The sequence below is a fragment of the Mucor mucedo genome (assembly GCF_025094135.1).
Source record: "Mucor mucedo strain NRRL 3635 chromosome Unknown EV154scaffold_149, whole genome shotgun sequence".
NCBI classification, from domain to species: Eukaryota; Fungi; Mucoromycota; class Mucoromycetes; order Mucorales; family Mucoraceae; genus Mucor; species Mucor mucedo.
Window position 1 is genome coordinate 31,903 of NW_026252433.1, and position 70,371 is coordinate 102,273.

At 39.7% G+C, this 70,371-nt stretch overlaps 9 protein-coding genes across 9 annotated transcripts; 1 reads left to right on the forward strand and 8 right to left on the reverse strand.

Moving 5' to 3' along the window:
- Nucleotides 1–14,260: 14,260 nt before the first annotated feature.
- Nucleotides 14,261–15,860, reverse strand: EV154DRAFT_577359 (uncharacterized protein; the record flags this gene model as incomplete). The annotated part of the gene is made up of 2 exons (XM_051606523.1): nt 14,261–14,357; nt 14,578–15,860. The coding sequence occupies 2 exons, from the start codon at nt 15,858–15,860 to the stop codon at nt 14,261–14,263; spliced, it is 1,380 nt and encodes a 459-aa protein (XP_051452318.1).
- A 373-nt stretch (nt 15,861–16,233) lies between these two features.
- EV154DRAFT_555790 (uncharacterized protein) lies at nt 16,234–17,498 on the reverse strand (the record flags this gene model as incomplete). Its single annotated transcript, XM_051605301.1, has 2 exons — nt 16,234–17,246; nt 17,270–17,498. The coding sequence occupies 2 exons, from the start codon at nt 17,496–17,498 to the stop codon at nt 16,234–16,236; spliced, it is 1,242 nt and encodes a 413-aa protein (XP_051452319.1).
- A 1,527-nt stretch (nt 17,499–19,025) lies between these two features.
- On the reverse strand, nt 19,026–19,751 carry EV154DRAFT_429900 (uncharacterized protein; the record flags this gene model as incomplete). Its single annotated transcript, XM_051596501.1, has 1 exon — nt 19,026–19,751. A coding segment is annotated over one exon (726 nt), but the record flags the coding sequence as incomplete, so codon positions are not given.
- A 9,233-nt stretch (nt 19,752–28,984) lies between these two features.
- On the reverse strand, nt 28,985–29,710 carry EV154DRAFT_429894 (uncharacterized protein; the record flags this gene model as incomplete). The annotated part of the gene is made up of 1 exon (XM_051596498.1): nt 28,985–29,710. A coding segment is annotated over one exon (726 nt), but the record flags the coding sequence as incomplete, so codon positions are not given.
- A 7,699-nt stretch (nt 29,711–37,409) lies between these two features.
- EV154DRAFT_429899 (uncharacterized protein) lies at nt 37,410–38,156 on the reverse strand (the record flags this gene model as incomplete). The annotated part of the gene is made up of 1 exon (XM_051596500.1): nt 37,410–38,156. One exon carries the CDS (start codon nt 38,154–38,156, stop codon nt 37,410–37,412), a length of 747 nt encoding a protein of 248 aa, XP_051452322.1.
- A 117-nt stretch (nt 38,157–38,273) lies between these two features.
- Nucleotides 38,274–38,675, reverse strand: EV154DRAFT_429901 (uncharacterized protein; the record flags this gene model as incomplete). The annotated part of the gene is made up of 1 exon (XM_051596502.1): nt 38,274–38,675. A coding segment is annotated over one exon (402 nt), but the record flags the coding sequence as incomplete, so codon positions are not given.
- A 6,353-nt stretch (nt 38,676–45,028) lies between these two features.
- On the forward strand, nt 45,029–46,716 carry EV154DRAFT_569337 (uncharacterized protein; the record flags this gene model as incomplete). Its single annotated transcript, XM_051606128.1, has 2 exons — nt 45,029–45,820; nt 45,865–46,716. The coding sequence occupies 2 exons, from the start codon at nt 45,029–45,031 to the stop codon at nt 46,714–46,716; spliced, it is 1,644 nt and encodes a 547-aa protein (XP_051452324.1).
- A 2,335-nt stretch (nt 46,717–49,051) lies between these two features.
- Nucleotides 49,052–49,675, reverse strand: EV154DRAFT_389549 (uncharacterized protein; the record flags this gene model as incomplete). The annotated part of the gene is made up of 1 exon (XM_051595095.1): nt 49,052–49,675. A coding segment is annotated over one exon (624 nt), but the record flags the coding sequence as incomplete, so codon positions are not given.
- A 15,911-nt stretch (nt 49,676–65,586) lies between these two features.
- Nucleotides 65,587–66,135, reverse strand: EV154DRAFT_429896 (uncharacterized protein; the record flags this gene model as incomplete). The annotated part of the gene is made up of 1 exon (XM_051596499.1): nt 65,587–66,135. A coding segment is annotated over one exon (549 nt), but the record flags the coding sequence as incomplete, so codon positions are not given.
- Nucleotides 66,136–70,371: the final 4,236 nt, after the last annotated feature.

Here is a 70,371-nt window from a genome sequence, read left to right on the forward strand (position 1 = left end):
TCAAAACGCGTTTCGTTTCTAATCCGCTCAATAATTCGTGCATCTCATCGGCTTGTTTATCGTCTTCAATGATGACACTGTGCTTATGCAAAGTTTTCATTTCTTTCAAGGTTTGTTGTCTGGTTGATACTTTGGACATTGTAAAGGTAGTTTATAGAGAGATTTATAAGTAAATGAGTAGTAAAATACGAGTAAAAGAGGAACTAATATAGAGAAGTGCTAGAGTGTACTTTGACTAAGTGACAAGATTTTTAGACAGTCACCCACACAAAAAAAGCTCCCGGAATTTTTAAAAAAAGCGCCCGATAATTTTACAAAAAGTTTAATGTTTGGGACCGCCTAATGGAATGAGCAGAGTTTTCAAGTTGGCGCATCATAATATATTCTTCGTGGTGGGTTTCAGCAAGTTGAAAAAAGACGTTGGATTTCATGTTGCTGGTTTGTACGGAGCTATCAGCGAAGCGAAAGGTGGTAGGATTTTTACACGAGACGGCAGGAAGACCGGTTTTACGCACAAGAGATGCATCAATTAAACATGAGGAGGCGCCTGAATTGACTAATGCCGTAGTGGTAAACATGGTCTCGTCAAGTTTAATGGTGACAGGACTCACGAGCAAGTTATCATCCAAACTTTGAGTAACATATAAAATATCCTCGGCGCTGCACTGATCGATACTTGCCCTTTTTTCTTGTATGTTACTTTTAATAAATTCAATAATTGGTCATCGGATTTGCGTTTCTTGGACTGGGTGATAAGATTGATGGGGGTGGTGTGGACGATAGGCGTAATAGAGCTTGTAGATACGGGGTGGCTGTTTTCGGCAATCAAAATGGTAGAGATGGTTGGGTGACTGTTACGAGAAGTTTTGGCTGGGCATGAATTTGTGAAATGACCATCCTGGCCGCAATACATGCATAGTTGATTACGTCTACGTCTCTCTTTTTCGGCTTCAGTAGGTGTCTGGTACTTACGAGAGGGAGAAACATTGATATTGGTAATGTTCATAGGAATAGGTGAGGTACTGGGTGGAGCATCGTTGGTAATTCGTGAGTGGTGATTGGATGGGCGATTGGTACTGGCATTCTTTGCTTTTGACGATGGAATAATCTGTTGTCGATATCGATATCGATGGATGCATTAAGTAGTACAGTCAGATTTTGGATTGGATTACGTTGGGCTAATCCATCCTTGATGTTTTCCTTCAAGTTCAACATGTATTGTGATACTAAATCATCATTGTTCCAGGTAAGTTGCATGAATATACATCGGAATTCGGTGGCATAGATTGCGGCAGGACCCGTTTGTCTCAAAAGACGGATCTGGGCTTCTGCGTTTACTACTGGATTAGTGTCACCAAACGTGGTTTTAATTACTTTCTTAAAATGGACGTAGCTAGTGAAGATTTCCTGGGGTTGATCCTTGTCATCCATGTTTTTGATATAAGGTTGCATAAAGTTAAATGCTCTTCCAGAAAGACAGTTGATAGCATGGATATTTTTGGTACGGTCACTATTGAAGCGAAGTTCGTCGGCAGCAAAAAGAAGAGACAATTGGACAAAGAAGGAATCACAGTAACTTGGGTTACCGCTAAAAAGAGTTGGTGGTTTTAAACGTAAGGAAGAAGATTGATAATGTTGGCACTTCAGGACAATGTTGTTGGCAATGTAATCGTGAATTTCGGTACCTAGGTCAATAATTTGTTGACGGTGTTGTTGTTCCATGGCTTGCATACGTTGTTCCAACGAGCGGTTGATGTCGAGAACTTCGTTTTGTCGTTGGATCATGCTGTCCAGGGCTTGGACTTGTTCCTCGGTAAGGTTGGTCATGGTTTGGGATACGATAGTTGTATAGATTTGGAATCAGGAGAAAATTCGGACGCAGAGGGCAGAAAAGGAAGTATTCCAAATAGTTATTTTGATCAGATATAATGTCAGGAGCGGACAGGCGGACAGGACAGACAGAAGAATACTTGCTTACAAGAACAAAGAAATTAAAGATAATTATTATATTTATTATAAGAGAGACAGAGAGAGAAAGAAGAAAAGAGGAGAGAGGGTTGTTAGATAATATATCTGATGAATGGGAAGAAAGAAGAGGGAAAGTCAGGCTATATTTATAGTAAAGGATTGTATAGATATTTAGCATAAAAAAAAGCAATGACAAAGTTTAGTAAGTCATTACTTATTTATGACAGCTATTCGATGATTGATGGCGGACACGTAGATGACAAGGTGCTGACAAAGAATTAACAAAATTAATACATCTACTTGATATGATCATGACAGCAGCTGGCACACGGATACTTAGTAGGAGACCACCGGTGTAGTTAAGCCCTATAGCCTATACAATCTTGAAGTAGCCTCCACCATGGAGTATAAGCCTTACTCGTCATATTCAAGAACCAAAAGAGCCGCCATAAGGAAGGCCGAAGTAAGAACCGGGTTGGAACCACCTGAGGTATGACGGCGCGAATCTCAAAGTTCGCACGATCTGGATGCCAATACCAACGAAGATCACCTGGACGTATACCAGAAACAGTAACCATGTTACCACGGCCTTGGCGGATAGTCCAATGATAAAGCGCTGAAAGCCATGCCGGGAGCAGAACATCGCGGTTTGAGTGATTATGCAAAGCTCTTGGAAGAAAACCAGTTGCAGCAAACCAGCCATCGGATTGATACAAGGCTCGTCGAACCTCTTTCACTTTGCTAGCATTGACGACACGTGTATTTCGCAAGTGGTCGGTAGATTGATCCCAAGAAAAGATATCAGAGACAAAATACCGATGGGGCACAGAAGAAGGTACCAGTGTCGGAGACCAAGTATTAACTGCATCACTAACAGTTACAACACATTGAAGAGGCAGATCTAGAAACCATCGAGCAGAGCATGTGTTGGACAAGGACAGTGGAGGAAGCTTCTGTAAAATTTTGCCTAGTAGAGACAAAGGAACTATCCGTTTCAGTGAATTTTGAAATTTAGTCGGATATAAGAACCAGGGTAAAATTGAGGCATGACCGGTATATAACTGAATATCACGAACCAACCAAGGAGAAACAAAATCAGTTGTCTTCGGGCCGGAGATCAACCGTTGAATGTAGATGTGTTGCATGGCTAGCTGTTGCAGATGCACATCGACCAAGCTAACGCCGCCGAATTTTCGCGGGACATACATAGTAGACATTGAAGGCCGGGGCCAAAATGGAAGTAATTATCCACGAACCAGAGCTTGGACAGAATCGAGCCACTTAGTTGGAACAGACACCACACGCAAAATGTGCCAGAGCCGACTTAAAAGCAGAGAATTGGCAACAAGACCTGATCCACGCAGAGAAAGATTGCGCTGACGTCAGATATTCGAGTGTCTCAGTATTTTAAGCCGAACTTCATCCAGAAACGCATCGCGCTGCGTGGAGGTATGGTATAGAGGGTAACCAGGATATTGGACCGCACCAAAAGAACTAGAATCATGCCATTCGAGACCTTCGGATTGAGCAATGTCGACCCATTCAGCATGACCAACACCGGAGAGGGACACCAACACCGTTTTACTTAGATTTACTTTGGCATTAGAAGCAAGACCGTAGCAATCCAATAAACATTTCAAGACCGGCCATTCACCTGGACCAGTTAAAAACACCTCCAAGTCATCAGCATAGCTTAGTAATTTGACAGGACGAGGATGGTTCACCACCGACTGACTGATAAAATCGCGATCGAATGAGCTAGGAGTATCAATCCACACCGGTAGAACCAGAGGACACACCCCCGAAGACACCGCACCACCAACAAGAGAAACACCGGAGAGACCAGAGCACGCTAGAATGGACCGAAGAAGAGGTTCAAAGGCCAAATTAAAGAGCAGAGGAGAGAGAGGATCACCTTGATGTAGACCTCGAGACTGAGGTATAGGCATTCCTAACCAACCATTGATAGAGATGGATATTTCAGTACCAAAGAACAGAGTACCTAGACAATCCACCATCGTCAAGGGAAAACCAAATGGGTGAAGCACCTTACGGAGATAATCCGGGTTGACCCTATCAAACGCCTTTTCTTGATCCAGCAGAACTGCCACCTGAGGAGTATCAGGAGCCACATTACGAGCATTAGCCATAAACATTTGATTTAACCAACAATTGTCCGAGATCAATCTATGAGGAATAAAACCATTTTGGTAGGGATTGATCAGCTAAGGAAGAACAGTATTAAGCCTATTAGCCAGAAGTTTTGTGAACAACTTTGCATCGCTATTGATAAGAGAGAGCGGGCGCCAATTCTTCAGTAACATTGGATCACTTTTCTTGAAAAGTAAGACCATCATAGTCTGTTTCCAAGAAGGAGGAAACACACCGATAAGAGCATCATTTAAAATACCTAGCAGCATCGTACGAAAATCAGCCGAAGACTTGAATAGGTATTTGTACACCTCAAAAGGAAGACCATCCAAACCAGGGCTTTTACCAAGGGGAGTATGACCAACCAAGTCTTGCAGAGTATCCATCAGAATAGGATCTGTCAGCGAATCTGAATCTTCTAGAGACAACACCACATCATCAGGAATACTTGCCAAGAGAGAGTCAACAGCTGCATCATCAATTAAATCGGGTGCGTATAGTTCCTGGTAAAAACCTCTTGCTTCCCGAATAATATCATCTGAATTCACCAAGACAGAACCAGTAGCGGAGCACTTTAAGGATTGTATAGTCTGTTTAGACTGACGCTCTTTGATAACTCGGTAGAAATACTTGTTGTTACGTTCACCCAGTTCATGCCAGCGAGTAGCAGAGCGAAGCATACATTCACGCGTTTCTTTCTGAATCTGATTGTCAATCAGTTGATCTAGCTCTTTCAGTTTCGAGGAATCAACCAAGATACTTCCAGAACCAGACTGAGTTAACACAGCATCACTAGTGATAATGCCCGACGCAGTTGATAGCAGAATTGTACGTTCCTGTTGTAACGAAGCAACTTTGTTCTTGAACCGAGCCTTAGCACCTCTAGTGTACTTCCGTGCGCAGCACTTCAGTAACACTTTGAAAGATTCCCATATGTCTTGAACAGGCACAGGTTCACCCCCACCACCGTCACCAGGATTATCAACACAAACAATGGAATCAAAGAAGAGCGCCACTGTCTTATCCAGCATAACCAGGAACTCAGCATCATCCAATAGAGTAGGGTTGAAACGCCAACAACCAGGACCAATATCAACACGGGCAGGAACAAGATCGATTGATAGTAAACAATGATCTGTATACGCCGAAGGGACTTTTCGAATCATACCATTAACCAGTCGAGTAGCCAGAGAGCGATGACCAAAGACATAATCAATAGTAGTTCTTGAGTTACCCTGCGTGTGAGTAGGAAGACCAGAAGGAAAGCAATTGTCGAAATGACTACGCACCCAATCAAACCAGAAAGACACAGTGGAATGACCAGTAACCTTGACATTATGAAGATTCATGTTGAGATCACCCATAAGTAGCCAAGGCGCAGTAGACATGTCAGAGAAAAAAGGAAGAGAAAGAAAATTGTTCAAAAACAGAGGACGGTCCGAAGACTGTGCCGGTACGTAAACAGAGGCAACGCGACACAAGACATTATGCTGAAGATCCATAACTGAACCAACAACACAACGCTCGTCCAATGAAACAGCAGTGTCATCCAGATAGAGACCAGAATTGAGACATACAATAGCACAATATTTGGAGACAACCACCGAACAACGAGGAAAAAGAAAGGAGCAGAATTGAAGCATTTGATCATCAGTAAGATGGGCTTGATGAAAAGAAGAAACTTCTTGAATGCAAAGAACATCCAGAGACAAAGAACGATTGCGCAGAAAAGAAATAAATTCCTTTTGAATTTGAGGGCTCGTCGACTTGAAAATGCTGCGCGCATTAAGTGAACCCAAGCGAAGAGGTTTACCTAACATTGCGCCTTATCGGCAGTCTGTTGGAGTTTCTTTTTCATATGAGGATCTCTGGCACTATTTGGACGGACCAAATAGTGAGACGTTGGTAGTTTTTAAAACAAAGGGGTCTTAATGCACCACATAACTAGTAAAAACCAATTCAGTTTCATAGCGCAGTGGTCTATGCGTTGCCTCGTCTTAGGCGAGGTCCGCGGTTCAGTCCCCAGACCTCACATTTTTTTAGTTTTTGTAATTTTGTCCGACGTGTCGAGGAACTATTGTTATGTAACGACCGAATATATCAAAGATTATTTAGGAGATCAAAAGATGATTTTATTATATTTTAGTGAACACTATTTTAAATATTAAACTACTTGTGTGACCGAAGCCACGACAATACCCCCTTTCCAAAAAGAGCTCAAGGTAGGAAAAAAAATTATTATTTTTCTTTTGCTCTTGCTATACGCGGAATATACCATGCCTTGTCGATTGGGGAGCCGTCATATTTTACAGGATGGAGTCTGTCAGTGTGTACCCAGGACGAATAAACCTTTCCATCTACTTCTTTAATCTGGTACGTGTTAAAGTCTAGGTTGTGCTTGAGAACCTGATACGGACCCATCCAATTGAATTCCAGACCCTTTTTACTTTCGTGTCGAAGCATCACATAGTCATCAATTTTGAAAGTTTGAGTTTCTTGTCCTTTAATGAGTGCATCCCATTTTTCCTTATCCTTTTCAGCTTGAACTTTAAGACGGTCTTCGGCTTGAAAACGTTGTTCACGTAAATAGCGTAGGTGGGTTAATGCATCTTCCGCTATTAATTCAGGATCTTCTTCGGTTAACGGATCCATGAAAGGTCGTAATAAATCGCCTGGTAGTACAGGATTGACACCATACGTCATGAAGAAAGGGCTCAGACCTGTGGTTGCATGCTTGCGAATGCGACAAGAAAACAATGCAGATTCCAAATATTCGTCCCAGCTGTGTACCTCTCCTTTAACATATTTGGTAAGCATATGTTTAAACGTTTGGTTTAATCTTTCGCATTTCGAGTTGGTACGGGGGTGGAAGGCACTGGTAAAAATATGATGTGATTTGATTTTGGCCATGTACTGCTTCAATATCTTCGACATAAAATTGGCTCCACGGTCTGTCACAATTTCAACAGGGCAAGAAAAACGCATCACTATTTCCTCATAAATAAATTTGACAATAGCCGACGCACTAGCAACAGGAAGGGCTTTAGCTATTGGCCAATTCGTGTTGTAATCCACTGCCATAATTATCCACTTATTTCCGTTCTTGGTTAAAGGTAGCTCACCGATAAAATCCAGATGCCAGCGAGAAAAAGGAGGAGGGACTTCCAAAGGTTTCATTGGCGCATGATGAACATTCTTTTCTTTGCGTGAATGTAATTGACATTCTGGGCATTGAGACAGCCAGTTTGTGATATCATTTAACATTTTAGGCCACCAGAACCGTGTTTTCATGAGTTGATTTATTGTTATTTTTCCTTGATGTCCAAATCCACGATGAAAATCTTCAACAAGGTCTGCTCGTCGTTTAAAAGGAATAAATTTTACCCATGTTTCCTTGACCGGCATATCAGCAGTAGTTTTTGATTTATCCACAAATTGACGCCACACATGATTATCCTTCACCATAAAGCGATCTTGCTGTTGTTTTAATTGAGTTTTGAAATGTTCTGGCCATTCATCTTCATTTTTGAAATAATGTAGGGGCCAGTCTTGGAGAGGGTCAGTTATCAAAGGATCATCGGACCGATCATTATTGAGCGAATTCACTGCAGCGCAAGTGTCAGGTGAATCATACAAATATCTTGGTTCAAAGGATATATCATTCGGAGTACAATTGGATCCATCACGACGACTTAAAAAATCTGGAACAATATTATCCACACCCTGTTTGTATATGATTTTCGGGGAAAACATACTCAATTCGGACATCCAGCGAACTAAACGAGGTGAGATTTTTGAGGTATCCTGATAATATTTTAGCGGTAAATGATCCGTATACACTTCGTAGTCATTACCGTCGATAAAACATCGCCATGTTCTTAATGCATGAAGTATTCCCAAATATTCTCGTTCTTGAGCGGGATAGGCACGTTCTTGAGTACTAAATTTGTGCGATTCGTATGCTAACGGCTTCCATTGATTGTTATCATCTGGGTCCTGTTGTAACAATACTGCACCACAACCAAAATCGGAAGAATCAGTTTCTATGCGGAATGGGCGAGTCATACAAGGCGTTAATAATACTGGGGCCGATGTTATCATTTGTTTGATTTTATCAAATGCAATTTGACATTCGGTTGACCAATCAATTTCTCTACGCTTAAATCCACCACCCTTCGTTAAATCCGTAATAGGAGCCGCGATTGATGCAAAGGAAGGCAAAAATGACTTATAGTACTGGCATAGGCCAATGAATTTGCGCACGTCTTGAACATTTTTCGGAATCGGCCAGGAAATAATAGCACTTACTTTCTTTTTGGAAGGAAGGACACCAACATTTGCAATGATATCGTATCCTAAAAATGTCAATTGTTTGCGATTAAATTTACATTTATCACGATTAACAATCAATCCAGCTTCGTCTAATTTCTTCATAATGAGATGGACATGTTGCTTATGGACATCAATATCCTTATCTTTGGTGAAAATCAGAATATCGTCTATGTATACAATACATATTTTGTCAATATATTCTTTTAAAACAGATGTCATCATTTTCATAAATTGAGCACCCGAGTTACGTAGTCCAAAAGCAATTACTTTCCATCGAAATTGCCCATATCGAGTATTAATCGTGGTTTTTTCCGCGTCAGCGTCTGTTAATCGTTGCTGGTGAAATCCACTTTGCAAATCCAACGAGGTAAAGAAATGCGCGCCATGAAGCTGTTCCAAGCATTCATCGATTCGGGGAACAGGAATACGTTGAGATATTGTTGCCTTGTTTACCGATCTGAAATCACATACCATGCGTAATTTGGCTGGTTGATTCCCTTCCGCCGCACGTTTTACGAATAAAACCGGACTGCCGTATTTCGACGATGTTGGTTCAATTAAGCCTTGATCTAATAATAAATCTAATTGTCGTCGTAACTCACGCAGTTCAATAGGACTCATTTTGTAAGGAGCTCGCGATTCTAGTTTGGCACCAGGTTCCAATACAATCATGTCCTCAACTGATTCACGCATTGGAGGCAAACTGTCAATGCAACCTTTAAAAACCTTTGGGTAGGCGGCCGCGAATTCTTGACACCATGCCTCATTCATGTTCTTTGTTGCAGCTTCTTCATCCGTAAGCGTCTTTGTTGATTCTGTCTCCATCATAACATGAAGCTCCTCTGGACTATAGATTGCCGAAATGTCGATCCAAAAGCATTCTTCTACTTTCTTTTTCTTAAGCAATGTGTCGAGCTGTTTAGCCGTCAACAAAAAATCGAGATCGTTGTTAGTACTATTTGCTATATCAGTAATTTTTGGCTTATCCCGTTTTGATTCCTGTTGATCTGCTAACTTGATACTTAATTCATTTATTGCTTGACGCACTTGGATTTTCATAGGACGAATAGTTGTTATCTGGTATGGGTTGTTGCGTATTCGGATTTGCCATTCACCAGTAGGCCAATGAGGAACAGGTTGAACCTGTGATAACCAAGATCGACCGAGGATAACATCGAATTTTGTATCAAATACATAGGCTTCAATTCGATCAGTGTAATCTCCTAGTGCTATTGAAAACGATGCGATTTTTGAAATTGCTGTTAATTGACCATTCGCCGTTTCAACCGATTGACCCTGTATCGTCGGTGCTGTTTTGGATACGTATGGAATAAGTCGAGGATGAATGTAATTTGCACTAGCCCCAGAATCAATTAATACGCTACATGGATGACCGTTAATAAGTATGCGATATAGTGGTAATTTGTTAGGAGTAGAATTTGCATTTAACATGAATTCAACATCTTTTTGTATCATATCCTTATTTAGTTTTAACGGTTGCACAAAGGAAGCCGATGATGGCAATACAGCATAAAGAATAAAAGGCTCTTGAGAATACTGTTGAGAAGATTTATCTTTATTGGTAGATTTATCCATTATTGGTTGAGGGGTAGGGGTAGGATTGGGGTGGGAAGAGGGATGTGATTGCGGATAATAGTCATGTTGTTGTTCATTATCGTAATCATAATTGTCGCTGTAATAAAAACCATCATTCATATAATGAGCTTCTTGGCGGTTTTGCGGACAATTGTACTGTAAATGTCCAACTTGCTGGCATTGATAACATGACCGAGTTTCTTGTTCATAATACTGCTGATGTCCTTGATAGCCACCTCTAAATTGTCCCCGAGAGAAACCACGCCCACGCAAACCCCCTCGAAATCCACCTCTAGATTCCCCACGAGAAAATCCACGACCACGAAAACCACCCCGAAAATCACCACGAAAATTACCTCTATATCCACCACGATAATTACCACGTTGAATACCGCGGCTATTGGAACTGATATAATTGACCATATCACGAAGTGCGGAGAGATCCATCGGATCATCGATTGGTTGAGGTACAGACATGGAGTTGGTGTTCGGCAAAAATGAATATGTTCCATGCTCATTACGGGCAGATTCAAATACATAAGCAGCTTGGATTGCTTCATCCATGGTAGGACATTTGTCACCTCTATACAAATTTCGAATATGTACACGCGCATCCTTATTTTTCAGATGTCTGATAAATTTAGATACCGCTTCATCGTCCGTCATTGTTGGCACACCAAGTTTTAGAGTCAAAAAGTCTTGAATGTATTGGGATATGGTGGTTGTTTGTCGCAATTCTTCTAAACGTTCTCGAAACACTAAAGCTGAATTCGTTGGCTTGAAACCTGAAATAATTTTCGCACGCAGGCTAGTCCAAGTAGTTGGTGCATCATTGTCATTTAATTCCAAGTTACGCAGCCATATGGATGCAATGTCGCACATCAAAGTACGAGCAAACTTAAACGTCTGCTCGTCATCCCATTCTTTATATGCTTTGTAATCATTTATTCCCTTGATGAAATTATCGATAACGAAAGGATCCCTAGATCCATTGTATTTCATCGGTTTGATAATAAGATCTATTTCCATATTGTTATTTTGTTGTTGGTTTGTATTGGAAGCATTGATTGCCCCAATTGCTTGAGCTATTCCTTCTTTCACCGCAAGTGCAATAGTGTTTGCTATGGATAATTCGTTTGTATATTGATCAGCCATATTTGATGCTCCTTGGTTGTGATGTTCTAAGTGTTGCTTCGAAAATTCTTGGTTGTTATGTTCTAAGTGTTGTTTCGATAATTCCAATATGTATTTTCCAACTAATGGTTTGATTATTGAATTCCAATGTGCCTCTCTTTTCTCTGTTGATTTAATTCGTACAATAATGTCTTCTGCCTTTATAATTCTTAATTTATGGTAAGCAGCTTTTAATGCAGTTGGTAAGGCAGCTTCAATTCTTTCCTCAATTTCAAATTTGTTTAAATTTTCTTGAGATTGTTCCAACATGAAATTCTTGTTATCGTTGTTGTTACTACTTCTATTATTTTTACAAAAACAATTCTTTTTAATAAACTGGTGCTACCAATTGTCGAGGAACTATTGTTATGTAACGACCGAATATATCAAAGATTATTTAGGAGATCAAAAGATGATTTTATTATATTTTAGTGAACACTATTTTAAATATTAAACTACTTGTGTGACCGAAGCCACGACAGACGTTTAGTGTTGGTGAAAGTCAGAAATATTTCTGTGGCAATTTTTTAAGTTAACGCACAGTATATTGTGCACTTCCCTGCACGAATACATTTTTTCACTTCTATTTAGAGTACCCCACTTCGAAATAGTTTAATTTTTTTTGAATAGACCTATATATTACGTACTTCTAAAATAAATAGGAAAAGACAGCAATTATTAAAACAGTATGCTATGTAATGTTAAGTTATATCATTTTAAACTTAGCTTGTTCGTGACTCTGTTGATGTATTACAACGTTTTTGTGGATACTGCCTTTATTTATTTAGTTCTGTGTATATTTGTTACGATTTAATTACGTATTTATGCTTAATTTGTTAAGTTGAATACTTGTTTATTTCGTACTTTGTTTACTTTTTGCCTTGCTCGTTTGTTTATGACTATGTTTTTAATTCTTTTATTAATCTATTAATCTATTAATTTATTTATGTATTAACGTAATTATATATTTATTTATTTATTATCATGTTTATTCTTTTTTGTACTATGTTTAATTATTTACTTAATATTGTCTTCATTTAATTATTACGTATTTCAATTGTTCAATCAATCTTTTATGTTTAATTACTTATTGTCATGTTTATTTATTTATATTCATGTGTATTCGTTATCTTCATGTTTGTTTATATATGTGTATGTTTATTTATTTCTATATTATTTACTTTTATTTGTATTCATTATTAAGTTTTTTTACTCGTTATAATCTGAATCATTATCTAAACTATTGTCTGATGATTCTACTTCGGTTTCTTCTTCGGTTTCGGATGGTGGGGCTTCTGGCTCAAGAGTGTCACCTGGCTGAAGAAGATCTTCTGTTAAATCAGGACTATCAGACGCTCCTCCAACGCTTACATCTTTCAAACATTTCAAGAGGCCACCCCAAAGATCACCGTAATGCTTGCGACGCCAGATGAATTCGACCAAATTCCAAGGCATATCCTTTTTGTTTCTCTTTCTCGCGGGTAGCTTCTGCTTGATACCATTCCAAGAGCCTAAGTTATTTAAAAGAATAATTTTAATTTAAATTGTATATTTGCCTGTTGTATAATATTTACCTTCAATTGTATTCGTATGAATACCATTAATATTGAAGCCCTCGGAATGGTTAACCGTTTGATGAACGATCTGGATATCGAGTAGAGAGAGCCCATTGTATGCAGCCCAACAATCCGTTCGTACAATGGACCCAGGCTTAACGAACCGGGAGATAACTCGTTCAAGAACTGGTTTGTTTCTCTTTTCAACAGTTGTCAGAAACATTTTTCTTTCAGCCGTTTTTTCTACTCCACCCACTACCCAGACGCCATCAACACGGTGCCCGCGATTATACTTCCTCTTACCGAACTTACTCTCGTCAATCTCCACAACAATTGGATTACCTTCGGCATCCAAGCCGCCTATAAACGAGAGATATTTAGTGCTCAAGTTGTTTAAAAAAATATTTGAGCTTACCAATACAACAATCGGACTGTTCGTCAAGATCTTGCTGCAACATTCGCTGAATAGACTTGACAACAGCTCGAACTGTTTTAGCCGAACAGCCAGAAAGTATCTCCATTTGACCCATTTTGGTTCCCACCAACCAAAAGTAAAGAATGGCAAAGATATCGTGAATTTGCGTATTTTTGTAAGCAAAAATACTGTCTTTGACCAAAGGTATACGGGAACCATTACAGACTCGGACACCGTTTAATTGCCGTCCATTACATCTCCAGCGGTATCCTCTTGACTCCTCAAAACCAAAAGTCATAACACGTCCACAATCGCATTCCATACGCTGACTGGGAGAGTAAAAGGCACCAATATTCACAAGGAAACTATTACAGAAAAATTAATTATAAATAAAAATCATATTTTACAAAAAAACGTACTTGATAGCCTGTTGCTCAGTACCAGCAATTGTTGTGAAAAACTCTCTGGCACTTGGAATTGGAACGATATTTTCTCTTTGGTAGTATAACGTCTCTTGGTTGTTTTCACTTTGATGTACAGTTTCTTCTGGAATTACTGGGTTGGTTTGGGATGATTCGGAATCAAAAATTTCGGTTTCATTGGTTTCAGGTTGTTCAAAATGGTGAATGGTGCGATTGTTATGATTGTTACTGAAAGTTTCATACTGAGGGACAGGGGTGCTGACAGTACGACGACGAGAAGAAACATTATCACCAGCTGCAAATGTGCGAGACATCTACCATAACTTATAAATATAACGTGCTTACAGAATAATTGAAAATGACTTACCTTGAAATATTATTTTTAATTTGAAAAAAATTACAAAGTAAAGAAAAACCTAACAAAATGGGACCTATTTATATTAATCTAAAAAAAATTTATCAACATGAACTGTCAATTAGAATTTTTTTTTTGGACTGTTTAATCTGTATTCACTGATCCCTGCTTTATTTACGAGTCATGAAAAAAAAAATTTAAGCCGTACACAAGCAAAAAAAAAATGCATCTGCCCTGGTCGAGAGTTGAACCCAAGTCAGCGCCGTGAGAGGTGCATAGATCTACCACTGCACTATGAGACTGATTTGGTTTTGTTAGGTACACCGCGTAATTGCGGAGTACTAATAAATACGATGAACGTCTCATGAATCGGTCCGTCCAAATAGTGCCTATCAACCTCCTTTCTTTGAGCCAAGAATTCGACCACCACCACCAGCAGAGTTCCTTCCAGTTAGACTAGCACCAGCAATAGAACCAACACCAGCACTAGCACCAGCACCAGACATAGCACCACCAGCACCAGACATATCACCACCAGCACCAGACATATCACCACTAGCACCAGACATATCACCACCAACACCAGACATATCACCACCAGCACCACACATATCACCACCAGTTCCATAGGAAACAGAACCAAGACTAATATCACCGACCTGAGACACCTCACCAACATCAGAGTTCACACCGGAACCACCACCAGACCCAGAGGCACCAACCGACACATCACTAGACGTACCAACTGCCATGTTTTCATCTTCACTCATGTCATCACACATGCTAGACCCGATTGTCTCAGCTGACTCGCTAACCTCAAGCTGCACATGAGGGACAGACTCCATGTCCACATCAAAAATTGTAGAACCCGAAGCCCATTTCGAAGATTTGGTGCCTTTATCCAGTGTGGCAGCTTTTTCACCAGCTATGGAACCATGAGGATCAGCCGTAGATATATTAATACCATCATCTTTTGCGCGATTGCAGGCGCGCAGATACTCGTGCAAATCAACGGCGTCGCTGTTCATCTTTTTGGCCTTACAAAATTTTGCGGTATGACCGTGACCATTACAACTAAAACACACCCGTTTGGCCAGTTCAGGACAGTCCTTTCGAAGATGACCAGCTATTTTACACCAATGGCACACAGGAAGAGCACCTTTGAAAGAAGCAGCAGCAAAACAATCCCATTGTTCCAGGTACAAGCTATTCGACAGAGGTTGGGCTTTTAATGTTTCACCAAGATCATTCTGGTAACCTTCAGAAACATCCAACAAAACAGACACCTCACCCTCAAAAAAACCGTGATAAGTGAACTTCTTGATCTGATACACCTTACCATAATACTTTAGAGACCGTTTCAAATCGGCAGCAAAATTCTCTTCATCAGGTATTCTTAGCATGCTCAACTTGATATGCACCAAATTACTATTTGACATACCATCATGTGAAGGGGAAGCTTTGAAACAAAGTTCACCAACCATTACACCTGTTGAGACAGCCTTAGTTGTACTTTCGGGACGCGAAAACTTCACTTCCACCAGAAGATCACCAGTTGACTTACCACCATACATACTAAGTGGCCGAACACCCGTGATCTTACCACAACTGGCCTCAATGGCAGTATAAGCTTCTGCCCGAACTTTAAAAAGACGAGCCGGAAAAGAAAAAAGGACCGAACCAGGAGTCAAAGCCTGACGCACAATAGCAGCAGCTTTACGAGCCAAGATTTGAATTTCCAGGTCAGCATGTTGGTAAATTACCGTACCAGAAAGCTTAGATTCCAAGTCTTGCACCTTAGAACGATACATTGGACGAACTATTTTATTGGACGCCCCACGAGCAACAACAGTTGTCCAGGACAACCGATCATTTGATTCCATGTCATTCATTTTCAAAATTGGAATCAAGAATTGAAAATTGAGAATTGAAAAAAGTTTTTTGTTCGAAGATTTCTATAAATGTCGAGATTGTAGTCGAGATCGAAGAGATGAACGAAAGCGTAATAATTGAAAAAGATAGAGCTTGCAAAGACGCGTCGAATGCAAAAAGAAAATTGAATGGATGGATAGAATTCACCGAGATATCGTCGAAACAAGTTTTGGGATGCAAATACCTTTTGTAAAAATTCTTTTGAAACTAATATTCGAATAAGCGAAAGAAAGCCTAGGATGCAAATACCTTTTTTTTTTTTTTTTTTTTTTTGTATTAACAGTGAGTTTATTTAGCAAGTTAGATATAGAAGTAAAAAAAGGGAAAACTAAACTATTTCGGTTTAGCAACCTTTGTCTTCGTAAACATTTTGTGACCTTTAAGAGCATGTTGCGTCTGGACAACTAGCTTAGGAGCAGGACCTTTGGATTTTTGCTTGATAGCCTTCTGTTTACCCAAAATGGAACGCTTTTGTCCTAGCATTTTTCTTCCACCATCAAACATTTTACCAGCCAAATGGGAAGTCGGAACTGTCACTGGTAATGTACCCTCGTCTTCTTCAATTTCCATGGACACCGTTTCTACTGTTGTGGCGTACTTAGACGTTGAAGAACCACTTTCAGCAATCTTCGAAGGCTGGCACGCATCTGACAGGTCTGTATCAGAATCGGAGATAACCTGTTCAACAATCGTAGGCAGCTCGATATTAGATTCCTCCTTAGGAGTATGGACTTGCACTGGCTGAAACGTTTTCTTTTTACAAAATTTCGCGGTATGACCATAACCTTGACAAGCGAAGCACTTGGTTTTTGCCAATTCCGGACATTTGGAGCGTATGTGACCGGCGTGGTGACACCAATGACAAACGATAGGGGCACCTTTGAAGGATGCCGAAGCAAAACAATCCCATTCGAACAAATATAAATTATTCGTCAGCGGCTCATTGGCATACTCTCCATTATCATCATCAGAATAACCGGTAGTCGTATCGAGTATCAGTGATAATTCGCCTTCGAAATATCCACCACAAGTGTACTCCTTGACTTGCAAGACTTCTCCGTAAACAAGGAGAGACCTCATTAACTTTTCAAGAAAATCCTCCTTATCAGGAATATATAAAAGAGATATCTTCACGTGGGCAAGCTTCTTCACTTCGCTATCATTTGAATGGGTTCCTTTGATAACGGTGTTCTTGATTGTAACACCAGAAGAAATTGCCTTGTCAAAACTTGAGTCATCAACAAATTTGGCTTCAATCAAATGATCACCATCTAAGCTGGAACCATAATTACTGATTGGGCGGAAACCATGGACCGGACCACATTGCGTTTCAATAAGCTTATATGCTTCGGTACGATGTTGGATTAACGAAGCAGGAATGGAGAAAGAACGGAGTCAGGTGTCAGGGCCTGTTTCACTATTTCGGTAGCCTTCTGCATTCTGATGAGGCCTTCAAGGTCTTCACTTTGGTAGATGACCTTACTTTGTAACTTGAATTGAGAGTCCACATTTTTAGGGACAGATAAAGGACGAACAACTTTCTTGGAATTACCACGGGACACGATTGTTGCCCAGGAATTGTGAAGATTTTCTGCCATTGTTTAATAATCCAGAAAGAAAATTAAAATTGGAGATTGAGAATCGAGAATGTTGAAATCTTTGCCGGATTGGTTAAATGTCGCGATAAACGCTGAGATCGAAGAGATGGAGGGGAGCGTAATAAATAAAAAGATAGAACCGATAGAGAGGAATCGAATGCAATAAAAATTTCTGATGGATGTATAGAATTCACCGAGATATCGTTGAAACAAGAGTATGGATGCAAATACCTTTTGTAAAAATTCTTTAAGCGAAAAAAAGCCCGTTTTGATGCAAATACCTTTTGTAAAAAAAATTCGGTGGTTTTGGCATCAGGATCGTTCCAAGTTTGATTATCCTCCTAAGGTCCCGGAGATTGTACCAACACGATGTTTGCTGAGACCTGTTTTGTGGCGTCGTTTCTGGACTCTTAATTTGACCAGTAAGGCTTTTACACCTTGGTGGCGGTTACTACAAGACTGTATTGGATATCGCGCTAAGCTACATAGATGGTCTCCTTTGAAGTTTCCTAGTGCTACCTGCCCTATATGCCTAGTGTCTTCCTCAGAAGATCTTTTTCACTTTGTGGTCGGCTGTTTGATAAATGGCAATTTTGGTGCAACGTCATTTCGCTTCTTGAAATAGGTGACGACTTTCAAAACGAATACGACGTCTGGTCTGGCATGGTCTCTCTTTGTTCTATTAAATCCAAACGTCTAAAGCCTGATATTCTGGTTCTATTAGGCTCAACTTTTAGTACCCTTTGGAAATACCATTGGCAGTGTGTTATGGAAGATGGCCTATGGAGCTCTCACGCGGCTTTTAACATGTTCCAACAAGACCATTCTGTTCTTATTGCTTCGACCTTGGCAAAGTCAACAGTTCCAAAGATTAGTTTAGTCACGCCTTCGGGCTAATTTTTTTTTTTTTTTTGTATTAACAGTGAGTTTATTTAGCATTGAAAAAATTATAGAAATCGAAAGGGAAAATTAAAAAAATTATTTTTTAACAACCTTTGTCTTCGTGAACAAATTATGACCTTTTAAATTGGATGGTGTACGAACCACCAATTTGGGAAGCGGACCTTTAACGCCTGATTTCGGGACAGAATGCTTACCTAAAACCGAGCGCTTGGCACCAGCAACTTTTATAGCGCCACTAGTAACTTCGACCATCGGACCAGCCGTCGAAGAAGCAGGAGTGGTAGTATTCACGTGATTGTCAACCTCCATGGATACACTCGCAACAGTGGTTGCAAACTTAGAAGCTGCAGAGCCACTTGGTTCAAACTTGGGGGACGTAGACACGTCAGAAATATCTGTGTCCGAGTCAGACAGGACTTGAGCGTGGAGGCTCTCAACGGTGGGGGAGGGAAGATCAGTTGAGATCTCATCCATAACAGGCAGTTCTGTAACACCAAGATTTTTCTTCTTACAAAACTTGGCGGTATGTCCACTACCATGACACGAGAAACATTTGGTTTTAGCCAAATCCGGGCATTTGGACCGTGCGTGTCCAGCCAAACGACACCAGTGACAAACCGTGGGTGCACCTTTAAATGTTGCCGAAGCAAAACAGTCCCATTCCTCCAAGTACAAATTATTTGTAAGTGGCTCATTCTTGACCTTGTCACCAGAAGCATCAATATAGCCAGCCGAGATATCAAGGATAACCGACAGCTCACCTTCAAAGTACCCACCGCAAGTGTACTCTTTCACCTGGTACACTTCACCATAATAACGCAGAGATCTTTTGAGGTCCGCCAGAAACGTATCCTTGTCCGGAATTCGCAAAAGAGTCATCTTGACATGCACAAGTGTATTGTTGCCACTAGGAACAGAAGGAGAGCCTTTAAACAACAAGTTCTTGTAACTAACACCGTGAGTGATTGCCTTTGTAGTGCTTGTTGGCATTACAAACTTAACTTCAACCATGAATTCACCAGCAGAGCGAGTACCATAATTGCTAATAGGACGAAATCCCTGGACAGCACCACATTGATCTTCAATGAGTTCATAAGCTTCTGTCCGATGCTTAAAAAGTGAAGCGGGGAACGAAAACAAAACAGAACCAGGCGTCAGTGCTTGCTTGACAATAGAAGCAGCTTGGCGGACCATAATCTGGTAATCAAGTTCAGGATGATGGAAAAGGGTGTTACTTTTCAACTTGAATTGAGAATCAGTCTCGCCAGAGACAGGAAGTGGACGCAGGACTTTCTTGGAGGCACCGCGAGAAGCCACAGTTGACCAGGAAACATGATCTTGAGTTGACATTGTTAAATAATCCAGAGGAAAAATTAAGAATGTCGATTTTAAATGTGCAAATACGAGAGAATGTTTTCACAAATGTCTTAAATGTCGAAATTGAAGGCGAGATCGAAGAGATTGGTGAAAGCGTAGTAATTGAAAAAGATAGAGCTGATTGAGACGCGTCGAATACAACAAAAATTTGAACGGATTGAACGATTTTTGATGACGGATGGATGGGATAAAGATTTGGATGCAAATACCTTTTGTAAAAATTCTTTAAGCGAAAGAAAGCCTTTCTTTAAGCCCCTTCGGGCTAATTTATAATTTGTACATAATTTAATAACCTTACAGTTCATTTTTTTTTTTTTTTTTTTTTTTTTTTTTGTATTAACTGTAAGTTTATTAGATATATAAAGAAATTATAAAATTAGCCCGAAGGCGTCACTAGACTATCACTACGAACTAAAGGGGATTGAGCTTCTAAAGTATCAGCAATAAGTACTGAGTGATCTTGTTGAAACATATTAAGAGCAGCCTGTGAGTTCCACAGATCACCATCGATCACACAGCGCCAATGGTATTTCCAAAGTGTTGCTAATCCAGAGCCAAGAATAACAAGCATATCCGACGTTAGAGGCTTTTGGTTTTGACCGCAGAGAGATACAAAGCCGGACCAAATATCAAATTCAGTCTCGAAAGTGTCACCAATGTTAAGAAGAGAGATTACGTTACACCAGTATTGCCACTTATCGAAACATCCTACCACAAAATGGAACAAGTCTTCGGAAGAAGAGACTAAACATATAGGGCAGCTAGCACACGGATACTTAGTAGGAGACCACCGGTGTAGTTTAGCCCTGTAGCCTATACAATCCTGAAGTAGCCGCCACCAGGGAGTGAAAGCCTTACTTGTCATATCCAAGGACCAAAAGAGCCGCCATAAGGAAGGCCGAAGTAGAAACCGGGTTGGAACCACTTTGGGTATGACGGCGCGAATCTCAAAATTCGTACGATCTGGATGCCAATACCAACGAAGATCACCTGGACGTATACCAGAAACAGTAACCATGTTACCACGGCCTTGGGGGATAGTCCAATGATAAAGCGCTGGCAGCCATGCTGGGAGCAGAACATCGCGGTTTGATTGATTATGCAAAGCTGTTGGAAGAAAACCAGTTGCAGCAAACCAGCCATCGGATGGATACAAAGCTCGTCGAACCTCTTTCACCTTGCTAGCATTGACGATACGTGTATTTTGCAAGTTATCGGTAGACTGATTCCAAGAAAAAATATCGGAGACCAAATACCGAAGGGGCACAGAAGAGGGTACCAGTGTCGGAGACCAAGTATTAACTGCATCACCAACAGTTACAACACATTGCAGAGGCAGATCTAGAAACCATCGAGCAGACCATGTGTTGGACAAGGACAGTGGAGGAAGCTTCTGTAGAATTTTGCCTAGTTGAGCCAGAGGGACTATCCGTTTTAGTGAATTTTGAAATTTCGTCGGATATAAGAACCAGGGTAAAATTGAGGCGTGACCGGTATATAACTGGATACCACGAACCAACCAAGGAGAAACAAAATCAGTGGCCTTCGGGCCGGAGATCAACCGTTGAATGTAGATGTGTTGCAAAGCTAGTTGTTGCAGATGCACATCAACCAAGCTAACACCACCAAATTTTCGCGGGACATACATAGTAGACATCGAGGGCCGGGGCCAAAAAGGAAGTAAATATCCACGAACCAGAGCTTGGACAGAATCGAGCCACTTAGGTGGTACAGACACTACACGCAAAATGTGCCAGAGCCGACTTAAAAGCAGAGAATTGGCAACAAGACCTGATCCACGCAGAGAGAGATTGCGCTGACGTAAGATATTGGAGTGTCGCAGTATTTTAAGCCGAACTTCATCCAGAAACACATCGAGCTGCGTTGAGGTATGGTATAGAGGGTAACCAAGATATCGAACCGAACCAACAGAACTAGAATCATGCCATTCGAGACCTTCGGATTGAGCAATGTCGACCCATTCAGCATGACCAACCCCGGAGAGGGACACCAACACCGTTTTACTTAGATTTACCTTGGCATTAGAAGCTAGACCGTAGCAATCCAATAAAGATTTCAAGACCGGCCATTCACCTGGACCAGTTAAAAACACCTCCAAGTCATCAGCATAACTTAGTAATTTGACTGGACGAGGAGGGTTCACCACCGACTGACTGATAAAATCGCGATCAGATGAGTTAGGAGTATCAATCCACACCGGTAGAACCAGAGGACACACCGCCGAAGACACCACAACACCACCGAGAGAAACACCAGAGAGACCAGAGCACGCTAGAATGGACCGAAGAAGAGGTTCAAAGGCCAAATTAAAGAGCACAGGAGAGAGAGGATCACCTTGCCGTAGACCTCGAGACTGAGGTATAGGCATTCCTAACCAACCATTGATAGAGATGGATATCTCAGTACCAAAGAACAGAGTACTTAGACAATCCACCAGCGTCAAGGGAAAACCAAATCGAAGAAGCACCTTACGGAGATAATCCGGATGGACCCTATCATACGCCTTTTCTTGATCCAGCAGAACCGCCACCTGAGGAATATCAGGAGCCACATCACGAGCATTAGCCATAAACATTTGATTTAACAAACCATTGTCCGAGATCAATCTATGAGGCATAAAACCAGTTTGGTAAGGATTAATCAGCTGAGGAAGAACAGAATTAAGCGTATTAGCCAGAAGTTTTGTGAACAACTTTGCATCGCTATTGATGAGAGAGAGCGGGCGCCAATTCTTGAGTAACATTGGATCACCTTTCTTGAAAAGTAAGACCATCCTAGTTTGTTGCCAAGAAGAAGGAAACACACCGATAAGAGCATCATTTAGAATACCTAGCAGCATCGTACGAAAGTCAGCCGAAGACTTGAATAGGTATTTGTACACCTCAAAAGGAAGACCATCCAAACCAGGGCTTTTACCAAGGGGAGTATGACCAACCAAATCTTGCAGAGTATCCATCAGAATAGGATCTGTCAGCGAGTTTGAATCTTCTAGAGACAACACCACATCATCAGGAATACTTGCCAAGAGAGAGTCAACAGCTGCATCATCAATTAAATCGGGTGTGTATAGCTCCTGGTAAAAACCTCTTGCTTCCCGAATAATATCATCTGAATTCAGGAAGACAGAACCAGTAGCGGAGCACTTTAAGGATTGTATAGTCTGTTTAGACTGACGCTCCTTGATAACTCGGTAGAAATACTTGTTGTTACGTTCACCCAGTTCATGCCAGCGAGTAGCAGAGCGAAGCATACATTCACGCGTTTCTTTCTGAATCTGATTGTCAATCAGTTGATCTAGCTCTTTCAGTTTCGAGGAATCAACCAAGATACTTCCAGAACCAGACTGAGTTAACACAGCATCACTAGTGATAATGCCCGACGCAGTTGATAGCAGAATTGTACGTTCCTGTTGTAACGAAGCAACTTTGTTCTTGAACCGAGCTTTAGCACCTCTAGTGTACTTCCGTGCGCAGCACTTCAGTAACACTTTGAAAGATTCCCATATGTCTTGAACAGGCACAGGTTCACCCCCACCACCGTCACCAGGATTATCAACACAAACAATGGAATCAAAGAAGAGTGCCACGGTCTTATCAAGCAGAACCAGGAACTCAGCATCATCCAATAAAGTAGGGTTGAAACGCCAACAACCAGGACCAATATCAACACGGGCAGGAACAAGATCGATTGATAGTAAACAATGATCTGTATACGCCGAAGGGACTTTTCGAATCATACCATTAACCAGTCGAGTAGCCAGAGAGCGATGACCAAAGACATAATCAATAGTAGTTCTTGAGTTACCCTGCGTGTGAGTAGGAAGACCAGAAGGAAAGCAATTGTCGAAATGACTACGCACCCAATCAAACCAGAAAGACACAGTGGAATGACCAGTAACCTTGACATTATGAAGATTCATGTTGAGATCACCCATAAGTAGCCAAGACGCAGTAGACATGTCAGAGAAAAAAGGAAGAGAAAGAAAATTGTTCAAAAACAGAGGACGGTCCGAAGACTGTGCCGGTACGTAAACAGAGGCAACGCGACACAAGACATTATGCTGAAGATCCATAACTGAACCAACAACACAACGCTCGTCCAATGAAACAGCAGTGTCATCCAGATAGAGACCAGAATTGAGACATACAATAGCACAATATTTGGAGACAACTACCGAACAACGAGGAAAAAGAAAGGAGCAGAATTGAAGCATTTGATCATCAGTAAGATGGGCTTGATGAAAGAAGAAACTTCTTGAATGCAAAGAACATCCAGAGACAAAGAACGATTGCGCAGAAAAGAAATAAATTCCTTTTGAATTTGAGGGCTCGTCGACTTGAAAATGCTGCGCGCATTAAGTGAGCCAAAGCGAAGAGGTTTACCTAACATTGCGCCTTATCGGCAATCTGTTGGAGTTTCTTTTCATATGAATACTTGTATATGGCGGAGGCACACCCATTTTCTTCGAAGAACTAGATACTTTATTCAAACTACCGCCAGCAGGCTGAACAGTCTTTCCTTTCTTTGGAGCCGAGAAGTTCGACCTATGCCGACCACCACAGTAGTTTCCTTCCAGTTTGCAGCACCAGCCACAGAACCACCAACACAGCAGCTAAGAGCACCAGCACCAGACATATCACCACGACAACAGACATATCACCTACCATACACCGGACATATCAACCACCAGCACAGATATATCACCACCCAGTTTCCCGAAGAAACAGCACCAAGACTAATATCCACACGACCTGAGACACCTCACCAACATCAGGTTCACACCCGGAAACCACCACCAGACCCAGAAACGCACCAACCGACAAACACCACTACACGCACCTACTACGGCCAGTGCTTCATCTTCCACTCATGTCATCGCACATGCTAGATCCGAGTGCTCAACTGTCTCAACTGTACTCGCTACCTCAAGCTGCACCTGAGTGGGATACAGACTCCATGTCCACATCAAAATTGTAGAACCCGAAGCCCATTTCGAAGATTTGGTGCCTTTATCAAGTGTGGCAGCGTTTTCAACCAGCTAAGAACCATGAGGATCACCGTAGATATATTAATACCATCATCTTTTGCGCGATTGCAGGCGCGCAGATACTCGTGCAAATCAACGGCGTCGCTGTTCATCTTTTTGGCCTTACAAAATTTGCGGTATGACCATGACCATTACAACTAAAACACACCCGTTTGGCCAGTTCAGGACAGTCCTTTCGAAGATGACCAGCCATTTTACACCAATGGCACACAGGAAGAGCACCTTTGAAAGAAGCAGCAGCAAAACAATCCCATTGTTCCAGGTACAAGCTATTCGACAGAGGTGGGCTTTTAATGTTTCACCAAGATCATTCTGATAACCTTCAGACACATCCAACAAAACAGACACCTCACCCTCAAAAAAACCGTGATAAGTGAACTTCTTGATCTGATACACCTTACCATAATACTTTAGAGACCGTTTCAAATCGGCAGCAAAATTCTCTTCATCAGGTATTCTAGCATGCTCAACTTGATATGCACCAAATTACTATTTGACATACCATCATGTGAAGGGGAAGCTTTGAAACAAAGTTCACCAACCATTACACCTGTTGAGGACAGCCTTAGTTGTACTTTCGGGACCGCGAAAAACTTCACTTTTCCACCAGAAGATCACCAGTTGACTTACCACCATACATCTAAGTGGCCGAACACCCCGTGATTCTTACCACCACTGGCCTCAATGGCAGTCCTAAGCTTCTGCCCGAACTTTTCTAAAGAGACGAGGCCGGACATAGGAAAAAGGACCGACCAGGAGTCAAAGCACTGACGCTACAATAGCAGCAGCTTTAACGAGCAAGATTTGAATTTCCAGTCAGCATGTTGGAAATTACCGTACCAGCAAAGCTTAGATTCCAAGTCTTGCCCTCTGAGAACGGATAATATTGGCACGACCTATTTTCTTGGAGCGCCCCACGAGCAACACACAGTTGTCCAGGACACCCGATATATGTTGATTGCCTGTTCATTCATTTTCAAAATTGGAATCAAGAATTGAAAATTGAGAACTTGAAAAATAGTTTTTTGTTCGAAGATTTCTATAAATGTCGAGATTGTAGTCGAGATCGAAGAGATGAACGAAAGCGTAATAATTGAAAAGATAGAGCTTGCAAAGACGCGTCGAATGCAAAAAGAAAATTGAATGGATGGATAGAATTCACCGAGATATCGTCGAAACAAGTTTTGGGATGCAAATACCTTTTGTAAAAATTCTTTTGAAACTAATATTCGAATAAGCGAAAGAAAGCCTAGGATGCAAAATACCTTTTTTTTTTTTTTTTTTTTTTTGTATTAACAGTGAGTTTATTTAGCAAGTTAGATATAGAAGTAAAAAAAGGGAAAACTAAACTATTTCGGTTTAGCAACCTTTGTCTTCGTAAACATTTTGTGACCTTTAGAGCATGTTGCGTCTGGACAACTAGCTTAGGAGCAGGACCTTTGGATTTTGCTTGATAGCCTTCTGTTTACCCAAAATGGAACGCTTTTGTCCTAGCATTTTTCTTCCACCATCAAACATTTTACCAGCCAAATGGGAAGTCGGAACTGTCACTGGTAATGTACCCTCGTCTTCTTCAATTTCCATGGACACCGTTTCTACTGTTGTGGCGTACTTAGACGTTGAAGAACCACTTTCAGCAATCTTCGAAGGCTGGTACGCATCTGACAGGTCTGTATCAGAATCGGAGATAACCTGTTCAACAATCGTAGGCAGCTCGATATTAGAATCCTCCTTAGGAGTATGGACTTGCACTGGCTGAAACGTTTTCTTTTTACAAAATTTCGCGGTATGACCATAACCTTGACAAGCGAAGCACTTGGTTTTTGCCAATTCCGGACATTTGGAGCGTATGTGACCGGCGTGGTGACACCAATGACAAACGATAGGGGCACCTTTGAAGGATGCCGAAGCAAAACAATCCCATTCGAACAAATATAAATTATTCGACAGCGGCTCATTGGCATACTCTCCATTATCATCATCAGAATAACCGGTAGTCGTATCGAGTATCAGTGATAATTCGCCTTCGAAATATCCACCACAAGTGTACTCCTTGACTTGCAAGACTTCTCCGTAAACAAGGAGAGACCTCATTAACTTTTCAAGAAAATTCCTCCTTATCAGGAATATATAAAAGAGATATCTTCACGTGGGCAAGCTTCTTCACTTCGCTATCATTGAATGGGTTCCTTTGATAACGGTGTTCTTGATTGTAACACCAGAAGAAATTGCCTTGTCAAAACTTGAGTCATCAACAAATTTGGCTTCAATCAAATGATCACCATCTAAGCTGGAACCATAATTACTGATTGGGCGGAAACCATGGACCGGACCACATTGCGTTTCAATAAGCTTATATGCTTCGGTACGATGTTGGATTAACGAAGCAGGAATGGAGAAAAGAACGGAGTCAGGTGTCAGGGCCTGTTTCACTATTTCGGTAGCCTTCTGCATTCTGATGAGGCCTTCAAGGTCATCACTTTGGTAGATGACCTTACTTTGTAACTTGAATTGAGAGTCCACATTTTTAGGGACAGATAAAGGACGAACAACTTTCTTGGAATTACCACGGGACACTATTGTTGCCCAGGAATTGTGAAGATTTTCTGCATTGTTTAATAATCCAGAAAGAAAATTAAAATTGGAGATTGAGAATCGAGAATGTTGAAATCTTTGCCGGATTGGTTAAATGTCGCGATAAACGCTGAGATCGAAGAGATGGAGGGGAGCGTAATAAATAAAAAAGATAGAACCGATAGAGAGGAATCGAATGCAATAAAAATTTCTGATGGATGTATAGAATTCACCGAGATATCGTTGAAACAAGAGTATGGATGCAAATACCTTTTGTAAAAATTCTTTAAGCGAAAAAAAGCCCGTTTTGATGCAAATACCTTTTGTAAAAAAAATTCGGTGGTTTTGGCATCAGGATCGTTCCAAGTTTGATTATCCTCCTAAGGTCCCGGAGATTGTACCAACACGATGTTTGCTGAGACCTGTTTGTGGCGTCGTTTCTGGACTCTTAATTTGACCAGTAAGGCTTTTACACCTTGGTGGCGGTTACTACAAGACTGTATTGGATATCGCGCTAAGCTACATAGATGGTCTCCTTTGAAGTTTCCTAGTGCTACCTGCCCTATATGCCTAGTGTCTTCCTCAGAAGATCTTTTTCACTTTGTGGTCGGCTGTTTGATAAATGGCAATTTTGGTGCAACGTCATTTCGCTTCTTGAAATAGGTGACGACTTTCAAAACGAATACGACGTCTGGTCTGGCATGGTCTCTCTTTGTTCTATTAAATCCAAACGTCTAAAGCCTGATATTCTGGTTCTATTAGGCTCAACTTTTAGTACCCTTTGGAAATACCATTGGCAGTGTGTTATGGAAGATGGCCTATGGAGCTCTCACGCGGCTTTTAACATGTTCCAACAAGACCATTCTGTTCTTATTGCTTCGACCTTGGCAAAGTCAACAGTTCCAAAGATTAGTTTAGTCACGCCTTCGGGCTAATTTTTTTTTTTTTTTGTATTAACAGTGAGTTTATTTAGCATTGAAAAAATTATAGAAATCGAAAGGGAAAATTAAAAAAATTATTTTTTAACAACCTTTGTCTTCGTGAACAAATTATGACCTTTTAAATTGGATGGTGTACGAACCACCAATTTGGGAAGCGGACCTTTAACGCCTGATTTCGGGACAGAATGCTTACCTAAAACCGAGCGCTTGGCACCAGCAACTTTTATAGCGCCACTAGTAACTTCGACCATCGGACCAGCCGTCGAAGAAGCAGGAGTGGTAGTATTCACGTGATTGTCAACCTCCATGGATACACTCGCAACAGTGGTTGCAAACTTAGAAGCTGCAGAGCCACTTGGTTCAAACTTGGGGGACGTAGACACGTCAGAAATATCTGTGTCCGAGTCAGACAGGACTTGAGCGTGGAGGCTCTCAACGGTGGGGGAGGGAAGATCAGTTGAGATCTCATCCATAACAGGCAGTTCTGTAACACCAAGATTTTTCTTCTTACAAAACTTGGCGGTATGTCCACTACCATGACACGAGAAACATTTGGTTTTAGCCAAATCCGGGCATTTGGACCGTGCGTGTCCAGCCAAACGACACCAGTGACAAACCGTGGGTGCACCTTTAAATGTTGCCGAAGCAAAACAGTCCCATTCCTCCAAGTACAAATTATTTGTAAGTGGCTCATTCTTGACCTTGTCACCAGAAGCATCAATATAGCCAGCCGAGATATCAAGGATAACCGACAGCTCACCTTCAAAGTACCCACCGCAAGTGTACTCTTTCACCTGGTACACTTCACCATAATAACGCAGAGATCTTTTGAGGTCCGCCAGAAACGTATCCTTGTCCGGAATTCGCAAAAGAGTCATCTTGACATGCACAAGTGTATTGTTGCCACTAGGAACAGAAGGAGAGCCTTTAAACAACAAGTTCTTGTAACTAACACCGTGAGTGATTGCCTTTGTAGTGCTTGTTGGCATTACAAACTTAACTTCAACCATGAATTCACCAGCAGAGCGAGTACCATAATTGCTAATAGGACGAAATCCCTGGACAGCACCACATTGATCTTCAATGAGTTCATAAGCTTCTGTCCGATGCTTAAAAAGTGAAGCGGGGAACGAAAACAAAACAGAACCAGGCGTCAGTGCTTGCTTGACAATAGAAGCAGCTTGGCGGACCATAATCTGGTAATCAAGTTCAGGATGATGGAAAAGGGTGTTACTTTTCAACTTGAATTGAGAATCAGTCTCGCCAGAGACAGGAAGTGGACGCAGGACTTTCTTGGAGGCACCGCGAGAAGCCACAGTTGACCAGGAAACATGATCTTGAGTTGACATTGTTAAATAATCCAGAGGAAAAATTAAGAATGTCGATTTTAAATGTGCAAATACGAGAGAATGTTTTCACAAATGTCTTAAATGTCGAAATTGAAGGCGAGATCGAAGAGATTGGTGAAAGCGTAGTAATTGAAAAAGATAGAGCTGATTGAGACGCGTCGAATACAACAAAATTTGAACGGATTGAACGATTTTTGATGACGGATGGATGGGATAAAGATTTGGATGCAAATACCTTTTGTAAAAATTCTTTAAGCGAAAGAAAGCCTTTCTTTAAGCCCCTTCGGGCTAATTTATAATTTGTACATAATTTAATAACCTTACAGTTCATTTTTTTTTTTTTTTTTTTTTTTTTTTTGTATTAACTGTAAGTTTATTAGATATATAAAGAAATTATAAAATTAGCCCGAAGGCGTCACTAGACTATCACTACGAACTAAAGGGGATTGAGCTTCTAAAGTATCAGCAATAAGTACTGAGTGATCTTGTTGAAACATATTAAGAGCAGCCTGTGAGTTCCACAGATCACCATCGATCACACAGCGCCAATGGTATTTCCAAAGTGTTGCTAATCCAGAGCCAAGAATAACAAGCATATCCGACGTTAGAGGCTTTTGGTTTTGACCGCAGAGAGATACAAAGCCGGACCAAATATCAAATTCAGTCTCGAAAGTGTCACCAATGTTAAGAAGAGAGATTACGTTACACCAGTATTGCCACTTATCGAAACATCCTACCACAAAATGGAACAAGTCTTCGGAAGAAGAGACTAAACATATAGGGCAGCTAGCACACGGATACTTAGTAGGAGACCACCGGTGTAGTTTAGCCCTGTAGCCTATACAATCCTGAAGTAGCCGCCACCAGGGAGTGAAAGCCTTACTTGTCATATCCAAGGACCAAAAGAGCCGCCATAAGGAAGGCCGAAGTAGAAACCGGGTTGGAACCACTTTGGGTATGACGGCGCGAATCTCAAAATTCGTACGATCTGGATGCCAATACCAACGAAGATCACCTGGACGTATACCAGAAACAGTAACCATGTTACCACGGCCTTGGGGGATAGTCCAATGATAAAGCGCTGGCAGCCATGCTGGGAGCAGAACATCGCGGTTTGATTGATTATGCAAAGCTGTTGGAAGAAAACCAGTTGCAGCAAACCAGCCATCGGATGGATACAAAGCTCGTCGAACCTCTTTCACCTTGCTAGCATTGACGATACGTGTATTTTGCAAGTTATCGGTAGACTGATTCCAAGAAAAAATATCGGAGACCAAATACCGAAGGGGCACAGAAGAGGGTACCAGTGTCGGAGACCAAGTATTAACTGCATCACCAACAGTTACAACACATTGCAGAGGCAGATCTAGAAACCATCGAGCAGACCATGTGTTGGACAAGGACAGTGGAGGAAGCTTCTGTAGAATTTTGCCTAGTTGAGCCAGAGGGACTATCCGTTTTAGTGAATTTTGAAATTTCGTCGGATATAAGAACCAGGGTAAAATTGAGGCGTGACCGGTATATAACTGGATACCACGAACCAACCAAGGAGAAACAAAATCAGTGGCCTTCGGGCCGGAGATCAACCGTTGAATGTAGATGTGTTGCAAAGCTAGTTGTTGCAGATGCACATCAACCAAGCTAACACCACCAATTTTCGCGGGACATACATAGTAGACATCGAGGGCCGGGGCCAAAAAGGAAGTAAATATCCACGAACCAGAGCTTGGACAGAATCGAGCCACTTAGGTGGTACAGACACTACACGCAAAATGTGCCAGAGCCGACTTAAAAGCAGAGAATTGGCAACAAGACCTGATCCACGCAGAGAGAGATTGCGCTGACGTAAGATATTGGAGTGTCGCAGTATTTTAAGCCGAACTTCATCCAGAAACACATCGAGCTGCGTTGAGGTATGGTATAGAGGGTAACCAAGATATCGAACCGAACCAACAGAACTAGAATCATGCCATTCGAGACCTTCGGATTGAGCAATGTCGACCCATTCAGCATGACCAACCCCGGAGAGGGACACCAACACCGTTTTACTTAGATTTACCTTGGCATTAGAAGCTAGACCGTAGCAATCCAATAAAGATTTCAAGACCGGCCATTCACCTGGACCAGTTAAAAACACCTCCAAGTCATCAGCATAACTTAGTAATTTGACTGGACGAGGAGGGTTCACCACCGACTGACTGATAAAATCGCGATCAGATGAGTTAGGAGTATCAATCCACACCGGTAGAACCAGAGGACACACCGCCGAAGACACCACAACACCACCGAGAGAAACACCAGAGAGACCAGAGCACGCTAGAATGGACCGAAGAAGAGGTTCAAAGGCCAAATTAAAGAGCACAGGAGAGAGAGGATCACCTTGCCGTAGACCTCGAGACTGAGGTATAGGCATTCCTAACCAACCATTGATAGAGATGGATATCTCAGTACCAAAGAACAGAGTACTTAGACAATCCACCAGCGTCAAGGGAAAACCAAATCGAAGAAGCACCTTACGGAGATAATCCGGATGGACCCTATCATACGCCTTTTCTTGATCCAGCAGAACCGCCACCTGAGGAATATCAGGAGCCACATCACGAGCATTAGCCATAAACATTTGATTTAACAAACCATTGTCCGAGATCAATCTATGAGGCATAAAACCAGTTTGGTAAGGATTAATCAGCTGAGGAAGAACAGAATTAAGCGTATTAGCCAGAAGTTTTGTGAACAACTTTGCATCGCTATTGATGAGAGAGAGCGGGCGCCAATTCTTGAGTAACATTGGATCACCTTTCTTGAAAAGTAAGACCATCCTAGTTTGTTGCCAAGAAGAAGGAAACACACCGATAAGAGCATCATTTAGAATACCTAGCAGCATCGTACGAAAGTCAGCCGAAGACTTGAATAGGTATTTGTACACCTCAAAAGGAAGACCATCCAAACCAGGGCTTTTACCAAGGGGAGTATGACCAACCAAATCTTGCAGAGTATCCATCAGAATAGGATCTGTCAGCGAGTTTGAATCTTCTAGAGACAACACCACATCATCAGGAATACTTGCCAAGAGAGAGTCAACAGCTGCATCATCAATTAAATCGGGTGTGTATAGCTCCTGGTAAAAACCTCTTGCTTCCCGAATAATATCATCTGAATTCAGGAAGACAGAACCAGTAGCGGAGCACTTTAAGGATTGTATAGTCTGTTTAGACTGACGCTCCTTGATAACTCGGTAGAAATACTTGTTGTTACGTTCACCCAGTTCATGCCAGCGAGTAGCAGAGCGAAGCATACATTCACGCGTTTCTTTCTGAATCTGATTGTCAATCAGTTGATCTAGCTCTTTCAGTTTCGAGGAATCAACCAAGATACTTCCAGAACCAGACTGAGTTAACACAGCATCACTAGTGATAATGCCCGACGCAGTTGATAGCAGAATTGTACGTTCCTGTTGTAACGAAGCAACTTTGTTCTTGAACCGAGCTTTAGCACCTCTAGTGTACTTCCGTGCGCAGCACTTCAGTAACACTTTGAAAGATTCCCATATGTCTTGAACAGGCACAGGTTCACCCCCACCACCGTCACCAGGATTATCAACACAAACAATGGAATCAAAGAAGAGTGCCACGGTCTTATCAAGCAGAACCAGGAACTCAGCATCATCCAATAAAGTAGGGTTGAAACGCCAACAACCAGGACCAATATCAACACGGGCAGGAACAAGATCGATTGATAGTAAACAATGATCTGTATACGCCGAAGGGACTTTTCGAATCATACCATTAACCAGTCGAGTAGCCAGAGAGCGATGACCAAAGACATAATCAATAGTAGTTCTTGAGTTACCCTGCGTGTGAGTAGGAAGACCAGAAGGAAAGCAATTGTCGAAATGACTACGCACCCAATCAAACCAGAAAGACACAGTGGAATGACCAGTAACCTTGACATTATGAAGATTCATGTTGAGATCACCCATAAGTAGCCAAGACGCAGTAGACATGTCAGAGAAAAAAGGAAGAGAAAGAAAATTGTTCAAAAACAGAGGACGGTCCGAAGACTGTGCCGGTACGTAAACAGAGGCAACGCGACACAAGACATTATGCTGAAGATCCATAACTGAACCAACAACACAACGCTCGTCCAATGAAACAGCAGTGTCATCCAGATAGAGACCAGAATTGAGACATACAATAGCACAATATTTGGAGACAACTACCGAACAACGAGGAAAAAGAAAGGAGCAGAATTGAAGCATTTGATCATCAGTAAGATGGGCTTGATGAAAAGAAGAAACTTCTTGAATGCAAAGAACATCCAGAGACAAAGAACGATTGCGCAGAAAAGAAATAAATTCCTTTTGAATTTGAGGGCTCGTCGACTTGAAAATGCTGCGCGCATTAAGTGAGCCAAAGCGAAGAGGTTTACCTAACATTGCGCCTTATCGGCAATCTGTTGGAGTTTCTTTTTCATATGAATACTTGTATATGGCGGAGGCACACCCATTTTCTTCGAAGAACTAGATACTTTATTCAAACTACCGCCAGCAGGCTGAACAGTCTTTCCTTTCTTTGAGCCGAGAATTCGACCACCACCACCACTATGGTTCCTTCCAGTTTGAGCAGCACCAGCCACAGAACCACCACCAGCACTAGCACCAGCACCAGACATATCACCACCAGCACCAGACATATCACCACCAACACCAGACATATCACCACCAGTTCCAGAAGAAACAGCACCAAGACTAATACCACCGACCTGGGACACCTCACCAACATCAGAGTTCACACCGGAACCACCACCAGACCCAGAGGCACCAACCGACACACCACTAGACGCACCAACTGCCAAGTCTTCATCTTCACTCATGTCATCGCACATGCTAGACCCGATTGTCTCAACTGACTCGCTAACCTCAAGCTGCACCTGAGGGGCAGACTCCATGTCCACATCAAAAATTGTAGAACCCGAAGCCCATTTCGAAGATTTGGTGCCTTTATCAAGTGTGGCAGCTTTTTCACCAGCTATAGAACCATGAGGATCAGCCGTAGATATATTAATACCATCATCTTTTGCGCGATTGCAAGCGCGCAGATACTCGTGCAAATCAACGGCGTCGCTGTTCATCTTTTTGGCCTTACAAAATTTTGCGGTATGACCATGACCATTACAACTAAAACACACCCGTTTGGCCAGTTCAGGACAGTCCTTTCGAAGATGACCAGCCATTTTACACCAATGGCACACAGGAAGAGCACCTTTGAAAGAAGCAGCAGCAAAACAATCCCATTGTTCCAGGTACAAGCTATTCGACAGAGGTTGGGCTTTTAATGTTTCACCAAGATCATTCTGATAACCTTCAGACACATCCAACAAAACAGACACCTCACCCTCAAAAAAACCATGATAAGTGAACTTCTTGATCTGATACACCTTACCATAATACTTTAGAGACCGTTTCAAATCGGCAGCAAAATTCTCTTCATCAGGTATTCTTAGCATGCTCAACTTGATATGCACCAAATTACTATTTGACATACCATCATGTGAAGGGGAAGCTTTGAAACAAAGTTCACCAACCATTACACCTGTTGAGACAGCCTTAGTTGTACTTTCGGGACGCGAAAACTTCACTTCCACCAGAAGATCACCAGTTGACTTACCACCATACATACTAAGTGGCCGAACACCCGTGATCTTACCACAACTGGCCTCAATGGCAGTATAAGCTTCTGCCCGAACTTTAAAAAGACGAGCCGGAAAAGAAAAAAGAACCGAACCAGGAGTCAAAGCCTGACGCACAATAGCAGCAGCTTTACGAGCCAAGATTTGAATTTCCAGGTCAGCATGTTGGTAAATTACCGTACCAGAAAGCTTAGATTCCAAGTCTTGCACCTTAGAGCGATACATTGGACGAACAATTTTATTGGACGCCCCACGAGCAACAACAGTTGTCCAGGACAACCGATCATTTGATTCCATGTCATTCATTTTCAAAATTGGAATCAAGAGTTGAAAATTGAGAATTGAAAAAAGTTTTTTGTTCGAAGATTTCTATAAATGTCGAGATTGAAGTCGAGATCGAAGAGATGAGCGAAAGCGTAATAATTGAAAAAGATAGAGCTTGCAAAGACGCGTCGAATGCAAAAAGAAAATTGAATGGATGGATAGAATTCACCGAGATATCGTCGAAACAAGTTTTTGGATGCAAATACCTTTTGTAAAAATTCTTTAAGCCAAAGAAAGCGCCCTCGAAAGAAAGCTCCCCGCGAAAAAAAAAAAAAAAAAAAAAGCTTCGCGTTGAAAAACTTTAGATGAAAAGTGAAATCGAAAAATAATATTTGAAAAATCACATTTGAGCGGCGATTCGGAACTTGAACAGATTAAAAACCCGCGTTTTACAACATAGACAATTACATTTAACTATATAAAAACTACATGTTATTTGTACATGTATTTGTTACACATGCAATTGCATGTTGCGTCTATTTACGTTTAGTGTATATTAGCGTTTGTCTTCACATATCCCCGTATAGCCATTGGGATTTTTTCCCGTGATAATCACGTGAATGTCATGTGATAACAATTTCGCGAATTCAATAGAATTTCATCTCGAATTTTGTGTAAATTTTACTGAATTTCATGTCGAATTCAGTGAATGCATGCTTCGCTCTGCTACTCGCTGGCATGAACTGGGTGAACGTAACAACAAGTATTTCTACCGATTTATAAAGAGCTTCAGTCTAAACAGACTATACAATCCTTAAAGGGCTCCTCTAATGGTTCTGTCTTCCTGAATTCAGATGATATTATTCGGGAAGCAAGAGGTTTTTACCAGGAGCTATACACACCCGATTTAATTGATGATGCAGCTGTTGACTCTCTCTCGGCAAGTATTCCTAATGATGTGGTGTTGTCTCTAGCGGATTCAGATTCGCTGACAGATCCTATTCTGATGGATACTCTGCAAGATTTGGTTGGTCATACCCCCCTTGGTAAAAGCCCTGGTTTGGATCGTCTTCCTTTTGAGGTGTACAAATACCTATTCAAGTCTTCGGCTGATTTTCGTACGATGCTGCTAGGTATTTTAAATGATGCTCTTATCAGTGTGTTTCCTCCTTCTTGGCAACAAACTAGGATGGTCTTACTTTTCAAGAAAAGTGATCCTATGTTACTCAAGAATTGGCGTCCGCTCTCTCTCATCAATAGCGATGCAAAGTTGTTCACAAAACTTCTGGCTAATAGGCTTAATACTGTTCTTCCTCAGCTGTTCAATCCTTACCAAACTGGTTTTATGCTCTATAGATTGATCTCGGACAATGGTTGGTTAAATCAAATATTTATGGCTAATGCTCGTGATGTGGATCCTGATATTCCTCAAGTGGCAGTTCTGCTGGATCAAAAAAAGGTGTATGATAGGGTCCATCCGGAATATCTCCGCAAGGTGCTTCTTCGATTTGGTTTTCCCTTGACGCTGGTGGATTGTCTAAGTACTCTGTTCTTTGGTACTGAGATATCCATCTCTATCAATGGTTGGTTAGAAATGCATATACCTCAGTCTCGAGGTCTACGGCAAGGTGATCCTCTCTCTCCTCTGCTCTTTAATTTGGCCTTTGAACCTCTTTTTTTTTTTTTTGTATGTAACAGTGAGTTTATTTAGCAAGAAAGATATAGAAGTGAAAAAGGGAAAGCTAAACTATTTCGTTTTAGTAACCTTTGTCTTCGTAAACATTTTGTGACCTTTAAGACCAGGTTGCGTCTGGACAACCAACTTAGGAGTAGTACCTTTGGAGGTTGGTTTGATAGCCTTCTGTTTACCCAATAGGGATCGCTTATGTCCTAGTATTTTCCTTCCGCTATCAACCATTTTACCAGCCAAATGGGATGTCGGAGGTGACACGGGTGATGTACCCTCGTCCTCTTCAATTTCCATGCAGACCGTTTTTATAGTTGTGGCGTACTTGGACGATGAAGAACCACTTGCAACAGTCGTCGAAGCTTGGTACGCATCTGACAGGTCGGTATCAGAATCGGAGATAGACTGTTCAACAATCGTAGGCAGCTTGACATTTGATTCCTTCTTAGGAGTATTGATTTGCTCTGGCTGACACGTTCTCTTTTTACAAAACTTGGCGGTATGACCATGATCTTGACAAGCGAAGCATTTGGTTTTGGCCAATTCGGGACATTTCGAGCGTACATGACCGGCGTGGTGACACCAATGACAAACGATAGGGGCACCTTTGAAGGATGCCGAAGCAAAACAATCCCATTGATACAGATATAAATTATTGGTGAGCGGCTCATTGGGAAACACTGCACTATCATCAGGAGAATAACCGGCCGACGTATTGAGTATCACTGACAATTGGCCTTCGAAATACCCACCACAAGTGTACTCCTTGACTTGCAAGACTTGTCCGTAAACAAGAAGAGAGTTCATAAACTTTTCAAGAAATTCCTCCTTATCAGGAATGTGTAAAAGTGAGATTTTCACATGGGCAAGCCTGTAACTTTCGGAATCAACTGTAATAGTTGCTTTGATAACGGTGTTCTTGATTGTAACACCAGTAAAAATTGCCTTTTCAAGACTTGAGTCATCAACAAATTTGACTTCAATCAAAAGATCACCATTTAAGCTCGAGCCATAATTACTGATTGGGCGGAAACCATGGACCGGCCCACATTGCGTTTCAATAAGCTTATATGCTTCGGTACGATGTTCGAGTAAAGAAGCAGGAAAGGAGAAAAGAGCAGAGTCAGGTGTCAAGGCCTGTTTCACGATTGCGGTAGCCTGCTGCATTCTGATGATGCTGTCAAGGATTTCATGTTGGTAGATTACCTTACTTTGTAACTTGAATTGAGAATCCAAATTGTTAGAGACAGACAAAGGGCGAATAACTTTCTTGGATTTTCCAAGGGACACGATGTTTGCCCAAGATTCGGGAAGAGTTTCTGCCATTTTTTAATGATCCAGAAAGAAAATTAAAATTAGAGATTGAGAATTGAGATTGTTGAAATCTTTGCCGGATTGGTTAAATGTCGCGATAAACGGCGAGATCGAAGAGATGGAGGGTAGCGTAATAAATAAAAAAGATATAAACGATAGAGAGGAATCGAATGCAATAAAAATTTCTGATGGATGTATAGAATTCACCGAGATATCGTCGAAACAAGTTTTTGGATGCAAATACCTTTTGTAAAAATTCTTTAAGCGAAAGAAAGCCCTTTTGTAAAAATTCTTTTAGCGAAAGTGGATCTTGGATGGAAATACCTTTTATAAAAATTCTTTACGCGAAAGAAAGCCAATGCATGAAATCAACGGCGGGTTTGGCCTTTGAACCTCTTCTTCGGTCCATTCTAGCGTGGTCTGGTCTCTCTGGTGTTTCTCTAGGTGGTGGTGCGGCGTCTTCGGCGGTGTGTCCTCTCGTTCTTCCGGTATGGATTGATACTTCTAGCTCATCCGATTGCGATTTTATCAGTCAGTCGGTGGTGAACCCTCGTCGTCCTGTCAAATTACTAGGTTATGCTGATGACTTGGAGGTGTTTTTAACTGGTCCAGGTGAATGGCCGGTCTTGAAATCTTTATTGGATTGCTACGGTCTAGCTCAAACGTCAAAGTAAATCTTAGTAAAACGGTGTTGGTGTCTCTCTCCGGTGTTGGTCATGCTGAATGGGTCGACATTGCGCAATCTGAAGGTCTCGAATGGCATGATTCTAGTTCTGTTGGTGCGGTGCGATATCTTGGTTACCCTCTATACCATACCTCTACACAGCTCGATGCGTTTCGGGACGAAGTTCGGCTTAAAATACTGCGACACTCGAATATCTTACGTCAGCGTAATCTTTCTCTGCGTGGATCAGGTCTTGTTTCCAATTCTCTGCTTTTAAGTCGGCTCTGGCACATTTTGCGTGTGGTGTCTGTTCTAACTAAGTGGTTCGATTCTGTCCAAGCTCTGGTTCGTGGATATTTACTTCCTTTTTGGCCCCGGCCCTCGATGTCTACTATGTATGTCCCGCGAAAATTCGGTGGTGTTAGCTTGGTCGATGTGCATCTGCAACAGCTAGCATTGCAACACATCTACATTCAGCGGTTGATCTCCGGCCCGAAGACAACTGATTTTGTTTCTCCTTGGTTGGTTCGTGGTATCCAGTTATATACCGGTCATGCCTCAATTTTACCCTGGTTCTTATATCCGACTGAATTTCAAAATTCACTGAAACGGATAGTCCCTTTGGCTCAACTAGGCAAAATTCTACCGAAGCTTCCTCCACTGTCCTTGTCCAACACATGGTCTGCTCGATGGTTTCTAGATCTGTCTCTTCAATGTGTTGTAACTGTTGGTGATGCAGGTAATACTTGGTCTCCGACACTGGTACCTTCTCCCGTGCCCCTTCGGTATTTGGTCTCTGACATCTTTTCTTGGAATCAGTCTACCGACAACATGCAAAATACACGTGTCATCAATGCTAGCAGAGTGAAAGAGGTTAGACGAGCCTTGTATCCATCCGATGGCTGGTATGCTGCAACTGGCTTTCTTCCAACAGCTTTGCATAATCAGTCAAACGCTATGTTCTACTCCCGGCATGGCTGCCAGCGCTTTATCATTGGACTATCCCCCAAGACCGTGGTAACATGGTTACTGTTTCTGGTATACGTCCAGGTGATCTTCGTTGGTATTGGCATCCAGATCGTACGAAGTTTGAGATTCGCGCCGTCATACCTCAAGTGGTTCCAACCCGATTCCTACTTCGGCCTTCCTTATGGCGGCTCTTTTGGTCCTTGGATATGACCAGTAAGGCTTTCACTCCGTGGTGGCGGCTACTCCAGGATTGTATAGGCTACAGGGCTAAATTACACCGGTGGTCTCCTACTAAGTATCCGTGTGCCAGCTGCCCTATATGTTTAGTCTCTTCTTCCGAAGACTTGTTCCATTTTGTGGTAGGATGTTTCGATAAGTGGCAATACTGGTGTAACGTAAACTCTCTTCTTAACATTGGTGACACTTTCGAGACTGAATTTGATATTTGGTCCGGCTTTGTATCTCTCTGCGGTCAAAACCAAAAGCCTCTATCGTCGGATATGCTTGTTATTCTTGGCTCTGGATTAGCAACACTTTGGAAATACCACTGGCGCTGTGTGATCGATGGTGATCTGTGGAGCTCACATGCTGCTCTTAACATGTTTCAACAAGATCACTCAGTACTTATTGCTGATACTTTAGAAACTCAATCCCCTTTAGTTCGTACTGATAGTCTAGTGACGCCTTCGGGCTAATTTTATAATTTCTCTATATATTGTTAAGACACTGGTAATAGTTCTTAAAGGATAAGGTGGATATAGGTTATTAACACTGCGGTTAATAATAAAGTAGTTATGAAAGTGAGCACCAGACTGGAAGTAGTCAACTTAAGAAATCTTATAATATAAAGTTTTTAGGATAAGAAGATAATCAACGATGATTTTAAGAGGGCGTAAGTAATATAAATATAAACGAATTGCCAAGATTAAAAAGAAAAGTAATTATGTTATTATAAACAATATCTTATGTACGGTTGTAGTAATAAAGAGATTCGAGTCGAGTGTGAAAATATGAACTTTAAGTTAATTGTTATATGTAAGTATAAACTTAAGATAAACAAGAAGTAGAAAAGTTGAGGGAAACACAAAGGAGTCAATTACAAATTATTAAGAAACTAGATTTTTAGTCAAGATAAAACTGGAGAATTATTTATTACGAAAAAAAAGGGACGTATTTATAGAAAATATCCTATCCTGTGTAACACCAAGTCAATTTAGATTGGCTGCAACAATATCTAATAAACTTACAGTTACTACAAAAAACAAAAAAAAATTCATGTCGAATTCATATAAATTTCGTCCGAATAGGTGCTCTCAAGATCGGAAACCGAAAATAAATAGCCCATTTTTTATACAAAAATAGTGATAAAAGTTTCTGAAATGAAGAGCTAAATCTGGGCAAAATAATACATATACAAATAAGGCGAAGGTTCACCAGCTGTCTAACATTGCCGTAAGTTGCCGTGAAGAAGGGAGAGGAAAATGATTTAGTTATAACGTAGAGAAATCGTTATATGAGATATAATAAAATTGGCTAAAATCACAGGTAGCAATTTATTGCACTCTATTAATCGGTACAAATAATCATTAAAAAGGCTGTCAAAATAATGCAATTTAAAGTGTCTTAGGTTATTGCTCTTGAGTGTGTATTGAGGCTTAAGATCATCTTAAGTGTGTTTGCAGTTTAGTATATTTAATAGCTATGGTAAATTTCAACTTGTATTTATGGACGTTTAAGCGTTTAATTACTAATTGAATGGCTTAAATATATATTGACTTTTGTTTGTATTACACTGCTTATGTTTACACAGCTTTTTTTTCAATTTCGACTGGTAGAATCCTTCTATATAAAGTATAAATCATTAAATTATGTCACTCAAAACATTACTATATAAACGTTACTATGAGTAGGCGTATCATTAATATAGTTGCAATAGAGAATATTTTACTTCGTTTGTAATTTATATTGATGCCGGTAAGAAAATTGAAGACGTTTGGAATTTGTGAACGTATACAATTGATTTATAAGTTGATTGCGAATAATTTGTACATGAAGTAAATGGAAACTCTGTTTAGAACACAAACTTTTCTATTCGACATTTCACAAAGTTCACATCCCTAATTAAACCAACATAGTTTTCAAGATGTAAAACCCTTTTTAATATTGTTGTCCCTAATTTACGATTATCAAAGTTATTGCAAATATTCATATTATAACATAGCTTTGAATTGCATACGACATTACCAATCTTCAATACTGTTATTTTGAAATGTATTCCCGTTAGGCAAAGACAAAAAACCAGTAATTTGGGAAGTCGCTTTGCATTTTGTTAGAAAAATAATGAGAGGTTTTACAACATATCTGTCATAATTTCATAAACAGACTTTGTTACGAACGTCATTATTTATCTAATTTACTTGTTCCTCGTTAAGTTGGTGCATACAATGCGGATTTGTCACGTTTGTTGTATGAGATTTACTCGCTCCCAGATTCAACTTTTATAAGCATGCACATACAGGTAACACGAAAATTGAGGGCATTAGCAGAAAAAAATATTATTTAAATACCAACCAATGCAGCGACATTTTAGGCTGCTATAACCAAAGATTCATTGTCACTTTTCGTTAGTGAATTACTGATTCTATAAACCCCATCGACTAATGACCTAAAGTAATCATAAAGCAAAACCGTTTTATGACTTCAACAATCCTGGGTTGTTGTAGCGAGTTTCCCTTTTTGATAGTTTGATGAATAATAAAATCGAAAGAATAAAATTTGTCACAAAAGCATCAGTTTCTTTATTTTAATGATTTAGCAATCTGGTTCTCCCCAAAAATTAATAGTTATGATGTTCGATAATGACAACTAGTACGAGCTATTGGCGCTTTTATTTTTAATGATTTTCCTACTATTCTTCAATTTTAAATAGTTGATTGCACTCGATTTGAATTAGGTGCTGTACGTGCTCAAGTTTAGGTGTGTTTTGCACATTAAGGCTTGAGTGTTTTGTCGTCATGAGTTTTTTGCGAATTTTGGATTAAGAGCTGAGTTGCCTGTTATCCGTGGTGTACTAGTTACCTTTTTTTTAGACATATATTTTTATTCTTTTGAAAGGAACTTTATCATATTTGCCTCTAGGCCGCTACTTTTTTTTCTAGTAATGTAATTAACTTCTCTTAGTTTTTGTATTAGTTTGTTTCCCTTACTTATGTAATGTAATCTGAGAAAAGTGCCAAAGAGACGTTAATTCGAATTCTTTTAAACATTAACAGGCACTTTAATAAGTTACTATGTTAACATAAGCCATATCAACAGTGACTATCTGTAGAATAAATTGTTAACTTTTTGCTTCGTGTCATTGGATGTTCTAATTAACTATCTCACGTTAGGTTTCACCCGATAAGCAAAAACAACATTTTTACACGCAGTAGCTGTTATAGAAGCCTTACGTAATACTGTTATTTCCTGTATGCAAAACATTGTAACGTGTATACAGTTAGTATTGTAGAATCCGTTCTATGTGTTGGTTTATCTGGCAGGGATATTATTTTGAAATGCTAAAACTCAGTCTGACTATTATTGCTTCTATCTTGATTTATCAATTTAGTATGTTGGTTTATATAATTTTATATGTTAAAAAACAAACTGAAACAAGAATATGCGTTTATAAAAATCCAAAAGCTTAATTGAATAGAAGATATTTACTTATCAAATTTTACTATAACTAGAGCTTTGTAGTTGGCGATTCCTGTTATTTGTTCCTCGTGGACAGGGTAAGAATGATTTAACTCGCTGAAAACGTGTTGAAGTTTGTACAAAGTTTTTTTTTTTACAAAACTTGAGTCCACTGTAAAAGCATCAATGGTATAAAAAAAAACAGGTATAGACCAGGTTAAAGATTAACATAATAAAATAATACTGTTATTAATCCCCAATGTTACAAGGCGTGTACAATAAATTGTCTTCCTTTTTTATTTCTGAATTTCTGAATTTCATAATGCAGAACATTCTTTTTTTTGTTGTATTTCGATTGAAGATATTAACTTTCCAGAAATGTTAAAAACATTTACTATACTTGGGCTTCTTTGCTGTGTAATATAAATGGGTACACTAAATATTTCCATATACGTCGAGTTAACGAACTCATTTTTGATCTTTGTATTGAGCTGAAACTTTGCTTATATCTTTAAGAAAGCATCAATAAGACCTGGTATAGGTCCCAAAGTATATAGGTCAAAACCTGTTGATATATACAAAAACATTAAAATTTGGTCGCCGTATATAGAAGGTATACAGATGACCATATACGGCGAGTAAGTTTTGACCCCCTGGGATTAAGATAATATTAAGTGTCATTGCGTATCATGTTCTGAACAGGCCGTAGTTTTAGTTACAGGTGAATCCTGTAAAAACTGGGGCTTTACTCCAACTTTTTATTTTTCTTTAAATTTTACTCGACATAGATGGAAGGTATACAAAGCTTAAAAAAGGACTAGTACTTCCTTCGGAAGTACAAAACTCTATAAAAGGTGATTTTGCAAGCAGGAAGGTTAAGAACAACTTACTAAATGTTAAGGAATCAAATAAAAACATGATCAAAGTGATCTGGTTTTCAAAACTGTTTACTTGAAAAGGAAATAATAAAACAACAAACGTCTTTAAATCCAGTGTTTTTTATTTTTATTTTTCTTTCCTTTTAATTTGCCAAATACATTTTATCACTTACCTTACTATGAACAATACCGAAGCTAATAACAACGCCCCCAACAACGTAAGTGGTCTCGGACGCCGTCGTGGAAATGGACGTGGAGGCAGACGTGAACGTGGCAGACGCACTGGCACCTTTGTGTTTGTTGCCGATCCTACCGTTCAGCAAGACACCACTCCTGTTAACAACGGTAACACCGAAGCTGACAGTAACGCCAATGTCGATGATGACGATGAGCCTGAACAACCATCTTCACGGTCCTACCATGTATGGCCTGATGTTGCTATTTGTGTCCTCCTTGAAATTATGGCTGGTACCTACAGCTACTTGCTGAGAAGAAGCGATACTGCCTTAATGCAGCTTATCTGGGTACATTCACCTGCTTTACTGAAGGAAAAGTTAGCTGAGAATGCTAGCACCGATGTACTCAGGACTTTTTTGGCAAACATCAGCGAAACAAGTATGCAAAGAAAGTGGGCAGATATGAAGCAGCGTTTTACCACAGTAAGAAATGCAGCAAGAGAAACCGGAGTTGGTGGAACTGTTCCAAACATGCCTTATTACGAAGAAATTGCTAAGATTACTCAGGATGATCCAAGCATCCCGCCTGAAGTGATCTACGAAAACATCAACATGGAAGAGAGTGGTATCCGGTCGTACAGACAATTTAACGACGACAATTTGATGAATGCTATTGGATCCAATGGCCCCGAAAGAACTTACTTGGCACCTACAGAAGTTGATCAACTTGTAATTCAAAAAACATTTGTTGATCGATATCCTGCTAGAGATTTTACCAACAATGAAGGACCTGCAGTGCCATCATTTAATGAATTAGCATCCGCACCTCCACCACCAAGAACAGCACGAACACCAACACCAACACCAGCAACAGCACCCACACCCACATCAACACCAACAGCCGTACCAAACTCAACACCAACAACCGAACAACCAACACCAACACCAATACCAACACCAACACCAACACCAACACCAACACCAACACCAACACCAACACCAACACCAACACCAACACCAACACCAACACCAACACCAACACCAACACCAACACCAACACCACACCAACACCAACACCAACACCAACACCAACACCAACACCAACACCAACACCAACACCAACACCAACACCAACACCCACACCCACATCAGCATCCGCAGCACCACCAACATCGAAAGGCACAACACCTACACCACTACCTTTATTAGCACCTCCTCCTCCATATACACCCGCACCACCTCCACCAAGACCTGCCCGTACATCGAGAAATAGTCGAACGTCTGGTGGGCAGTCTTCATCAACTCATGATCCTATTGAAGCTGCTCGTCAGTTGTCTGACGAGCATATGGCACGTGCCCGCCAACTTGCTGTAGAGATGATGGATCGCCTGGCAGCATCGCAAAGGGAAGATCGAGAACAAAGACTTCTCGATGTTGATAACATGCTGCAACGTATCAGTCGTACTCGACAAATTGCATTGGAAGATATGCAAGCAAGACGGCGACAAGAGACCAGAGAGAGATACCGTATGTTCGAAGAAGTAAGAAGTAGACGAGAGGCTGACATGGAAGAGCATAGACGTAGACGTATGTCTGATATGGAGACTATCCTGAATAGATTTGCAGCCATTCGCAGAGGTGATAGTGATACCAATATTAATGGTTCATCTTCTACTGACATTAATAATTAATTAAATAAAATAAAATTTTTAATTCATTAAAACCTTTTGGAAACTATGTAAGTCTATCTGTTCCCCTCATGATATAGTTTCTTCTTAAGATAGACATTGCCTTAAGACGGCGCATCCCGGCTGCGTCGATGGTAGCGCTGGTACCATCAAAAGGAAGAGGGGGTTCAAAATTCACCTCGTTTTCATACTGGTTTCGGCGATCTGCCTCCACAAAACCCTCGAAATCTAACCCTCCATCCAACACTGCCTCTTCAATGTCATTTGGATTTATACAAATGTTGTGTAAATCACAGCAAGATATGATAGTTTTGGCCATTCTATCAACACTAATCATATACAAATGCTTCCAAAGGAATCTCCACCGGGATGTGAGTCCACCAAATGCATGTTCTATTTTTATGCGAGAACTAGAAAAGATTTCATTGAAAATCTTTTCTTCTGCAGTGCTTTCACGTCGGCCATGAAATGGAACAATGAGGTTTGGCAGCAAAGGGTAAGCCGAATCTAAGTTTGTATGGAAGGATAAAAAATGATATAGCGGCTTACCGTTTGTTATTATATTAAGGCAGAAACCATGATCCCCGAGTGTTTACTAGAAGTGCGATCTATCATAAACTTTTGTTTGATGCGGCGAGATGGTGTCCCGCAAACACTTATATTTTGGTAGGTAAATTCATTAATCATACCATAGTGTACAAATTATTAATGATGTGACCTACCGGAATGGCCAGTTTTTACGTACATAAACCGAGTGCGGGCATTGCATATGGCCATTAAGTTCATAGATGCGTGGCTCTTTCTATCGACATATGCATTTTCGTTAATTGCTGGCTTTTGAATGACGACCAGCTTGCCATCAATCGCACCTAGTACACCAGAAAGTCTCGTGGCATCAGGTCCAGCAAGTTCTGAAAACTCACGAGCATTGTTTAAAGCTCTATCACTGTCGTCGATAGGCCACGTTATAATTTCGGGAGTAATCTCCAACATGGCATCAATAAATATGTTTGTAAAATTATTGAACGATCCGGCAGTTACTCCAAGATGTGTTTCAGCAATGCGATAACCAAAATGGGTGTTGGCAAATCTCCAAAGCACACACGCAACCTGGACTTCCACAGAGTATCCACCTCGCAAAATTGATCCAAGTTAAGCAGAACATCTACTTAAACGATTGACGAGCCACTCAAAGGTACTCTTGTTAACGCAATAATGGGCTCTATAACTGGGGTGGCTGTTACGATCATCTGACAGGTTAGGGAGCTTGATTGTCCAGTAAGTTTCATACGTGTCCATACGCTCGGTTCTAACAACCCTTCTGTGGACTTTTCTGGTCATCATCCAAGGGCTGCTTATAAAAATATAATAAAAGATGTCATAGTTGACAAGAGTGGTTGTATGTAAAATTGTTTCCCTGATCCAAAGTTCAAACAAGGAAAAGACTTCTTGGTTGCCTTGGGTGCGGGCAAAGTCTGCAACAACGCGCTCTTCGGCAATGGCTACCTCTTGTTCAAGCATTTGCTCTTCCAAATCGTACTCTTCGTCCACCAAGGCATCGAAATATTGATCTTCGTCTTCGAAATGTTCGGCGTCATCTTCCATCCAAAGTTGTTTTTTTTTTTTTTTTTTTTGTATTAACAGTGAGTTTATTTAGCAATGAAAAAAATTATAGAAATCGAAAGGGAAAATTAAAAAAATTATTTTTTAACAACCTTTGTCTTCGTGAACAAATTATGACCTTTTAAATTGGATGGTGTGCGAACCACCAATTTGGGAATCGGACTTTTAGCGTTTGATTTCGGGACAGAATGCCTACCTAAAATCGAGCGCTTGGCACCAGGAACTTTTATAACGCCACTAGTAACTTCGACCATCTGACCAGCCGTTGAAGAAGCAGTAGTGGTAGTATTCATGTGATTGTCAACCTTCATGGATACACTAGCAACAGTGGTTGCAAACTTAGAAGCTGCAGAGCCACTTGGTTCAAACTTGGGGGACGTAGACACGTCAGAAATATCTGTGTCCGAGTCAGACAGCACTTGAGCATGGAGGCCCTCAACGGTGGGGGAGGGAAGATCAGTTGAGATCTCATCCATAACAGGCATTTCTGTAACACCAAGATTTTTCCTCTTACAAAACTTGACGGTATGTCCACTACCATGACACGAGAAACATTTGATTTTAGCCAAATCCGGGCATTTGGACCTTGCGTGTCCAGCCAAACGACACCAGTGACAAACCGTGGGTGCACCTTTAAATGTTGCCGAAGCAAAACAGTCCCATTCCTCCAAGTACAAATTATTTGTGAGTGGCTCATTCTGGCCTTGTCACCAGAGGCATCAATATAGCCAGCCGAGATATCAAGGATAACCGACAGCTCACCTTCAAAGTACCCACCGCAAGTGTACTCTTTCACCTGGTACACTTCACCGTAATAACGCAGAGATCTTTTGAGATCCGCCAGAAACGTATCCTTGTCCGGAATTCGCAAAAGAGTCATCTTGACATGCACAAGTGTATTGTTGCCACTAGGAACAGAAGGAGAGCCTTTAAACAACAAGTTCTTATAACTAACACCGTGAGTGATTGCCTTTGTAGTGCTTGTTGGCATTACAAACTTAACTTCAACCATGAATTCACCAGCAGAGCGAGTACCATAATTGCTAATAGTACGAAATCCCTGGACAGCACCACATTGATCTTCAATGAGTTCATAAGCTTCTGTCCGATGCTTAAAAAGTGAAGCGGGGAACGAAAACAAAACAGAACCAGGCGTCAGTGCTTGCTTGACAATAGAAGCTGCTTGGCGTACCATGATTTGGTAATCAAGTTCAGGATGATGGAAAAGGATGTTACTTTTCAACTTGAATTGAGAATCAGTCTCGGCAGAGACAGGAAGAGGACGCAGGACTTTCTTGGAGGCACCGCGAGAAGCCACAGTTGACCAGGAAACATGATCTTGAGTTGACATTGTCAAATGATCCAGAGGAAAAAGTAAGAATGTCGATTTTAAATGTGCAAATACGAGAGAATGTTTTCACAAATGTCTTAAATGTCGAAATTGAAGGCGAGATCGAAGAGATTGGTGAAACCGTAGTAATTGAAAAAGATAGAGCTGATTGAGACGCGTCGAATAGAACAAAAACTTGAACGGATTGAACGAGTTTTGATGAGGTATGGATGGGATAAAGATTTGGATGCAAATACCTTTTGTAAAAATTCTTTAAGCCTCCATCCAAAGTTGTTCTTGCATCATGTCGAAGAAAGTTTCGTCAATTGGGTTCATGTTAAATAGGTACTTTAAAAAAATTAAGATAAGCGAAAAGGAAATATTTTATTTTTTATTTTCTTTGATTTAATAAAATCACGTTGGTCCTTTAGTAGATTCGAAAGTGAAAAGCTGTCACGTCATCACCTGATCATTGAGTTTTATTTTATTGTCTAATTCAATAAATGGTGTACACTCCCAAAAAAGGCTCGATCACCATTCCGAATTTTACCTTGAAAGCACCTCATATCTTTATTACCAACTTATTTTTTTTTCTTACAAAATGAACTTCCAAAACTATACCAGCGAGAACTTTGTTAACGGATACAATCCTACTAGCAATACCAATAGAGGTAGACCTAGAAGTAACCAAGCAGCTCCTGCTCCTGCTCCTGCTCCTGCTCCTGCTCCTACTGGTATGAACTTACCTCGTACTTCTGCACCACCACCACGACCACCACCCGCTGCTCCCACCCAGCCTAATGTTCCTGAAGCACCTCCTGCTGAAACTGGATCCACTCCGGCCGAAGAACAAACAGAGGAGCCTTTCACTACGAACCAATGGGATGTACCAAGGACTCATGTTTTGATTGAGCTCTTCAAAGACTTTGTTCCTCGGTTGGTCTCTTCTGGTTTACCAGCGGAAAGAGAGCGCTTGAAGAGAAAAGTGACAGCCGATTACAACGCAAATGCTGCTGTCAATGGTCGACGCAACATAACCGCGTTGACTAGCAAATGGAACACTTTGGTTAATAAGCAAAGAGATAGACGAAGAGCTGCCTCAGCTACTGGAAGTGCACCTCTTGAGCACTGGGAGTTTGAGGAGGTCATGGAGCTGGTAACGGCTTAATTTCCAACATCCAATCCTCCTGTTATTTATGATTCACTTCTGGGTGAAACAGAAGACCACCGTACTAAAAGAACTCCTGCAAGACGTCGACGTTTTCAGGTGGAAGAAGATGTTGACGATGAATTGACGGCAAGACGACCTCGAAATGTTGATGCTTCAACCTGGCATGTGGCTAATCGATTTGAAGAAATTGAAGAGCGAAGAAGACAGGAAAGAGCAGAAGATCGTGCCTTCTTTCGTGAGCAAATGGCAATCCGTCAGCAGCAGATGAAAATTCGTCAGCAGCAAATCGACAGGTACGATCTTCGTAGACAAGATATTGCTGAAATCTTGAGAGAGTCGACCTTCGCAATGAATAGAATGACTGATTTACTTGCAGTATCTATTGCAGCAAGTACTAACCAAAATCGCGCTTCTTCTCCCGCTACCACCCCCTCCACCAGCAGCAACAATAACCCCCCTTCCCCTCCTTCATCTAATGATAATAATGTTTAATTTGTTTTTTATAAATAAATTTTTTTTTAAACTTCCCTGGTTCCGTTTCTATATGTATCTCTAGTATGGATCAAGTCTACAAATGCCTCATCTCTTCTATCATTTCTATCAGCATCCGGATTGGCTTCAGTCGTATTAGTTGTATCACGGATGTTTTCGAGAATAGGTTCGAAACCAGGGTCGCGCAAATCTATACACATATTGTGTAAAATACAACAAGCTGTAATCACATTGTTGATTTTAAGCTGGTTCAAGACGTAAATGTACTTTCCAGTAAATCTCCAGCGAGCAACCAACACACGAAAAGCTTTCTCAATTGCCATTCTTGTAGCAGTGTGTACGTGATTAAACGTACGTTTACGTTCATCCACCAGACATTGACTCTCCGGGTAAGGAGTGATTAGGTTCACATCTACTGTAAAGGGTACACCACGGGAAAAAATAAGTGATGAAATTAATAAATAAGTGACTTTGAGTGACTTTGAGTGTTTATTCGGGTGTTTTTCGCCATCACTTTAAATAAAGGTGACAAATAAGTGTTAAAATAAGTGTTAATTTCTACCACTTAGAATGAAGGTGTTAAAAGGTGTTAAAATAAGTGTTAAATTTCGTCACTTTTGGTAAAGGTGACTAATAAGTGTTAAAATAAGTGTTAAGTGTTATAACTTGAGAGAAAGGTGTTAAAAGGTGTTGAAATAAGTGTTACATTTCGTCACTTTTGGTAGAGGTGACTAATAAGTGTTAAAATAAGTGTTAAAATAAGTGTTAAGTGTTATAACTTGAGAGAAAGGTGTTAAAAGGTGTTGAAATAAGTGTTACATTTCGTCACTTTTGGTAGAGGTGACTAATAAGTGTTAAAATAAGTGTTAATTGTTATCACTTGAGAAAAAGGTGTTAAAAGGTAATTAAATAGGTGGTGAATTCGGTCACTTTTGTATAAAGTGACAAATGAGTGTTAAAATAAGAGCTTGTTTTCATCACTTGCGTTTGAGGTGCTCGGGGGTGTTCCTACAAGTGTTAACATTTGCAATATTTTTTATTATTATTTAGTAAGTCTGATATATGAGTGTTACGTTTTGTTTTTAAAACCAAAACGGCGTATTGCTTATACACACATCTTTTTTAAATGACATAGATGGCCAAACAAGGTAGTGCTTATTTTCTTCTATTGTTGAAGGTATTGTTGTTATGGGACTGATGATATTATTGGTGTTAATCAGAACTCTAATATGATCCCTTTCTGCAGCAAGTGACATGCTGTTGGAACTAGTAGTATAAAATAAAACAGTATTCCTGTCAACAGTTGACTCGATATTGGAACATATTCTAGCCCAAGCAAAAACATCATTGTTCAACATGTTCGCAGCTGGTAACGGCTTTGCTACAAACATAAACTCCAGCTGAACGACATAGTACTTCTTCTCAGTTCCACCGAAATTACTAATGGGTAAGCGTGCGAGGAACATGCTGGAATTTTTTTTTACTGTTGATGCACAAAACTGCTTGCACCCTCTTCCCGTCATTGTGATACTTTGAACAACTCGAATTTCCTCGCATTGAACTTGTAGTTCAACTTGTTCAAGGAAGTTGGCACCAAGATGCCTGAATTCAGCAATACGCCGATGCTCCCAGTTAGCTTTGCCTATAATGATTCCAGTAAGCGATGTTTTGGAGCAAGCTGGTGTTTTTCTGGACAAAAAAGATTGCTCCGCCAAAGTACGAATGATTTGGTATGCATTCTCCGCTGGTTTGGAGAATGACCCTATCTTCTGCTTAACTATACCAATCATGCGTTCCAAAGGTCGACAACTGAACGAGCGCATAGGACCAAGCTCCTCAATCACATATGGTATATGTGATAGATAATGCTGGCTAATTGTTACTGCGTTTGGTGTCTTATTGTCTGTGTTTCCGACAAAATCCATCCATATCTGCAGCTTACTGAATACCGTCAACTATTAAAAAAATTGGGTTTAAGTATTTTTAAACCTTTATCTAATTGTAACTAACCTTTTGAGTTCGCTGATATCTGTTTGACTGATTTTATATTGCAAAGCAATTGCACAAGCACTGGACAAATTTTTAAGAGCACTAACAGTATCTCTGCATCGATTTTCAATCTCCAAATTATGTTGCTCATAACTGTCACCAATCAACGATTGAGTTCTGCGCAAGCTACTACCAGGAGTATTCAGATACCTCTTATTATCATTGGCCTGCATATTTATCATATCAAAAACAATGGTAGGAACCAGAAACAAGATAAACATTTGCCAGTCAACTGCACGTCCATACCCACCACGAGTGTTCAAATCTATGTGACCAATATTCCCTTTAGCGATTTTTGTTTTACTGGCGTAATTCAATTACATACTTAAAAATGCCCCTTCAAAAATGTTCGTTCTGCAAGTTGTACCTAAATTTTCCATGGCTATTCCAAGCGTTTTTCTATGACATTTTGCCAAACGAAATGGGTTATTGTTACCATATTTTCTATCGTCATCAGAAATAAATTTCCAAATTTGCTTAGATACGTTATGCCCAATCAAATGAAGCTCGTCAAGGCCAGCGAATGTTGCCGAAAACGAGGTAAATCCGGTTAAAGGAGTAACCTTCGTGAGCCCTTTGTTTTCAAACTGATGTTATCAAATAAAATTAAATATTAGTCATAGTGGCCGAATACTAGTATTGTCGTCGCATTTACCCCAGATACCCGCTCGTCTACTGATTTAAAACTTTCATTGCTTCTAATTACTGCATTGTCCAAATTTTTATGACTAAAGTACATCCCTTTACCATCATTACTACTGCCCATGATATCCCATATTCTACAACCATATTTGCTTGTATGGCCAGTGTGAAACAAAGTATCCGCCATGGCAGGAATATCGCCGAGAAACAGACAAGTATACACCTTGATGTGATGTTTTTGGTTGTCGTGAGCCTTGACAATCACACCAGCAGACTCCATTTTAATTAACTTCATTAATAAAGGATATAAGAAGCTATAGATATCTTTTGGTTTTTTGGGTCCTTTGATGATGCAGACAACAAATTGATTTTCTTTTTTTGCTCTGTAATAGACAATGACAATTAGTATTTTTGATGGAATTATTTTAATCTTTAAAATACCTTTCATCGAGACTTAAGTTCATGTTCACAGCTTTGACAATGGTGAGGCTCTATTTTCCTCTTTGGCCACGAACAAATCCATCTATATACAACGCCAGGGCGATGTCATACTGGTTTTGAAAGCAATTTTTTCTTAAAAGCTCTTGGTACTTTTTGCCGTCAAAAAAGTCTTCCATTACAAAATCGTCGCTTGTTTGGACCTTCTCTGATCTGTGCAACAATGATCTCATGCTTTTATCAGAGACAAAGTATGAAGCAATGAAATCGTCAATGTCCAGAAGCTTTTGTTTTTGACGAGCTTCTAACACGCCGTTGTCGTTTAGTTGAAACCTGGGTTCCTCACAGTGAGAACACATTTCTTGATCCTCGGTGATGAACATTTGGCACCCATTCACACACATGTCGTGAACTTCTTCTTTCAGCTGTACCGTTTCACTGATTTGTTTTTTATATAGATAAGTGGACTTTAATTTTTCTGCCACGTCTAATTTACAGAAGAATTAGTTATCATGTAATGATGTAGTGAATACGCATAAAAAGGCTTACTCTGATTATGATGAGTATCATTGTAGTTTTCATTGATCCATCTGATGATCTCTTCTTTCTGAAATCTTTTCAGATTCAACTTTTCCATCAATGCATGAAATTCAAAACTTTTTTTATCATCCAATGTTTCCAAATTGCAATCACGAATTGCAGATAGCTCCTCAGGATCACCTTTGACTGCCATTTCAGAGTACTTTATTAACTGATTCTTGGCATAATTTGAGTCTTGAATATCAGCATCACTTTCAATATCACTTTCACTATCGGTCATGTATCTACTGTATTCTGTATCTAAAATAGTACTACGTTCGAGAATGATGTCGGAGTCGCTTTCACTATCACTTTCATATAAATTTTCTAATTCAGTTGCAGCGTTGATATCCATATAAGCAATACCAGAAGCGGGAACGGGATCAAAATTGTCATCGTCAGTCATACCATATTCAAGATCAGGAATATTGGCAGGTTCTTCTACGGGCAAACCATTGACGCATGACTCAGCAGTGCTGTCATTTGTTATATTTAGTCGTCGTCTAATGATATTAACCTTCATTTCGATTTCCAAATCCATATTTTTGTGCTTTCTTTTATGAAATTCTATAGCGCGAGTACGAACGTATGGTCTGTTTGGGCAAGTATCGCAACGCATATTTTTCTTTAATAGATAATTAAATGTGAAAGAAGAGGGATTCCAAATATTGCGGCACTCGCGGTTTAAAATAGGGTTTCCCATCATAAATCATGATTTCACGTAACATATTTTTCTAAATAGAGCAAACATAAGCCATCCAAAAGAATAACAATAACAATAACAATAACAATAACAATAACAATAACAATAACAATAACAATAACAATAACAATAACAATAACAATAACAATAACAATAACAATAACAATGAAATTCCAAAATAGACGTGAGGGGTTTTTTTTCTTTCTTCTACTTTAAATAAAATACCAACTAAAAATTTCCATCAATATGTCTAGACAACCTACATGGGTAAATATTGTGCTTGAAAAAATAGAGAAGCTGGAAGAAACTATCATCGCAGAGAAAAATTCAACTATAAAAAGTCTTAATGAAAGATTGGATCGATTAGAAACCATTTTGGGTAAAATAGCTACTACAAGTCCCCTAAACGTTTTTCCAAATAGCGGTCAAGATCAAATGCAAGTCGCTAGAAGAGATTGACTTGATCAAAAAGCCAGAAACTGTTCATGTTACTGATATCATTAACATACTAAAGAATAGCGATAGCGGAATTTTTCTGTTGAATTCTTTTGGCCAGCCCGAAACAGCAGAAGGTATGTATCGTCTGCTAAGCAAGGATATTAATTCCATTTGCAATCCTGTCCTGAGGTCAAGCATGGATGAATATGTACCTTGGAAAACGTTATCTGGGGTTATCAAGAAGGAGTTAATATCAAGAGCCTCCAGGGAAGCTCATCTTTTAAACATTACAGACATTGTCAGTTGTTGTAAAGATAACTGGGCCATTTACTTCATGTTACAGAGCTGCTGGTCAAACAAGGCTCCCTCAAAAATGAACAAAAACCGTAAGAGACGGCACTCGGCTTCTGACCAATAATGTAATGTAAGGCTTACTATATAACCATTTTGATAGTATTATTAACATGTCATATTTTCCAATGATAGTGAACGATTCTTGCTGTTGCATAGCTGTATTGACAACAGTACTTTCCCACAAGTTCCAAATAATGTTTTTTTCTTCAAATAAAGTTTTTTGTAACTGTAAAAATGTTCATTTTAAAGTGATCTTTAGGTAGTTTTAAAGTGAAATCTAAAGTGATATTAAAGTGGATCTAAAGTGATATTAAAGTGGATCTAAAGTGATATTAAAGTGGATCTACAGTGATTTTAAGGTGGATCTAAAGTGATTTTAAGGTGGATCTAAAGTGATTTTAAGGTGGATCTAAGGTGATATTAAGGTGTGCGCTGTATAGGTGACAATGAGTTGTATAAAAGTGATATTAGGGTGTGTAAAATAGGTGGCTTTAAGTTATATTAAAGTGATATTGAAGTGATTTTAACCATTCTTTAAGCGGGGAAATCACTCAAAAAATTGGGGCAAAACACTTTCTTTAGGTGTTTAAATAAGTGTTAAAATGATCACTCGAATCACACCTATAAACACTTGGATTTTCCCGTGGTGGTAGACCGAGTCAGCAATTAAGAAGGTACAGCCAGGGAAGTAAGTTGCTGGATCTTCCAGAGTATCCGAATAAACCGTACTGGATCTGAATGCTGCAGCATCATGAGTACGACCTTAACAAAATATCAACGTGTATTAGACTTCTTTGATTTTAATCACATATTCTATTGATACATTACCTGAGTCACCTACACAAATGTAGGTGAATCGCAAGTCAGAGTCAAATACAGCAGTAAGCTTGATCGAGTAGTTATTCTTGCGATCCCAAAAATGCACCGAATTCCTTGGGAGAAGGCATGTGAATCTTAAAATTCTTGCCATCCATAGCACCGATGACATTGTTCAACCTATCACCAGTTTCACTCCCAAAACCAGAGGCTACCTCTCTGGCTTTATCAGGGTTGGTAGGCCAGGTCACTAAATGACCCAACGTTCCCTTGATTGCTTCGAGTGTTCTTACTGTAAAGTGACTAAAACTACCAGCAGAAATACCCAAATGCATATACGCGAGGCGATATCCGATATGGCAATTAGCTAAGCGAAGTAACGTCGATGCGATCTGAAAGAAAATGGGAATGGTATTGGGGGCGGTCAGATCAAAGGCTGGATGGTTCGAGAGCTGGTTGACCAGATGACCAAAGGCACGCTTGCTCATGCGGTAATTCGACCGATAACTCTTCGTCTGATTCTCATCGTCGTCCGTAAGGTGTGGGTGCTGCACTTTCCAGAAATGATAGCGTCGGGTTCTTCTTTCACCGTTGGCTGCAATTACAGTTTGTGTTCGGTGAACGAGTTCGCCATTAAAAAAAAGGGCAAGCTGGTGATTTCCATACCATACTGACTGTGGTAATCGCTTGGAATAAAATTATATTGAAGACGTTCGGCCAAGTAAAGTTCTTCAGGGGAATGAAGAAGGTCGTCGGATTCATCAATATAACGGTGAAAATCTTCGATTTCTTCTTCAAGTTGATAATATTCACAGGTAAGTTGATCAATGTGTTGTTGCCATCTAGAAATGTAACTAGCGACTTGGAGTTGGAGTTGGTTCATTTTAAAATAAAAAAATATATAAATTTATGGGGAACAAGCGGAAGGAAAAAAATAAAATAAAAATTACGGACAGACACTTTAGCAATTCCTGTAAAAATTATTAATAATCATCCAAAATGGGCTATTAAAAAAAGCGTCATCACGGATATCTGAAAAATACATCTTTTGGGAATCTCATGTAACCTTTCACCAAAAAAAAAAGAAACGGAGAAGAAAAAAAAATGTCCCAAATTTGGACGATTAAAAATTTTTTTGTGTGCTTGAGAGGGGCCGAAGAAAAAAAGGAAGAAAAGAAGAAATAAAAAATAAAGAGCGATAAACGACTCTGAAAAAATAGATGTTAAATTGAGATAAGAGAAGTCTGAATTTTATTATTTGAATTTTGGAAGGATATTTATATTCTTTATAAGGGCTTGTGTGACCACATGTTGTTTTTGATAAGGGATTTAAAGGGTGTTACAAAGTCGCAGGCTCGATCTTTACACGTGTTCCCCCTTAGAAGAGATAGGTCTCCTATGTTTATAATGTTTCTTGACAGCCAAGGCTCTTAAATGTTTGAATAGTGTAAGGTTGTTAAAGCTGCTTTTGTAATTGTCGGTGTAGTAATGATGATATTTGAGTGATAATTGTGAATCTGAATCAACGGTGGTGTTAATAAATAATTTAGTTGTTTTTCGTGAATGTCTTTTGAGGATGGTGAGTAATCTTTCTGTTTTTTCGAATTCTAATACCAGTCGCTGGATGTTGCTAGGTGATTCAGTTGCCTCTTTGTTCAGACGCATTTCTACTATATCAAGGACCATGGATATACTCTCGGAAGAGGTACGTGGTTTGAGATCGAGGAAGGGCGTGATTTCTAAGGTGTGTTGTATGGGATTCATTGTGTGTATTAACAGTAGAATTGAAAAAAGAAGGATTAAAGATGACTTTAGGCATTTTATAAATTTTCAATTTGTTGCGATGTACATGTCGGGACTGAATTTCTCCGTCTATCTTTTAGAGTAGATATGTAGAGTTCGGGAAACATTTGCGTATGATGTAGGGTCCTTCATATTTATCTTCTAGCTTTGCTGATAAGTCGTTCGCAATGATATCTTGATATTTTAATACGAGATCGCCGAGCTGATACGGTGGTTTATCGGTTTTCTTATTTGAAAGTATCCGTTTATTCACCATCTTAAGTTGACTTTCCTGGGCTTTGTTAATGTTGGTTACTGCAGTTTGTTGTACTTGAATCAACGTGTCTTTAAATGTGTTGAAGTTGCTGAGAATCATCTCTTCAATAAGCTCTTCATCCAAGACATCCGGATTTCCCATAAAATTATCAAACGGTGTTCGGGGTTGTCTGCCGTACAACAATTCGAATGGTGATAGCTTGGTACTTGGTTGGATTATGCATCGATATGAAAATAAGATAACAAGTGGGTACAAGTGCCAATCCGGTTTTTCGTCCACTGATAGTTTTCTTAGACATGATCCGAGAGTTCGATTAAATTGTTCCACCAGTCCATTTCCTTGAGGATGATAAGCCGAACTAAATTTATGCTTTATCCTGAAATCATTACATAGGGTGTTTATCAATAAGTTTGAAAAGGGGCTACCGTTATCTGTTATAAGTATAATTGGTGTTGAATGTCGCGAGATTACATCTTCCACAAAGTAAATAATAACTTGAATTGAATTTACATGTGTCAAAGCTTTGGCTTCTACCCATTTACTGAAATAGTCAATAGCAACAATAATATATCTATGGCCTCCTCGTGATGATTGCACATGTTTTATATCCATCGACACCTGTTGAAATGGTCCAGGAGGTACAAATATGACATGAGGTTGATCTAGTTCAATTTCCTTTCCTTTTTGTTGACATCGTTCACAAGAAGATACCCAATCTTTGATATTCTGAATCATTCCATCCCAGTAATACTTGGCCGATATTTTTGAATATGTATTTTTAAAAGCGTAGTGTCCTCCCATTAGATGGTTGTGATACATTTGAAAAGCATTGATAGCGTCTGGTAATCGTAACACGAGCCTGAGAGGTGTCTTTCTGTAAAGTTTGTGTTCCTGAGAAAAATAGTGTTTAAAATTTACTCGTAGATAATTGGCTTCTTGAGGTGTGGCCGAAATCGGATATTCTAAAGTTTCAAGATAGTAAAGTAATTGTTCGTATCTTGTGTTATCCATGTTGTAATAGTGTAAATAATTTGATAATAATAGTGTTCCAATAAAATAAATAAATGTAGAAGTGAAGAAAAGATAGTTGAAATATTTACAAGTTGAAAAATAAAGGGGTTTATATACATATTTTTAGTCTTGGTGAATGAGACTGCGATTTATTGCTGGTATTCCATTAGTATTATTATAATTTGGTTGTTCCGAGTAGTGGTATTTAGATATGAGTTTGAAAGTTTGATAGTGAGCACCAAATCAGGTTTTATAAAGGATGATTAGACCTTGATTTTAAGTATTATAGTTATGGGTTTAAGAAGGTCTTCAATGAAAATAAAAGTGCAATTGATATTTTTCAAAGAAGAGGGAAAGTAAAATTATTATTATAAAACTGTTTGAAGCACGTATTTTTCTTTTGGATAGACGTTTACAATGCAGGATCTTAGATAATATGGAATGTTTCTTTTACAGATGTTTTCTAATATTATGCTTGATAATGTAATTGAGGGGTCTTTCCAGTGACTGGTTTAAATAGGTATGTTTCTTTTACAGACGTTTACAATATAGGATCACTAAAACAAAATGAAGGCTTCCGTGAAGGATGTCTTCTGATTGTTTATATTAAAGATAGATTCTAAAGAGATTTTGTAGTGACTGGTTTAAATAGGTACGTTTCTTATTACAGAGGTTTACGCTATAAGATCACTAGTATAGCTGAACGTTTCCGTGAGGATGGCTTCTAGTTATAAACAAAAGAAAGAAAAGAAAGAAAAAAAAGAAAAAAAAGAAAATAAAATAAAAAAAGAATGAGCAAGATAGGCTCTTTGAAAGATAAAGTAAAATTGAGATAGAAGAAGTCTGAGGATTTATTTATGGAAAAGTAAGAGATATTTACATTGTTATGAAGAGTTTGTGTCACCACATGTTTGAAATAGATAAGCGGTTTTTGTTTTAACACGAGACCGCAGGCTGGATCTTTACAGTATGTTGATGTTGTGGTACAAAAAGCCTTGGTTGTGCAAGTTTTACGACATTACGGGTCATTGATTCTAATACCCAAGTCGGGAGAAGAAATCTGCATTTTCGTTTACTCTTCCGGGACGATAGATGATATCAAATTCATATTCATTGAGGATAGCCACCCACCGAGCGAGAATACCCGTGTGTTCCGTGGTACTGTTGAGGATTCCTCTTAGACTAGAGTGATCTGTGAGTACCGTAAATTTGGAGACAAGAAGATATGGTCGTAATTTCTCCACACACCATTTCACTGCTAGCAATTCTAATTTGGACACTCCATAGTTTTCTTCCGATTGTTTCTAGCCTCGACTGAGATATAGTATCACACGCTCTTTTCCTTCGTCGTCATATTGACTGAGAACACCACCAATACCAGTACGTGAAGCGTCTGTCATCAAGGTAAATGGCTTGTCAAAGTTGGGTCGCATAAGTATAGGAGCTTCGGTTAGGGCTTTCTTAAGAATTTTAAAAGCTTTAGTGGATTTTTCATTCCATACGTTCGGTACTCCTTTCTTGATTTTTGTTAAATCATGTAAAGGTCTAGCTATACTGGCAAAGGCGGGTACGTATCTCCGGTAATAAGATGCTAAGGCAACGAAACTTTTGACTTCTGTAACTGTAGTAGGTTGTTTGTAATTCAAGAGTTTTTCTACTTTAGCAGGATTTGTTGAAACACCTTCTTTGGAAACTACATAGCCCAAAAATTCGAGAGAGTCCTTAATGAAATTGCACTTGGATGGATTCAATACCAATTTTGCTCTTCGAATGCACTGGAATACTTTTTCAATGTCCAATATATGTTGTTCATGAGATTTAGAATATATATTTTGATCATCCAAATACGAAATAACACATTGATTGAGTAAATCTCTGAATGTAAGCATCATTAATCGACTAAAGCTGGAAGGACTGTTAGATAAACCCATTGGCATAGAATTATATTCGTAAGTTCCAAATTTGGTAACAAAGGCTGTTTTTTCTTTACTATCAGGATCCATAGGAGTCTGATGGAAGGCCGTTCGCATATCTAAAGCAGAGAACACTGTTGCTGTTCCTAACTGATCCAGTAAATCATCGATCGTTGGTAATCGAAAGGCATCCTTCTTTGTTTTATCATTCAATTTTTTGTAGTTAATCACCACCCGATAGCTTTTTGTATCCTTCTTTTTCACCAAAATGATAGGCGCAGCGTAAAGGACAGGAGCAGCGGAAACAGCAGGACCGGAGCGAGAACGAACACCAGAAGGATGGGCGTGGAAAGTAGCAGAGGGGGAGAAAGACCACGTTGCGCGGAAGGCGCCGAGGTGTCGTGCGAGACGGGGGGTAAAACCGACTCGGGAGAGCTGGAAGGGGAGAGGCCAGGAAGGTCGGAAGATTCACCAACGGGAGAGCCGTAAAAGTCTTGATCCGTGGAAATCCCCAAGGGGGCGAACTGATTGTCGCTAGGCTTAGGAGCCTTGTAGTGTTGTTGTTTTGACATTAGATTGCGTTTGTTTGGGTTGGGTTGGGTTTTGTTTGGAAGTTTATGGTATGATCAAACGGGCAGTCTGTATAAGAGGGTTTTATCAAGTTCTTCTTTTAAGGCCACGGATTCTTCGGGAGAGATTCTGTAAGGTCTTGTCCGTATAGGAATTTCATCTTCAGTAATACTTTTATGATATACCAAGTCTGTTTGTCACAGAGTTTTTCCATCCCAGTCAATGATATCTTTGAAATTATTCATCAGTTTCAAAAAAGCAGCCTTCAACTCCTCCGAAGTTTCTCCTATTTGTATTTGATCCAACTGTTTTTCTGATAAAGTAGAGTCTTTGGTTACGTGGATGTTTTCACTTTCCTCTTCAGACAGTGGTTTCATTTCATATGTGGCTAATACCTCAACTTCTGCAATCATGGCAATAACAGTATTTTTAGTCAACGTTATGGGATCTTCAGTCATGTTTTGTAGTTGGGCCCGAAATTTATATTCATGTGGTTCCAAAATAAGTTTAGACAAGGTTATATATGGTTCAAGAGAGGGATTTATTTCAAATGGATTTTTGAGGCAAGTTTAAGTTAAAAGGAACAGTGGATTTGGCAGATATAATAAGGTTTCCGCCTTTCTTGATTTGTATACGACTATCGTTGTTTCTACTTGGCTATCCTCCTTGGTGGTCATACAATGAAAATCATTGATGATAGTCATCATTTCAGCTTCCTCTTCGGATTCATCCTCGACTTCAGATTCTTCTTCGGATTCTTCGCTCAATTCTTCCTCTGATTCGGATTCTTCATATTCGGGTAATAGAAAATCCAGTGCCGTGTTTTTCTTATTCATCATATTGGTCACAGGTCCTTATGTTTCTTTATTGAAGAAAATGTCAATCTTGGTCTGTTGCTTCTTATAAGTTATCGTCATTTGTGTGAGTTCGTAGTTGATAGTAGCTTTAGTTCGCTGTAACCAATTGTTTCCGATGATCAAAGGGTAAGGCATGTTGGGTAACACTTCCACCGTGATAGGTACAATTAATTCATTAACATCGATAGGTACATCATATATACCCCTAGAGAAGCATATTCATTGTTGTTTCGTAGAACAAATTTTGTACTGGATGCGGCATCGATTGAACATCCTAATACATCGGCTAAACCCTTCGGAATGATGATTTCTGAAGCTCCACAATCGATTAAGGTTTCTATCTTGGATTGCCCAATTTGTATTAAACAGCGTAAGGCAGTAGTTCCATCATCTTCATGTTGATTTAGATTTGCAAATGAATGTGAATGTGCGCTAGCGGAGATTACTAATTGTTTAATTATATTTTTTCTGTCTTTGTTGAAACGGGTTTGCAATGAAGGAATGATGTGAAACAGTTGTTTAAAACGTATCCCTGCTGTTCTGTCGAGCATATGAGATGCAATATCATATCCAGATTCGTTGATTCGTTGACGAATGGTTCGTTTTAGTGATGTACTTTTAGGTTTTACTCGGTCCTCGATCATTGGTTCTTCAGCTAAAATTGGTGGAGTGTTGAGGTTGCGTTCAATAGTGGTGACAGGTGGAGCTGGAGGTTTGGCTGATGGTCTCGTTCTTGATGATTTTATTATATTTTTTCTTGATATCCCATATGGAGCAGCGGGTAAAACTTGGGTAACTTTAGCTTTATCGGCTGGCATGAGAGTGTTTTGTGATATAGGGTTTTGAATATTAGGGGTCGATGGCCTATAATCTATCGACCTTAACAGTTTTTTGACTGTTCAGATGGTTGGCTATAATGTTGTACCGGCATCCTGACTTGTTGTGAATGATTTGGGATGTAGATCATTTGTCCATTAATTATTTGAGTACTTTATTCTTGTCCATAATTGGTTTGATTTTCCATTATCTGAGGCTGATACCATTGATTGGGCATAACATTACTAGGGATGGCAGGATGTCCATGGTTCATTGTAGCTGCCTGCATATTTCCATGTTGAGGTTCCATAATTGACAAGGATTGAGGGGCTTGTCCACTTCCATTTGATGGTTCCGTGTTAGGCTGCTGATTTCCTTGGCTCTGATTATTATTGGAGTAGTTATTGTAATTATTGCTGCGACTATTGTAAAATTGACCTTGATTGTTATATGATCCGCCATTTGTATTATTATTACGATGATTATTGTTCCAGTTACCAGGTTGATTATTTTGTTGTCCGTTTTGTTGGTTATTATTATTGTTATTCTGATATCCATTATTAGCATAACGATTGGCTTCAGTATTGCGTCCATAATTATTCCCATTGTGATTATTAGAGTGGTTATTGTTGTTATTGTTATTATTGTAATTATGATTCGTATTGCCATTGTTGTTATGATAATTGTTATTAAAGTTGCCGTTGTTATTATTTTTGTAGTTGTTTTTGTATTTTTGTTGTCTTTGTTCATAACTGTCTTGTATAGCTTTGGCGGTTTCAGAGCGGATCAATCCTGTAAGTTGCGATAGTGTAATGGGAGCTTCTGTAGAAGACGTTACCATAGGTTGCAAAGTTTCTATGTGACTTGTCGGTACAGAGTTAGAGACAATAGGAGAGGCGGTGGTAGAACTAACTGAGTTTCTTCCTTGAAACAGCTCGTTGCTTCGAGAAAAGGTGGCAATTTGTTGGAATGGGTTACGGGGTTTGACTTGAGGAACTCCATGCTGTAGGTGGTAGCCATTCCAGTATCCTTGTGCTAATCGCACATAGTCTTCATGTGTTCTTGCACCTGTACATACGCAATGTTCTTGTATGGCAAATAACAGTCCATATTTGAACCTTGAGGTTATGGTGGTTTCATCGGTGATTCCCGCAACAACAGCAGCTTCGGTTAATCGATTTAAAACATTAATGGGGGACTCATCTTCTAATTGGCTGATTCCGTTAAATGCATCTTTTCTTTGTTCTTGCATTTCTTCAGTAAAATATTTGCTTGTAAAAACTCCAATGACCGATTGGTAATCATTACTAATTGCTTCTTCAGCACTTGGGTACAAGGTGTCAAAGTCCGCTCGAGCCTTTCCAGTTAATAATGCCTTGAATGACATAACCTTTTGTTTATCCTCAGTTATATTCTTGAGTGCAAAATAGTCTTCCAGATTGTTTTTAAATTCGATAAAGTCTTCACCGTCATAACCGCGGAATGGATAGAGTCTTTTGTTAATGTTGAAGGGTTCAGTGGATGAGTATGATGACGCCAACACAGTGGATCCTTGCGACATGTTAATAGGTAGTCTTTGGTCCATTTCGAATAATTTTTGATGATAATTTCCCCTGTTAGTGAGCACCACGTATTATAAATTGGTAGTTGGTTTAAAGTGGTTTATGTAGGAGTTTATAAAGTTTGTAGTGAGCACCAAATCAAGTTATTAGGTTTGATTACGCCTTTTCATGAGTAGTAAATAAAGTACGCTTTAGGAAGGTAGTAATACTGTTTGAACTTTTACGTCAAGTTGAGTATGAGGAGATGAAATCAATAGTTTTGATTTAGGATGATGGATATATTATGTCTTCAAAAGTAGAAGAATAATATATAAGAGTTAAGGGATGGTTTACTTAGACTGTTTGAAGTATGTATGTTTCTTTTATCAGATGTCTACTATACAAGGTCTAATAATTTATAGAACGTTTCTTTTGACAGAGGTTTTCTTATAAATTAGAATAAACAAAATAGATGGAGGAACTTAATCTCGACTGTTTAAAGTATGTAGGTTTCTTATTACAGAGGTTTACTATACAAGATCGAATATTATACTGAAGGTTTCTTATTACAGAGGTTTTCTAGTATATATGTATTTAAGTTTTTATGAAGTGAAGTTTTTATTACGACTGGTTGAAGTATGTAGTTTTCTTATTACAGAGGTTTACTATACAAGATCGTGCTATACAGTGACTCACAAAACTGTCCCAATGTTGTGAGAATATTTTTTGCGTCGTTATAACAGAAATTGGTGATCTCCATTACACCAGCAAGTTATACCTCGATCGAAAGAGAAACTCGTGGGCTTTCTTACCATATATAGGATGTTACACAGAAAAAAACTGGGGAAAAGTACCAAGAGTTTTAGTTCAATCCCAACATTGGGACAGTTTTGTGAGTTTTCAAATAAAGCGAAAAAAATTAAAACCACAACTTGAACAAGGTATAAAAATAAAAAACAAAGACGCCTAAATGGCCCATAACGTTCCACCAAACATAAGAAGTTATTCCTACAAAGTTAAAATTACAAATTCCGATATGAAACGAATCTCCGACGATACACGAAATTCAGCAATCTCCTTGCTTCAATCAGGCTTATCAGCGCGTGATATCGGCGTACGATTGGGTGTCAGCAAGTCTACCATTTCCAGAATAAGTAAGGAACGTTACACAGGCTTAACAAAATCAAAAGGTGGACGTCCGAAGTTACTATCCGAGAAAGATGAGTCATATTGTGTACAACAAGTGACACGTAAACGCGTCTCAAACGCAGTGTAGGTTGCCAAGGGTGTTGAATTAGATCTGTGTATCAAGTGTAACCCTAAGACAATTCGTCCAACACTTCGCAAACACGGTCTAGGTGCAATCGTGAAACCAAAAAAAAACTTTATTATCGGTTAAAAACATCAAGGCTAGACTGGACTGGTGTAATAAGCACAAGGATTGGACACTAGACGATTGGAAACGTGTTCTTTGGTCAGATTAAACAAAAATCAACCGATTTAACTCCGACGGGCGTCAATGGGCATGGAAAAGATCCGGCGAAGATCTTCAAAATCATCATGTAAAGCTTACCGTAAAGCATGGCGGAGGAAATATCATGCTATGGAGGGCTATAACCTATGCCGGAGTTGGATGGATGTGCAAAATTGACGGAAAAATGGATCAACATTTGTATCACGATATTTTGCGGGACGAATTAGAAAAAACAATTGAGGATAATCTGGATGATCTTGGTTTAAAGCGGGAACAAATTGTATTCCAACAAGACAACGATCCGAAACACACTTCGAAATTAGTAAAGCAGTACTTAAGCGAGCAATCTTATGAAGTTATGGCTTGGCCAGCTCAGTCACCGGATCTAAATCCGATTGAAAACATGTGGTCTCTCTTGAAAAGGAAGTTAAATGATTATGAAACAGCGCCGAAGGGAATGAATGAGCTATACGAACGTGTTGTTGATATTTGGTATTACAAAATTAAAAAAGAAGAATGCCAAAACGTAATTGAAAGTATGCTACGTCGAATTCAAGCTTGTATTAAAGCAAAAGGAAAGTGGACCAAGTATTAAACCACTATTAATCATTAATAAAACTCCTCACAAAACTATCCCAATAAAAGTTTTTTTTTATAAATTGTTATTAAATTATGTAATCATCGTGTGCTGTTACAAAATATACAAGTCGAAAACCAGACGTTCTGTCTTTTAAAAAATCCATACTACATGTAGTATAAGAAACTGAAACCCCTAAAAATAAACTCAAAATCACAAATGATTCAAACATTGGGACAGTTTTGTGAGTCACTGTATATTGAAGGTTTCTTGTTACAGATGTTTTCTCATATATAAATAAAAGAGAAGAAGAAATAAAAAATAAAGAGCGATAAACGACTCTGAAAAAATAGATGTTAAATTGAGATAAGAGAAGTCTGAATTTTATTATTTGAATTTTGGAAGGATATTTATATTTGTTATAAGGGCTTGTGTGACCACATGTTGTTTTTGATAAGGGATTTAAAGGGTGTTACAAAGTCACAGACTGGATCTTTACACAACAACAATAGATCCAGCAACTTTGACAACAAACCAACTACCAACTACTCTCGCCCCAATTTCAATGTAACCAGAACATCCACCACAATGGAAATCAGCAATATCAACGAAAGTAGACCTAGTAGGTATCGTTCCTTGACGCAAGCTGAGAAAGACCGCCGCGTAAACTACAAAGTTTGTATGTATTGCGGTGGTAATGACCACTTCACCAACTCATGCCCTGTCAAGCCTCATGGTAATAATCACCCTACGATTTCCACTATTCTCGTTGACAATCATAATTAGCCCATTTCACTCAACTCTATCACTGCCGTCCACAACATTAACCGCATTAACAATACAAAGAAACGCAAACCTAACAATCAACTTATGCAAGTTTATAAAGAATCAGTAAATCATAAGCGAGCCAACATTGGTAGGTGTATTGCAGACGATATTTTGAATGTTGCCTAAAGTTTAGACGAACATTTATTGGTAAATCTTATAACTATAAAACTTGATGATATTCTTTTTACTACCGCAGCCCTTATCGACTCTGGCGCCTTCACATCTTTTATTGATTCATCGTTGGTCCGTAAAACCAGTCTTCCTTCCAAGCCTTCTCCTTAAGCGACTACCTTCCGCCTAGCAAATAATTATGTCCAATCAAGCTCCATGTCATCTACCTTGTTCATGCAATAAGCCGGTACACACCACGATGAATTAATCACATTGCGCCACTTGGAGCCTTCCTGGCAGGAACGTGGCTAGGAATATATTGTAACAATAATATCAGAAGATACCTACTAGTTATACAAAGACAAAGGAAGAGAGGTTTACAAAGTATTTAATAATAATAAATAATTATACTGGGAAGGGGAAGGATACAAGAGATACAAGATAATCGACATGGAACGGGGACGGCGATGGAAAGGGGGAGTATTTATATCTTTTCAGATAACATGGGATTGCATTTAAGAATGTCTTGGCTTACTTAATTAGTCTTAGTGTTGGTTTCAGCTTACTTGGCCGAAACCCATGAGTCATGATTACTAATTGCTTGGCGTCGGAGATACTTGGAAACCAGTCATGATTACTAATCTCTTGGAAAGGGAGGTTCATTGTGTGGATAGTCTTGGAAGGTCCTGGAAGGTTCTGGACACTGGGGTTGTTGAATTTCAGCATGAGATTCCAGAACATTCCAATAGTCGCAGATTCGTGGTCAGGGGCAAAGTGCAAAGTACGTGGTTCATGACACTTCCGCTCACTCAATCATTTTTGGTATGAACTGATTGAAGCACGACAATCCTGCTTTCCACCAAAGAGATAGCATCATGGTTGTTACCTGCCTTTTCCGGGATTGTACCCCTACCAGTGTTTTTAGCGCTAGCGAAATTCCCATTGTTCACCCTTACGATAATGATTTGATTGCTCCTTCTGCTGCTGCCATCATCGAACCATCTGTTTCAACTAAGCCGATTGTCAACAAACGATATATAACCGTAACCATTCTCACAACCCTAATTATGTAAATGTATACCATCCTCATAGCTATAATTTTTCCCAATCCACAATTCAGTCTTCCGTCATTAACCAAATAAAATACACTCCTATTGATAGTTACTCATCTGACTTACGACTAATATCTGTATTGTATAACACGTTCAAAATGCCTATCAGAATCAAAATATAATTAGTGATCTAAACATAAAGGATTTTACTTTC